This window comes from Myotis nattereri (genome assembly GCF_964212035.1).
Source record: "Myotis nattereri genome assembly, chromosome: 1".
Lineage (NCBI taxonomy): Eukaryota > Metazoa > Chordata > Mammalia > Chiroptera > Vespertilionidae > Myotis > Myotis nattereri.
In genome coordinates, this window is record NC_138075.1 from 12,940,211 (window position 1) to 13,012,299 (window position 72,089).

Here is a 72,089-nt window from a genome sequence, read left to right on the forward strand (position 1 = left end):
GGTTACAAATGAGGGCTTCTCCGTGGTCCGTTTTGGCATCTCTGGCATCACTTTTCCTGGTTAGTTAGAATATCACTTGGAATGTTCATTGCAGTCATTATCATTACTTTTTTCTGGAACATCTACTGTGAAGCATTCGGAAAGCCCTAGGATTTAGCCTTTTAAACCTTTTGGCAGGATTAAAACAGAAGCTATACCTGTGCTTCCTTAGAATCTTCCGGAAGAAGCAAGGTCTGGGCAGAAACACGGAGGAGGGTGTCGGGTTGTAGGACAGAGTGACGACGGCATGGCCAAGATTTCATCATTGGGAGAAAAGTCATTTCAAATGGGTTCATGTGTTAATGTTTGTAATTTTAAGAATATTTAAATATATATGTTATATATAAAACTTTACACGTATTAAAATCTAAAGCTGGAGGTCAGCTGCAATGTAAGCGCAGATTTAATGGAGATTTGCATGAACAGATGGAAATAAGACAGCATTTACTGTAAATCATTTTAAAAATCAGACTAGAAGGTGTTTTTCAAAAGGAACTCTGGCTATAAATTTAGGGGATTTGCTTCCATCAAGATTTCATGTGGAACAAGCTAATACGATCTCTTCCCAGTTTAAAGTTTACTTTTAAAAAATCCAAATTGGAGGGGGCTCTTTTTTGAGCTGAGGAGTACATTTCGAAAACAGGAAATGGTACATTAGGAATTTGCCTGGGAAAATAAATGTTTCTCAAAAGAACGCGAGTTTTTCAAATTCCTAGAGATAAGGGTTCTATTTACCCTCGTGTCTACAATTGGAGAAAAAATGAGGAAAGATCAGAAAGTCTGGTTGTTTAAAGTCGGTGTGTGTTTGGGGAGGGTGGATGGAGAGAGAATTTTAGAGAACGTGCGAAGTGGTCCTTGGATTGTTAAGGTGGCGTCATTTTCTGTACATCACTACAGGCAGTTCCCAAATAAAGACTATGCTCTCGAAGTTCAGATGTATGTTGAGTTATTGAGATGTAGTAATATTTCCCCTTATGAACAATACTCGAAGTGAGTGTTAACTCTCTTGGTTTGTCCTCCCCAAGCGAATTTTAACTACAGCGGCTCTGAATGGGAAGCAGTGGTACAGAGTCCCGTGACCACAGTCAGTCCTCCAAGAAAAATATACAGCAGTTTCCCCCTGCTGCTCCCTGGTGGTGAAACAGAAGGGGTTCTCTGTGTCTGCTTGGCAGTGGGACTGAGCCTCAGCAAGCAATCGAAGGCAGATTGATCAGTGACTCATGAGGGACCTAAGATATTCATACGTGAATATCCCATTGTCTGTTCAGAACCTTGAGTGGCACATGAAGGGTAAGGAACAGAATGGGACATATGATGAGGCGAGCAGGGATGCCACCAGGTAACTGGCTGTGAGGTGGGGCAGGGGTGAAGGCGGATGAATTGGCAATACAGACCCTAGCTTTCCTCTTTCCACTCACATATTCTTTGGATTGTCACAAGCATGGAATGGGAAGTGGAGATGGGCCAAGGAGGAAGCTTACGGTACAGCACCCAGCTGAGGAAGCAGCAGTTCCAAGGCAGTATTCCCTTGTAAAGGGCATCTCCAGGTCACGTGTACGTAAATTAGGGTCTGGCTGCACATCTTATTTCCAAAGATGCTTAAGTCACCTCAGTATATTTGAGAAATTAAAATACTTAGTTTTCAAAAACTAGAGTAAATCTAAACTGTCTCCAGTATGTTGATGGGTCAGGAAAGAGTAACCATAGATATATATACTAATTTTAAATTTTATATTATAAATAAGTACAAATGAATGATAAAAAAGGAATAATTGTGTTTGATTGTAGAACAGTATGGCTGACATGTGGTTCCAAGTTTTTGACAATTACTTATTAGTTAGGTAAATTTTCTGACCATTATCCCTTAATTTCTGTTAAAATGACTTTGTGGTGTGCCAGATAAAAGGACCATTTGAAATCTCTAAGACCCATTGGCTCTGAATCTGTGATGTAGTTGTACCCACCCTGGCTATAGCTGTGCATGATCCTAGTGCAATAAATTTGCAATTTTAACTGGACTGGTAGGTAATTTTTAAACTGTGTAAAAAGACCAGAACTTTATTTCAATTGTCACTATTAACATTTTAAGTGTGTATGTGTATTTTAAATTCACACTGTAAAAGCTTGGAGAAAAAAATCTACAGTACTCACCTTTATGAACAGGTCTATACCACCAGAGAAATTCAGAGGGTTGGATTACCTGAGTTAGTCATAACATGAGTCTGTCAGTGTTCAATTTTTTGGGTAGATTGTTGATGAAACTAATACAGAGTTAATGATAACTGGCTTTCCATTTCTATCTGCTCATGTATCAGCTGAGAAAAAGTGAACCAAGTAAGTGGGGAATGTATGCTCAGTCACTCATTTTTCCTAAGAGTGCAAATATTGCAGGTCAAACTGCTGTCAGAAATGCTAAGAAACTGTCCAGACTTTTTATCCTAGAAGTTTATTAGAAATCACTTAAATTATTGGACCATTGAATGAGACAGATTTGGGTGACTTATTTTATAGTAATAATTATTGAAATATAGTAATTTAATCATACAGTTAAGTCTCCTGAAAGAGTCTAATGGTTTTGTAGTTTTACTGGAGTAATACAGGTTCAATAATGGTTCAATCCAACAAATAGCCTGGGAAAAAAAAAGTGAATGTTCTCCAGAGGAGAAAAACTTACTTCCAGACCAGATTTAATAAACGCAAGATGAAAAATAATACAAAACTCTTAAACCCACATGAGTTAAACAAAAAAGGTGAAAGGAAAAAAATATAATTTGTAACAACTTTTAGATTGGTAGACCTCTAATGGGTGTGTTTGCATAGTTTGGTTTTATGGCACAACAGAGAAATTGAAGTAGTTATTGTATAGGGATGTTTCTTAATGTTTTTGAAAAATTTCTGTTAATGTCAGACCCTCTCCATATTAGATTTTTTTAGTTCTATATTGAAAGTAAGCAATGTAATTTCTTATTTTAAAATTGAGCTATTATACAATTATCAGTATACTCAAATTCTAACACACTGAAAATGAGGGGAAAATGTTTGTTAATATATTAAGATTTTAAGAAACTTGGATACACAGTCAAACCTTACTCAAAAGATTGATTGTTATTGGGCCACTGAAATAGATTTTTCCTTTTTACTGTATTCTCAAGTAGTTTTTTGTATCAAAATATAAAATACTTAGGTTTTTATCATGCAAATGTTAAATATTTTCCTATAAAACACCTCAATGTTTCACTGTATTGTGCTTAATAGAGGGAGATATTCTGAATATAATGGATGCTATTTAGTTCAGATGGAGAATTACTCTGTAACCAGGAATTTGTTGTATGTTTCTGAGTTGTTAGTAGCTGAAGCAATCTTACCCCAACCCACCGTAAATTTAGCAAAGCATAATTTAAAAATAAACATTTAGATACTAGCAAGTGAATTTAACTAAAAATTCAAACAGAGGTTAATATGACTTAATAGGCCTAAGAAGTAAACCCAAAATTTGGAGAAAATTTATATGAATACATTTTCTTAGAAAGTCACCCTGTAATTCAAGCAATGCACTGAAAATTTTACCTTTTTGAAATGGTACTATAAATAGTTGTATTATTTTATAGTTCAAAAAGCAATTTTACATGGTGTACTGTTTGGTGATAAATAATGTAAAAATGTATAATCTGAGCTTAATTCTTCTAAACTGTCATTGGTTTGTAAAAGTGTGTACACTTAATGGGCAAATGAATTTAAACAACTGAATATAATATATGAGAAAAACATATAATAGTCTATTTTGCCATAAAATAAATATTGAAGCAAGATATGATTTGTGTGAATATAATAGTGCAATTAAAGCTAATTTGCCTCTTATTTTTTTTTTATTCTAGATCTTATTGCAAAGAGGCATATAATTACTATTTCTCCTTTGGGTTTTTTAAAATAATGTACTAATAATAGATGTTTCTTTAAGTAGTTGCCAATCTGTCATCACACATCTCCACAGAAATCAATCACTTAAGAGTTAGAATACATTTTACCAAAATAGCCAGCTTCCCTAAGGACTTTGTGGAATAATTAATATATTTGAAGAATAAATTATGCATTTCCATGCATCAACTTCCCAACAGGTCGCCAGAGCTCCTCACTACCATCCCTTTGGGGAACTTATTACTATTTGTAAAATCCACTTCCTGTTTTGGTGGGGTTGTTTCTCACCCAGCAACAGCAGCTGAAAACTTGTTAGAAATGCAAATTCTTGAGGCCCATCCCTGATCTGGGAATTCTAAATCAGAAACTATGGGATGGGCCCCGAAATCTACCTGAACAAGTTTTCCAGGTGATTCTGGTACATTAAAGTGTGAGAACCACTCCTTTAGTAATTAATAACAGTAGATGTTCAATGTAGATCTTAACTTGGGATTCATGAACATAGCCAAGCTATAATTTGGGGGCACTAAAGTTTATTGAGGGAATTTTTATTAGGTTAATGATCCTTACAGTTGTGGTAGGCTAGATAAAGGGCCTTCAAAGATGCCCCTGTCCCTGAGGTCGGGAATGTTACCTTCCATGGCAAAAGGGACTTTGCAGGTGTGATTAAGGTTCTTGAGGTGGGGAGATTGTCCTGGATTATCCAGGTGGGCCCACTGTCATCACAAGGATCTCTGTAAGAGGGAGGCAGGGGTACCACAGTGAGATGCGAAGACATGTGATGATGGAAGCAGACAGAGGTGAGAGAGATCTGAAGATGCTCCACAGCTGGCCTTGAAGATGGAGGGAGGGTGGGGGACAGGAGGTAGGGGGGTAAGAGATCAACCAAAGGACTTGTATGCATGCATATAAGCATAACCAATGGACATAAGACACTGGGGGATAGGGGAGGCTAGGGGACTGTCTAGGGCGGGGGGGGGGGGAAACGGACACATATGTAATACCCTTTGTATTACTTTAAGCAATAAAAAAAAAAAGATGGAGGGAGGGGCCACAAGTGAGGGATGCAGGCAGCCCCTAGACAGCGGTTCTCAACCTGTGGGTCGCGACCCCTTTGGCGGTAGAATGACCCTTTCACAGGGGTCGCCTAAGACCATCCTGCATATCAGATATTTACATTACGATTCATAACAGTAGCAACATTACAGTTATAAAGTAGCAACGAAAATAATTTTATGGTTGGGTCACAACATGAGGAACTGTATGTAAAGGGCCAGAAGGTTGAGAACCACTGCAAGCTGGACAGATTCTCTCCTAGAGCCTCCCAGCAGCCCTGGCAACATCTTGATTTTGGGATTTCTGACTTCTAGAATGGTAACAAACTTTTTTTTTCTAAGCAATAAAACAGTATATACTTCCTCTCAGGAAAATCTGCTTTTAAGATGTTGGAAGAAATAGGTGAATATGAAGTGTGAGTCAATGCAGCAGATTGCTTTCCAGGACAATACTAGCACATGAGGTGAAAGGTGGAGAGGTGTTTCTACTTCTAGATGCAAATTATTTCAATTTTAATTTCAAAACACCCTAAGAATTAACTAAATCTTTGTATCACCTAGTCCACACTTAAACCGAGACCCAGGCAACCATACGTGGCAGGTTGTCATCTTGCCCCATAAAAGCTGGATCTTTTTCTGATTGGCTTCCCTGGAAAAAAAAGTGACTTTTAAAAATAAGTCTTCTCAGGAAGATGCTAATTTATATTTTACATCATTTAAAATGTGAGTGAATGAGGGGGTGCTGAAGGACTGGGTGAAAGAGGTGAAGGGACTGAGAAACACAGATTGGTAGCTACAAGATAGTCACGTGGGTGTAAAGGACAGCATAGGGAATATAGTCAATAATATTGTAATAACTATATATGGGGCCAGGTGGGTCCTGGAAATATCAGGGGGAACACTTTGTAAAGTATATGATTGTCTAACCATTATGCTGCACACCTGAAACTAATACACAATACTGAATGCAAACTGTAATTGAAAAATAAAACACCTATTTAAAAAAAGAGAGCAGCAGAGGGGAAATGATATTCTGAGCAGATAGGAAATACAAAGGCATGGAGAGAGGCCCTCTGCATGTTTAGGGAGCAAACAATTAGATTAGACACTCAGGATGCCTGGGAGAGGGTGGCAAGAGGTACGCTGGGAAGGAAAACATGACATAAAAAACCGCAAAGGCCCCGTACTTTATCTTTTTAGCAAGAGGGAACTCTAAAGGGTTTATTTTTAAAGAAGGGTTTGGCATGGTCTGCTTTGTAATAGTAGTAGCAGCCTGTACTTAATTCTCATACAACTGATTTTTAATTGTTGCAGCCCTGTGATGAAGGCTCTGTAAGTACCCCCTTCAACTAATTGGGAAACACAGAGGTTCAATAACCGAGCTTATTAAGGTCACAGCTCATAAGAGTCAATCAAACCCCGGTGAACTGGCTTGCAAGGCTCACTCATCATGCCTCTACAAATCAGAGTTGAGATGGGCTGTGGGTGAAGCAGAGGAAGGGATATGAATTAAGATGCTGCTTGAAGCGCGGCTGGCGTGGCTCAGTGGTTGTGTCGACCTGCGAACCGATTCCCAGTCAGGGCACATGCCCACGTTGCGGGCTGGATCCCCAGTGTCGGGTGTGCAGGAGGCAGCCGATCAATCATTCTCTCACATCCTTGATGTTTCTCTCTCTCTCTCCCTCTCCCCTCTTTTCTGAAATCAATAAAAATATTTTTTTTTTAAAAGATGCTGCTTGAAGAGTCTAAGCCAGTGTTTCTCAGACTTACCATTCACTTTTTACCTTTACACAGCTGTTATATCCAGGAACCACTTTAGGTATTCCAACCAACTCGTCTTTTCTAAACTCAATTTTTTAAAAAGGAAACCTGAGAATAACAACAACAAAAAAATACCCTAACAGCTACAAAAGCCAGGAAGGGTCATGGCCCCACAGACAAAAAGCTGTGCCCAGAGGTAGAGGCCGAAGAAGGTGGACATGTCAAAGCAGGGCGGCAGAGTAGGTCTGGGGCTGGGCCCCAAGGTGGGGAAGCAGGAAGATGGTTTCTGGGAATGTCTTACACAAGATGGCAGCTCCAGCCACGGGAGGAAAATGTGAGCCAGGGCAGTGAGTGGGAGTTAGTTATGTGGCTAATGAGGTGAGGGGTTTGTCAAAGGGTGAGGCTGGGACTGAAGAAAGGAGCCTGTGGGCTGAGAGAAGGATGAAGTCCAAGAAGTGGCTCGAGGGGTGCAGAATGATTGACGGGGAGATGCAGGCTGTGAGTCAAGAATAGGGCTGGGGATATTTTAGGAAGTTTAAGAGGGTTGCAAGATGGGGAGAGGGTTCCATAGAGGGCTAAGGGGAAGAACTCCAGATGTGAGACCTGGGGGGTCGGTGAGGACCGAGGAAGGGCTGTAGCAGGGTGACCTGGGACAGAAGACATGGAGTAGAGGGTTGGGTACACAGCCCATCAGATTGTAGTTTGCACTTTGTCCCTGAGCCTGAATCCTGAGCATCGTGGAGTTGGTCAGCTTCCCCTGAGACGGACCTGTCATCCAGGTATCACCAGAAATCGGCTCTAATATGCCCAGTGGTATGCACCACCTTTTGGGAAATGCTGGTGTGGGCAAAGGGTCATAAAAAGCCTGAGTTAAAGAATGGGATTCTTGGAGGCCATTGCTGTTTCTAGACCATTTGGGTCATTATTCTGTTTCATCTTTTTATCCGCCAGTGCCTAGGCATGAAACTTTGTATAGAACAGGCACTCAGACAGTCAATTACATTATCGTCAGTGGTTGACTGAACTAGAGATGAATCTCCTGAGACACAGTATTAAGGATCCCATTCATGAGCTACAATGATAAGGGGAGGGTGTCTGACAGAATATCTGCCCTCAGAAGAAGGGATAATTTTCCAGGTAGTGACAGACTACTCTAGCTCACTGGCAACTAGAAAGGCCTTGAGGCTTTAGATATAACAGTTAAGTGAGAAAAAAAGAAAAAGAATGAAAGATATTGTAGACCAGGCTTAATGCTTCGGGATCCGTGCCAGATCATAAACCAGTTCCCACTGCCTACAAAACCTCTTATGTCTGGGTAAGTTACGCTCTGAAAAACCACCTTAGAAATGTGGCTGACAGATCCTAACGTGACCCCAATGATTCCTACCTTTGCATCCACATCCTTCTATAGCAGTGGTTCTCAGCCTTGGCTGCACATTAGAATCACCTGGGAATCTTTTTAAAATCCTGATTTCTGGGCTTCATCCTCCAGAAATTGTTTCTTTGTTATGGGGTGGGGCCACAACATTAGTAACAAAGAAACAGAAATTCCGGAGGATGAGGCCCAGAAATCAGGATTTTAAAAAAGATTCCCACGTGATTCTAATGTGCAGCCAAGGTTGAGAACCACTGTTCTATAGTAAAAGTAGGTGGGGCCTGTGGCTGGCTTATGTCAGAGATGCTGGAAAGCCACATTATTGTGGCTGAGTGGCAGGGAACCGTGGGCAGCTTCTGAGAGCTGAGGGCAGCCGATGGCCAACGGCCAGCAAGAAGTCAAAGTTTTTCAGATCTGTTGTTGCAAGTTAAGGAATTAGGCCAACAACCTGAAAAAAGTTTGGAATCAGGTTCTTCCCGGACTCACAGTTGGGGTGCAGCCTTGTGAAACCCAGAGTGGAGGACCCAGCCAAGCTGTGTTTAGACTCTTGATCCACAGAAACTTGGGTAAATAATACATGTGTTTTGTTTTAAGCTGCTAAATTTATGGTAATTTATTATACAGCATAGAAAATACAGAAAATCATATATATATATATATATATATATATGGAAAAAAAGAAAAAAATATTGAATTACTGGCCATTTGGGACATTTATTAATGAAGATCAAACATCCCCAGGGCTGTCCTCAATGCTCAGTGCCATGATTTTCAGCGTTGGCTCCTCCAGGTCCTGATCGCTGCCACCCATGACCTTGCAGAGCTGGACGGACGGGGACAGGGCTGTGCTGGGACGGTACAGCTCACTTGGAGTCTCAGCCTTTTCAGTGTCACTGTCACCTTCAATGATAGTCACAGAGGTCTCTTGGTCTCCTGAGCTGTCAGAAGTATTTGGATTTTTTTCATCCTGACTTGAAGGTCTAAGATTTGTTTCCTCGTTCACCTGTTCAATTATAACCCCTTCTGAATTCTTGAACTTATAGATTGGTAGGTAAAAATCATTTGATGAGACTATCTCATTCTCATCCTTTGGCTCAGACAGCAACATATCCAAAGCTTTTCTGTATTCCTGACGCTCCTGTTGAATTGTGGCCTCTTGTTCATTTTGTGCTGAATTCTCAGCCTTTTCAAAGTCAAGTAAATTCACCAAATCAAAGTCACCTAGCTTCGCTGAGCTTTCCTTGGATATGCACCCTAAATTCACCTTTAGGATATGCAGCAGGTGGCGCATTTTCCCCTAGGATTAAGAAAAAGGCAAGAATAAGGAAATTAATTAAGCTAGTTAAATTGAATTACTTTTGTCTGCAGTGCTGCTAATCTCTGCAGGACCAATACTTCTCTTTCCACCCACCCCAAGTGTATACAAAGTACAAGGGGAAAAAAGCACTTGTTTTTAATGCCTTCTCTGAGGGTATAGAAACACTTTAAATTCTTTCTATAATGCAGTTCTAAGGAAACAAACCTCCTCCAAATGGTGTTTATTTTGCCTTATATGTCGCTCAAACAGTCGTTCTAAAGACCTACAAAAGAGAAATAAGAATGTTAATATCTCAGTCAGGAAATCAACTAACTGGAAAGCAGCAATGCAATTAACTAAACTACTAACGACTGGACACGTTTTTAATGGCTCTTTTTCTTTCCAAAGTTAAAGACCAACCCTTCCCTGTTCCGTCAAGTTCTCCACCATGAAAACTAGTACGGTTCCCTCTATGCACTTAAGTCAAGGTAATGGATGCCAATGTTTCTAAAAGACTGCATGCTACTTACATTTCTGTGAATAAAATATTTTAAATGAGGCCTAAAACTTCTTCCTCTCTCTTTCACCCCCCTCCCCACTAAAAATTGTTTCTCTCTCACACACATACGCAAACACCATAAGTCTCCCTTCTCCTCACATACACACTACCCCCATAAACCAAACTCTAAAGAAAATTCTTTCGTGAGGTATTTTAAAATGCTTTCTACAGTATACTTGAACAAAATTCCACTGATGCTAAATCCTTATAATAACCTAAGAGTTTATCATTCACTAAGCACCACTAAGTGCTAGGAACATATTAATGATACCTCTAATCATGACCAATATTGGGAGAGAAAGGTATTGTAAAAAAATTTAGCCGAAACCGGTTTGGCTCAGTGGATAGAGCGTCGGCCTGCGGACTGAAGGGTCCCAGGTTCGATTCCGGTCAAGGGCGTGTACCTGGGTTGCAGGCACATCCCCAGTGGGAGATGTGCAGGAGGCAGCTGATCGATGTTTCTCTCTCATCGATGTTTCTAACTCTCTATCTCTCTCCCTTCCTCTCTGTAAAAAATCAATAAAATATATTTAAAAAAAAAAATTTAAAGATGAGAAAACTACATCTCTAAGACAATGATTTCCTCTACACCATAGCCATAGCCATTAGAATTTAAACCAGAGTTTATTCCTTCAGCTACACCATACTTGTCTATTACATGGATGTATCAATAGGTTTCTTAAAACACAACTCATTTCCTTGTTACCATTTGTTATTACAATGAAGTTATGAGCCAACTTTATAGTCAGTAGTTATGAAATAATTTAATAATTTTTTAAAAGCCCAAGAAATCCATACTCTACATTTTACAATGGCTATTTAATGTTTTGGAATATTATTTCCTCCTAGGCAATTTTCTATGCATGTGGGGTACATAATGGGGTCTTATGCTACATAACAAAGTTTGTCTCAATGTCCAATGAATTTTACACAACTAACTACTGTTCAAGCTGACTCAGGATCACTCAGTTTCATTCAACATGCAAGAAGTAATCTGTTTGCAAATTTTCCATTTCATTTACAGTATGCAAACCTAGCTTTTATTATTCCTCACTTTATTAGTAGCAGATGTAACCAAAATACTTGCTTTTGATTCTCATCATAATTTCAAGTAGCAAAATTGGATTATGAATCTTTGCTAGTAAGTAGCAAAAATTTTATTTTACTAGTCTATTATAGCCAAGAAACATAATGGTATTTAAATGAATAAAATCTCTATTTTTTTCTATAACTCCCCCAAACTGTGAGTCCACCTAGAGCATGAATTAAACATTCTTTACAATTTGCTATCAGTTATAAGAATATGGTCTCCTAAGAAAGCAATATAATTTTTCATTTCCTCATATGGGAAAATAAGTTAAAAAACTAATACCAAATGAAGAGTATTTAAAGTACTCTTCGCCCTGACTGGTTTGGCTCAGTGGATAGAGCGTCAGCCTGCGGACTGAAGGGTCCCAGGTTCGATTCCAGTCAAGGGCATGTACCTTGGTTGCGGGCACATCCCCAGTAGGAGGTGTGCAGGAGGCAGCTGATTGATGTTTCTCTCTCATCGATGTTTCTAACTCTCTATCCCTCTCCCTTCCTCTCTGTAAAAAATCATTAAAATATATTAAAGTACTCTTCAACCACCATGTATTATTAAAAAAAAATCTAACCTGTTTGAAAATAAACCAAGTTTCAAAATTTCATCTGTTACATCTTCAATGAAACTCAGATACAACAGTTCTTCTTCACTGTGAAGGCAAAGCAATATATAACAAAAATTATTGTGGGTAGGGGAGGCAGGGGAAAGGTCCGGGGTGGGGGTGGGGGGAAGGAGACATATGTAATACTCTTTGTAATACAGTGGGGCCTTGACTTATGAGTTTAATTCATTCATAGACCAAGCTCGTTAAGGAGCTCGTTAACTCAAATTACTCTGTCAACTCAATGCAAAAAATCGGCTGAGAGACAGCTGGTATCTCAAAAAACTTGTTAGTCAGGACACTCGTAAGTCAAGTCCCCACTGTACTTTAAGCAATAAAACAAAATTAAAAAAAATTATTCACTACTCACTCTGAAAACTATAGGAAATACGAATACTTAATTAAAAATCTCTACTACTCATTAGAAATGTACTTCTGGCTCATATTATTAAAGAGAAATATTATAAAACAAACATGTCAACTTTCTGAAATTATGCAAGGATAAATATTGAAGATGAGAAAATATTCCCTAATAGAGTAAAATTTCACAGATGTCTGAGACATACACCCAGCAATAAACAAGCAGGGAGCCCTAGCCAGTTTGGCTCAATGGTTAAGAGTGTTGGCCCCAGGACTGAAGAGTTGTGGGTTCGATTACAGTCAAGGGCAGGTACCTTGGTTGCAGGTCAGGGGCGTGTGGGAGGCAACCAATTGATGTCTCTCTTTCACATCGATGTTTCTCTCTCTCTCTCCCCCTCCCTTTCACTCTCTAAAAAATCAATGGAAAAAAATATCCTCAAGGTGAGGATTAACCAAAACAAAACAACAAAAAAAGAGAGAGTAAGCAGAGATTAAACAGAACAAGACAGAGGCCAACCAAGAGTGAGGGCAACATAAAAAATTACACTTTCAAACTGCTTAACAGTCTAATATTTATCATCAAGTTAAAGAATAAATTAAACTATAAAAATATAGATGTAGGCAAAGGTAGGTTTACAGTTATTTGTTTGGAAAATAATACAATTATTAATAAATAATAATACAAGAATAAACTGTTTTGCATAACTCACAACTTTTGCTGACTCCTATAGATTATTTCCCCCCTAAAAATGCAGCTTAACTAAACAGCATTAATATCTAGAAGTAAAAATAAATGAAAAAACCTAGAAGTATAATATCTGCAAAGAACTGGTGAGGCTGGAAACCTCCGGGAAGGTTGTCCTGAGTTTCTAAAGTCTGAATTTTTCAAAAACTATTATTTTTACTTACAAAAATATACAAGAGTTATGGGTACTAATTATAAAAATATAGGTATTAACTTAGGGACAAATTTCCACTGGAAATAAAAATGAAGTGATAATTATTTCAGAAAATTTTGGTCATTTTCTTAAAGAGATGTGTTAGATGGTTGAGCCCCAAAGCTTTTTGTGAGACAAATTAGTGTTCAATCCTAACTTACTGAATAAGTTTCTATGATTCTTAATTCTTGATTTCCTCTAAGCAAAATGAAAAGATGAGAAAGATCTTACTCAGAGTAGATTTTTCTCCTTGAAGGAGGAGGCTGCACGGAATACTGACATAATGCCCTGAAAAGAGAAAATTAAAATATTTGAACAATGGTTGCTGCCTTGGCTGGGTGGTTCAGTTGTTCTGAGTGTCATCCTGTACACCAAAAGGTTTCGGGTTTGATTCCTGGTCAGGGCACATACCTAGTTTGTGGGTTGGGTCCCCAGTCAGGGCTCATATAGGAGGCAACTAACCAATGTTTTGTTTTGTTTTGTCGTTCTCTCTCTCTAAAAATCAATAAAAACATGTCCTAGGGTGAGGATTAAAAAAACACAGGTGGGCGTATAGTAAGTGTTCAACAATATCATATATTAGTAATAAGAGGTGCATATCCATGATCTAATCCAATCTTCAGAAAAACCCTGTCAGGTATATTGGGTAGGTATTATTTTTCTCACTAGTGAGTTCACCAGGGGGCAGAAAGGCCAAGTAAATAGCAAAGGCAGATTTTTTTTAACCCATTCTTCTAATTACAGGGGGAGACAGTTGGACCGATTTCCCCTGGAAGCTGTTACCTGGCTGGGGAGCACTGCAGAGCGCCATCCTTAACCTCTTCCCATGGTAAGCCCTTCTCTTGGGAAGGTGAAGGGGTTATGTTTTCTTTGGTTCCATAGGTCATACAACTAGGAGCCTGGGGATGCAATGACAAGAATACATCCTTATTTTACTTGAAAAATACAATGTAAAGGCAGAAACAGCAAATTTTAAAAACAGTTGAGGTAAGAGAGTAGAGATATCCAGTAGAAGAGCGACAGATATATTATGACAAAGGATGTTTTAGAACACATTTTCCATCCAATCAGGACATTTTTCTTAAATTTATTTCAAGTAAGATAAAACAGCCCAGCTGATGTGGCTCAGTGGTTGAGCATCAACCTATGAACCAGAACGTGACAGTTTGATTCCTGGTTAGGTAACATGCCTGGTTTGCGGGCTCAATCCCCAGTGGAGGGTGTGCAGGAGGCAGGTGATCAATGATTCTCTCTCATCACTGATGTTTCTATCTCTCTCTCTCCCTCTCCCTTCCTCTCTGAAATCAATAAGAAACAAATACACACACATATATATTTTATATATATATATATATATATATATATATATATATATATATATATGATAAAGTAAGATAAAACAACTTATTTCTTATATTTTAATGAGGGACATTTTAAATGATGTTAAGAAATCACCACAAATAAACATATGGAGAAAATGATGCAAATATGAAGTTTTGGGTAAATTTGAGAAAAAATATCGCACTCAGAAATTCAAACAACCAATGCCAACATATCAAACACACAGAAGCAGTGGTGGCCATGGCTGTATGAACAATAAATAATATTAACAAACTACTGGCAGCTCACTTTTATAGAATCCTTGCTTTGGGCCACGTACTCTGCCAGGCAATTACTTGCATTTTAAAATTTCATCTTTACAATGCAAATTTATGTACAGTACTTTACATATTTGAAAACCACATTTAAGGCATTTTATTTGTCCACCCATCTATCCAGCCAGCCAGTCAACCATCCAGAAGAGATGCTAATGACGCATAATTTCCCAAATTGGCAGGATCCATGTGGCCATTCCCAGAGAGTAAATAGGCAAACCTTCTGAACACTGGCTAGATCATGTGCAAGAAGTGTCATCAAGAGATCACTCTTCATAGTCCAAATAGCTATCCACGGTCTGTTAGGTTAGAGCAGCTGTAATTCCAATGTGAAGCACAGGGGTCTCATTTCTGTTACCTGCTTTATGGTCACTTCTGACTCTGTGAAGTCCTTGGTCTCAACTGTCTCAAAATCAGGCTTAAAGCTGTAATATTTAAAAAATACACTGTTAAGCTTTCAAAATACAAAGACTGTGTGATAACGAGCTTTATCGTCTAGAAAAAATAAACTCAAACATAGGAGATAAAATCCATCTGTTCTTATAAAATGTATTATTTCTGGTTATATAATCAGGAAATAGATGTGGTTTGGATTACCTGTACTTCTTTTCCTTTTTTTGAATAGCAGCTAAATTTCAGTTGGCCAGAGTGGGGCTAGGGAAATGAGAACTTTTATGTTCAAAAGCTGTCATCAATATAATCATACTTTCCTCATTTCTTCCTCACTTGACAAATTCTGTCATATATTTAATTCCTTAATTCTTTGATGAAATGTATGTAGGCACATCTGATATTACTGCACTTCTTGTATTTACCCAGAGGAAAGAATAGTAGTCATAAATTGCTTTTTACTTTCTAAAATAACTAAAACCTAGTACCTGATAAATATTTGTTTATATAACCGAGGATAAATAATCAAATATCAGCTTACACTAAATACTTCACAAGATCTGTTTGTTTCTCCAAGCACTTGGCAAACTTTTACTGAATATTCATTATGTGCCAGGCATTATTGTATATGAAAACATTATTGAGGCAAATTATACTGAACTTCTAGAAATGATCCCAACGGTCTAAATTACACGTGGGGAGTTGTTGCTATACAAGACTGGGGCTGAATATTTGCAGGAAAGGGGTAGTTGTTTCTCCCCCTTCTTTAACCCACTGTTTTGTCATTTTTATCATAAAGCAATAGACATATTTGCACAAATGCTGTTTTTTTCACAAATGCTGTTTGATGACATATTTTAAGAACTCTCTGAAAGTATAATATTTTAAAACACAAAAGTTCTAGTATCATGTCAAAAACAAAAAAAAATTGAAATATGTAACATTCATGTATATAGAGTCTGACAAATGTAACGGCTACTGGTTTTTCAACAATTACTCTGATAGTTCTAAGCGATACATGTAAAAGGAAAAGTCACAGTAATGACATTCCATTCACAGGGCACATAAACTACATGATATAAAAGAAAGAATATTGTTTAGTTTCCACAACATCCTGAAGGATTTACTATTGGCTGTTGACGTGCCATACCTGCTTAATTCAGTCTGGGTTTCAGCTTCTACCCGCTGATCTGTAAAATCCTTTTTTCTTTTGGCAGGTGTATAATACCGATACTGTGACAGGAAAGATTTTGCTTCTGTTTTCAAAGTGCGTGGAGTGAATGGCAAATGCCCATTAGAGAAGAGTTTAGAATGTTTATCCAAAAGGTCCCCACTGGATGTTTTGTTAACGACTAACTGAGACCTGTGGGAATTTGTGCTCCTGGGCCTTCGGCTGTTGGAGGCTGCAGAGTGTGTTTTCCTGGGCCTGGAGGTGGTGCAATCTATGCTGGACAGGAAGGAACCGAAGTTCTTCTCAGTGCCATCCGTGAGGCTGTCACTGGATTTAGGTAGACTGAGGTGCAGTCTCTCTGAAGAAGTCCCTGGTGACCTTGCGAAGGACGCATATTCATTCACTTCTTCAACTAACATGTTGTCTTCATTTCGTGGTTCTTCTGCAGGCTGAGAACATTGGGTTTGGTAGTTATTAATTACACTAGAGGCCAGATGCACAAAATTCATGCAAGGGGCTTGGTCCTTGCAGCCGCAGCAGCTTGCCTCAGCCCTCGCAGCCCCGGCTTCCTCTGGAAGGTCGTTGGGCTGTCTGGTCTAATTAGCATATTACACTTTTATCATTATAGATTTGAAAATTCATAAACATCAAACATGGCTGCCTCAGGGGCTTATAAAATTAACTTTATATGTCCCTAAAGATGTTAGCATTGTATATAAAGTTCTATTCTTTTTTTAATGATCAACATAAAAATATAATTCTACATATAAGTTAATAGCAATCATTTTTCTTTCTGAAGCTAAAAAAATGATTAATAACATATGCCTATATTTTCGATCTTGACTTGTGTACTGAGATCTCGGCTATATCTGTAAGTTTCCAAATCAATTGTGAGCCCCAACCCCTTGTCAACCACAGTTGTTGGCACTCTTCCCTTCCCTCTGGTCACTAAGGCAATCTCCAGTGCCAGCAGTTGCTCTGCAAATTTAAGGCTTTGAAGAAAGAAAAACTTTTCCTCACAATGTATGGTGCCCTGATTTAAGTGACTGATATTTTAAATATCATTAAGAACTACTTATTCCGTCTGGCTGGTGTGGCTCAGTGGTTGAGTGTCGACCTATGAACTAGGAGGTCATGGTTTGATTCCCGGTCAGGGCATATGCCTGGGTTGCAAGCTCGATCCCCTGTGTGGGGCATGCAGAGGCAACTGATCAATTATTCTCTCTCATTATTGATGTTTCTCTCTCTCCTTCTCCCTTCCTCTCTGAAATCAATAAAAATATATTTAAAAAAAGAACTACTTATTCCATAAAAAGTTCACATATTTTCTCAAGTTGTCCTCATGAGTGGGGAAAGCTTTGAAAGGGAGGTATTTTTGACTGCTCCATTTTTTTTTTTTTGGTTTATCCTTGGAAGAACCATTTCTACGGGATATCTATAAAGTTTAAAAACACATAATATTTTACTCTTTTACAGACTAGATGCCGCTAAAGCTTTGTCTATGATTCTAGACTTTATGGATACCTGTGTGTCCTTTACAGAACTCCGAGTTAGGGAGGGGGCTGAGGTGAAAATGGTTAGGATTTAGCCAGTTATGTGTGTCCTATAAGCTCCTGGGGTGAAAAACAAGAGGAGTACGGGAAAAGCCAAGTGCTTCCTTTGTGCAAAGTACTGTTTTTACCAGTGAGTAGAATGAGAGGAATAATAAGAACTTCTATCACTGCTGCTAATAAGTATAGAGTCTTTACTATGTGCAAGGTACTGTTCTAAATGATTTACATGTACAACTCAATCGTCAAAATAACTTCTCAGTTGTGATAGTTATTAGCTCTATTTTATAGGTGAAGAAACTCAGGCACAGGGTCTCATAAATCTGAACTCAGGCTAGGCCTATGTGCTTCACCATTATATCACATTATCTATTATCTATTTTAAAGACTCATTTACCCAGCCAGTGTGGCTCAGTTGGTTGAGTGTTGGCACATGCACCAAGAGGTCTGTGGTTTGATTCCCATTTGGGGCACATGCCTGGGTTGCAGGCTCAGTCCCTAGTAGGGGTGTGCAGGAGGCAGCCAATTGATATTCTGCTCTCATATCGATGTTTCTCTCTCTCAAAATCACTAAAAATATATTTTTAAAAAATACCCATATGAAAGCATAAATGAAGTATTTTATGGAGGCAAATGTATAGAGTTACAGTGGCTAATGAAAAAATGAATAAAAAATATCTTACATTTACAGATTAAATTATATATTTTATTTTCAACAAAATCCATTCTTATCTCAAAATACAATTTAAAAAAATCCTCACTCGAGAATTCTGCCCCCCCCCCCCCCATTGATTTTTAGAGAGAGTAGAAGGGAGGGAGGAGGAGAAAGAGAGAAACATAGATATGGGAGAGAGACACATCAATTGGTTGCCTCCTACACGTGTCCCAAATGGGGCCAGGGATCAAGCCTGCAACCAAGGTACATGCCCTTGACTGTAACTGAACCCATGACCCTTCAGTCTGTGGGCCGATGCCCTAACCACTCAGAAAAACTGGTCAGGGCTCAAAATACACTTAGTAATTTACTAGAGGCCCGGTGCACGAAATTTGTACGCGTGTGTGTGTGTGTGTGGGGGGGGGGGGGGGGTGGGTGAGGGGGGAAGAGGAGCAGGTCCCTCAGCCCTGCCTGTACCCTCTCCAATCTGGGACATCCCTCTCAGAATCCGGGACTGCTGGCTCCTAACCACTAGCCTGCCTGTCTGATCGCCCCTAACCCCTCTGTCTGCCTGCCTGATCGCCCCTAACTGCTTCTGCCTGCCTGCCTGATCGCCCCTAACCCCTCTGCCTGCTGGCCTAATTGCCCCTACCTTGCCCCCCTGCCAGCCTGATCACCCCTACCTTTCTCCCTGCTGGCCTGATCGCCCCTAACTTGCTCCCCTGCTGGCCTGATCGCCCCTAACCATCTCTGCCTTGGCCCCTGGCCTAAGCTGCAGTCTGGCCTCCCTCTGTGGGAGGTGACCTGGTGGATCAGGGAAAGGCGCCCCCATTACCCCGCTGCTGCTGCCACTGCGCAGCCACTGTGGCTTTGTCCAGAAGGTCGTCCGGAAGACATCAGCCCTAATTAGCATATTACCCTTTCATTAATATAGTCAAAATGCTGGGTAATGGAAAAATATTTTAAATTTTTGGTTAAAAAGTCCAATCACTAGAAATGAAAATGCACATGTGCATCAAATATTGATGAACAGATTCCCAGATGGCAAATTTTAGCACAGCGTCTGGCAGAATTATTCTAAAGGAAGCAATTCTATTCCTGGTCCTTCTATCTATGCAACAGGCCTGGGGGCTCTTAAGCATTATAGCTTCCCTGATGACTCCCAAATTTATTTTCAGTCTGAGAGAAATGCTTCTATCAACTCTCTACTGACTATATGAGATGTTCTAAAGGCACCTCAAATGAAGCATGTCCAAACCAGCAAACTCAAACCCTACATTACCCCCTCCTCCAAAGAAAACACTGCACTTTGTCCTGTTATCATCCCTTCACCGTCTTCCCAGCTGCCCACACCAGAAGCCTGAGAACCTCCTTAATTTTGGCCTCTTGCTCTTCACATCTTCAAATCAGGCACTAAATCCTGGGGAATTCTCCTTTCTAAGTATTTCCTAAATATATCCCTTGTGCTCCCTTCTGCTGTCTTAGATCAGGTCTTAATCATTTCTTCCCCAGGTTATTGAACTGTCTCATAACTAGTCTGTCTTTCCCTCCTGCCAGTGTAGTTTTTGTAAAGTATGATGACTAAACATACCAACTAAAAACTGGTCTATGGTTCCCCATACCCATCTAAGAAAAACAACCTGGATTCATTATTGTGGTACAAATGTCCTTAGTCATTCCCATTTACTGATATGTACAATGGAAAGCGCTGGAGTCAGATATGACATGTGACACCTAGTAAGCAGAGCAGTGAAACTGGCTTTTACTAATAGGCAGTAGTTTTTATCACATCAAGGGTGTTGGGGGACAAAACACAAAGCTCAAGGACTGATCTGGATGATCTAGGAGACCATGCTCATGACTCTGGGATCCTCTCGATGGCCACACCTCAACTAGGTGACTTGCAAAGAAATCTGCCCATCTTGAACATTGGTACAGAGTGAAAAGGGAACATTAGCCTTTGAGAATCTGTAATTATATGCTGCCACCATACAAACTTGCAGCCTAAATGTGCATTGCCCAAATGGTCCACAAAAACCCAAGTCGAGACAAATAACTCATTTTTTTTTTCTAATACATAAACTATAGGGGGATCTATATATATATATAAAAGCCTAAGCGACTGCCGGGAGCCGGTCCACCCTTGCTGTTTCAAGGGACCTAGCACATATGGCATACTGTTCTTAATATGTTTGCTCACCTTCTTGGCACTATGTGTTTTAACCAAGGTCTCTGAGAAAGGTTGTTTCCCCAGGTAGGGATTTTCCCCTGAAGTTAGGGAGGGAATAAAACCTCTTAACTAAGTGCCAGGTGGGTAATTAATCACTTTAACTACGAACAATCATGCTTAAACTACATAATCTTTACTCCCTGGAATGGAGATAAGAAACGCCCTAACCTTTGAAATAGAGATTGATAGGATTGGAATCAACTGGTATAAATACAGATGTAAGAAGACAGAACAGAGAGAGACAGAACCTAGGCACAGAACCTAGGCACAGAACCTACACAGAACGTTCTCTAGAGACAGAAGAACTTCGCTGGAGAGAACATGGCAAAAGATCCTGGACAGAAACTGGCCTCAGAACCTAGAGACAGAACCTAGCGAGAGAACATGGCAAAAGATCCTGGACTGAACCTGACTACAGAAATTGGCAAGAGAACCTGACTAGAACCTGGTGACTGAACCTGGCTGGAGAACCTGGACAGAACCTGGCTGGAGAACCTAGCGAGGGAACATGGCTACAGAACCTGGCTGGAGAATCTGGAGAACCTAGCAAGAGAACATGGGCACAGAACCTGGCTGGAGATCCTAAGCAGAACCTCTCTGGAGATCGAGACCAGAACTTGGCTGGAGATCCTGGCTAGGCTGCTGATCAACTGAACGCTGTCTCCGTGTTATTTCTTCTTCGCCGACTCCGTCCACACCTTTGGGGACCCCGGACCTGCTGGGGTTGGACCCCAGCAAGCGACCATCTGACCAGTAGGTAGTATGTGCAATGACCACCAGGGGGCAGACACTCAATGCAGGAGCTGCCAAGCTGCAGTGACTTGGCAGCTGTGGTTCTCAGGTGACACGCCCAGAATCAGAGAGGAGGGAGCCCGATTCCAGGATGTGTCACCCGAGAACTGCCCTCTTGCAATCTGAGACCCCTCAGGGGATGTCGAAGAGCCGGTTTCAGTCCGAACTCCACAGACCAGGCCGAGGGACCCTGCCAGTGCACGAATACATGCACCAGGCCTCTAGTATATCTATCTATCACTATCTCTATCTCCATTTATATACCTATACCTATACCTATACCTATACCTATACCTATACCTATACCTATACCTATACCTATACCTATATATAGATATGAAGTTGTCTATGTCATCTAAATTTTCAAATTTTGGGCACAGACTTATTCATAATATTATCTTACTCTCTTTTGAATATGTGTTATTTCCCCATTTTATTTCTGCCTTCAATCTTAAGTATTTTCATCAGAGACTTGTCAGTTTTATTAATTTTTTTACTTAGTTAATTATTTCTATTGTATTTTAGTAGGACTTTGTTAAAGTCCACCAATAGTTGTGACAGAGACTGTGTGGCCTGAAAAGCCTAAAATATTTACTATTTGGTTCTTTACAGGAAAAGTTTATTTCTGACCAATAGGAAACATGTTACCAAAAAGTCAGGTTGTACCACTGATGAAATAGCTTAGAAATATCTACTTGTAAAAGGTGAAAAAAGATCATCTTACCTTTTGTAGAGTGTTAAGTGATGACTTGGAATTATTTTTAGAACTGGCCTGCACTGTACTTTTAGTTACTTGCAACTCCCTTTCACATTGTGCTATTTCCTTTCTGAGTTTCTCTCGTCGTTGTTGATCTGCATCTGATGGGGAAAACAAATCTTTTGAAATATAGAAAATAGAAAACTTAATTTTTTGGTCTTGGAAGACTAATAAAGCCTATATTTTTTTCCTTGCTAAAATGTTTACACTATGATCTGCAAGGAAAAATCTCTATATTTTTCCATATAAAGAAAAGCTAAGATAGTAAATATTGAATTTAGAGAAACTTTCAATGGATTATTTAAAGAGCACAAACAGCCCTGACTGGTTTGGCTCAGTGGATACAGTGGCAGCCTGCAGACTCAAGGGTCCCAGGTTCGATTCCAGTCAAGGGCATGTACCTGGGTTGTGGGCACATCCCCAGTGGGGGGTGTGCAGGAGGCTGATCGATGTTTCTCTCTCATCGATGTTTCTAACTCTCTGTCCCTCTCTCCTCCTCTCTGTAAAAAATCAATAAAATATATTTAAAATAAAATAAAATAAAGAGCACAAACAACTTGGCTGGCATAGCTCAGTGGTTGAGCATCAACCTATGAACCAGGAAGTCACGGTTTGACTCCTGGTCAGGGCACATGTACAGGTTGTGGGCTCAATACCCAGTAGTGGGTGTGCAGGAGGCAGCCAATCAATGATTCTTTCTCATCATTGATGTTTCTCTCTCTCTCTCTCCCTCTCTCTTCCACCCTGAAATAAATTAAAAAATATAAAAAGAAAAAAAGTTAAAGAGCACAAACAAGCTATAACAAATTGGCTAAACCTAAGGAGTCAAGAAAGCAATTCCTGGCAGATATTCATAGAGATATGAAGGTCAGAAATGCTCGACTGTCTTGTTCGTGACTCTGTAATCATCAACTTCAGAGTCTGAATTAGCCCATTATACTCTCCCCCAAATAAAATATTGTCAATTCCATAAATGCTATGTTAAAACTTTTTTAAGTTTTATATGACTTTAAAATGACATTAAATTTTAAAACATTTTCAATCAGGATATCTAAATTCTATTTTTCTGAAATGCTATTCATTTGAAAAAAACACACAAAAAAAGTGGTTTCACACTTTAGTGTGCCATAAGTCAAGTACTAAGTCGTTACTAAAGACTTGTCATTGTACAGACTGAAAATGGCAAAATAAAAGCTAGTCAGATTTCAGAGTTGAATAGAAATAGAATGACTTATATTTTCATATAACATTAAAAATTTAACATACTTCATAAGAATCTATCTCACCTTAATGAACAAAAAAATTTCAAGTTTTAATTCACCTCATTTTGAATCAGAATTTATAAAAATTTTTACATGCCAAAAAAACAAGTAAGGTAATTTATATGTATATTTAAAGTTTCAATTATAATTAAGAAAAATTAGTAAATGCTAAAGTAAATGTATTTAGCATCTGGACAGGTGGGCCAGATGGTGGGAACATCGTCATTCTGTGCACCAGAAGGTTTTGGGTTTGATTCCCAGTCAGGGTACATGTCCATTTTGCAGGGCTCGGTCCCCAGTGGGGGGGCCTGCAACAGGCAGCAGATCAATGTTTTGCTTTCACATCCATGTTTCTCTCTCCCTTTCTCTCTAAAAAATCAATTTTAAAAATCTTAAAAAACAAACAAAAAACCCCAAGAATTTTCAGAGTTAAAAAAAAAGAGAGCCGAAACCGGTTTGGCTCAGTGGATGGAGCGTCGGCTTGCGGACTGAAAGGTCCCAGGTTCGATTCCGGTCAAGGGCATGTACCTGGGTTGCGGGCATATCCCCAGTGGGAGATGTGCAGGAGGCAGCTGATCGGTGTTTCTCTCTCATCGATGTTTCTAACTATCTCTCTCTCTCTCTCTTCCTCTCTGTAAGAAATCAATAAAATATATATATATATATATATATATATATATATATATATATATATATATATATAAAAAGAGAGATGGGTCAAAATATCTATAAAACCTGCCTTCAAAGTTATACTGACTATAATGAACATCAGTTCTATAACACTAGAAGTAATAATGACTATTAATTATACTTTAGTTTGGTGATTGCAATCTTCACACTTCTAATCACCACAATTTTCTTTATTTACACAGCAACACAGAAAAACTCCTGTCTAAACTGAGGAAAGAAAATGCTGGGGGATAAATAAGCACTAGTTAAGTCTGAATTCTAAAAATAAAAATGAGGAGCAATTTTTAAAATACAATCTCTATAGTGTCAACTCCCGAAGTCTTATCTCCATCCTGAACCCCAGAAGAAGAACAAGTATTGGGAAGGATGTGGAGAAACTGGAACCCTTGCACATTGTTAATGGGAATGTAAAATGATAGCGCTGCTACAGACAACGGTATGGTGGTTTCTCAAAAACTTAAAAAGGGAATTACAATATGACCCAGCAATTCCACTTCTGGGTATATACCCAAAAGAAATGAAAGTAGAGTCCCAAAGAGATATTTGTACATTCACATCCATGAAATATTATTTATAATAGGCAAAAGGTAGAAACAATCCAAGTATCTTGAATGTGTAAAGAAAATATGGTACTATGCATACACTGGACTATTATTCAACCTTAAAAATGAAGGAAATTCTGACATATTAGTTCATCAACATGGATGAACCTTGAGGACATTTTGCTAAGTGATATAAGCCAGTCACAAAAGGAAAAACACTGGATGATTTCACCTACACGAGATACTTAGAGTAGACAAATTCTTAAGACAGAAAACAGAGTGGTGTTGTGGGGAGAGTTATTGATTAATACGTATGGAGCTTCAGTTTTGCAGGGAAAAGGAGTACTGAAAATCGACAGCGGTGATGGCTGTACCGCAATATGACTGTACTTAATGCCACTGAACCACAGACATAAAAATGGTAAAGATAGTAAAATTATGTTATGTGTAGTTTACCACACATTTTTTAAAGGCAACATATCAAAAATTACTTACATTTGATGCAGGCACCTATGCTGAGTGGAACTGAGCAGTCTACCACAGCTGAAAGACGAAAATTAGTTATTTAATAATATTCTTAATATTTATAAATGATAACAAAATATCATTGTGTGGAAATCACAAAAAGTTCCAGAACTTCTAGTTTTTATTTTAACTTTTATGATACTTTTAGAAATGAACAAATATAACATCCTTGGTAAAAAAGTAGACTGGGTGGGATTAACAGCTCACTAGATACTACAAAAGAAAATATGAGTGAACTTAAAAGCATAGCAATGTGTACTATTCAAAACAAAACAAAGCGAAGAAAGGCTGGAAACAAACACACAGACAGCATCACTGACCTAACCCACCTGTAGCATGCTCCTTCTGGTTAACATACTTGTAATTGGAACCCCAAAACAGGCTTGGAAAAAACAAAGAGCAAAACTGCCGGACCCACACTACCTGACTCCAAGACTGACTGTAATGCTATAGTAATGAGGCAGTGTGGTATTGTAATAAAGACACACATATAGAAAAACAGAACTGAAGAGTAAGTCCAGTTCTGTATGCTCAACTCTCAAATAGTGCTAAGGTAATTCAACAGAGAACGAATGATCTCTTCAACAAACAGTCCTAGTTATATTTGGATACTCACAGGTAAAATAATTGACCCTGATAGCATACCTAAAAAAACTAACTCAAAATAGGTCACAAACTTAAATGTAGGAGCTAAAACTTATACTTCTAGAAGAAAACACATAAGAAAATCTTAGTGACTTAAGATTAGGCAAAGATTTCTTAAACAGAATATAAAAAACATAAGCGCCCAGCCAGTGTGGCTCAGTGGTTGAGTGCTGACCCGTACACCAAGAGGTCTCCAGTTTGATTCCCAGCCAGGGCACATGCCCAGGGTTGCAGGCTCGATCCTCAGTCATAGGGATGCAGGAGGCAGCCAATCGATGTTTCTCTCTCTCCCTCTCCTTTCCTCTCTCTGAAAAGCTGATCTTGATTTCACGTCACAAAATATTCTTTAGATTTTCAATCATTTAAAATACAAATGTCATAAGATATGAACTAAAATTTTAAAAATTTAGCCCTTCAAATGAGAAAATAAAATTTAAAAAATACATTAGTGGAAAATTGGTGAAATTCAAATAAGGTCTGTAGTTAATAGTATTATATCACTATTAATTTCCTGGTTTTAATAATTGTAATATGATTACGTAAGATTTTAACATGGGGAAAGCTGAAGAGTTTCTGTGACTGTGCTATTTTTGCAACTTTTCTATATGTCTAAAATTATTTCAAATAAAAATTTTAAAGACAAAATGAAAAGATAAGTTATAGACTAAGATAAAATATTTGCAAAACATGTATCTGATATAGAACCTGTGTTTAAGATATAAAGAACTCTCACAACTTAGTAATACTAAGAAGACAAATAACCTGTTTTTAAAAATGGGCAAAAGATTTGAACAGATATTTCACCAAAGAAGATATACAGATGGAAAATAAGCACAAGAGAAGTTGTTCAACATCAGCAGGCACTGGGAAATACAAACTAAAGCCCTATCAATATCCACTAGAATAGTCAATAAAGGGCCGCCAATTGGAAATGCTGGTGAGGATATGGAAGTGATCGAAATGCAAAATGGTGGAGTCACTCTGGAAAAACAGTTTGGCAATGTCTTATAAAGTTAAAATATATTTACCTTATTACCCCACAGTTCCACTCCTAGTAAATTAATTTATCCAGTGAAATAGAAACATATGTTCAAAGATTACATGTGAATGTTTATAGCCGCTTTATTCCTAATAGCCAAAAGGAGTCAAAATAATCCAAATGTCCACCAACTAGTAAATCAATAAACTGTGGTACATTTCATTATATGGACTACTACCTTAGCAATAAAAATACTGTTACACACAAGAGCATGGATTAGTCTCACAAGTGTTAGCTAAGTGAAAGAAGTCAGACTCATAACAATACATATTGTATGATTCCATTTATATAAAATTCTGGAGAAGACAAAACTATAGTTAGAAAGCAGATGAGTGGTTGCCAGGGATGGCAGGGGGGAGATTGCTTGCAAAAAATTAGGGGGAACTTTTTGGGGTGATGGGATGCTCTACGTCAGGGATCAGCAAACGTTTCCTGTAAAGGGTCAGATAGTAAATGTTCAGGCTTTGTGGGGAGATACGGTCTGTGCCACACTAGTCAATGCTGCCTGTCAGTGAGCGTAAAAGCCACAACAGACAAAACGTGAAAGAATGGATGTGATTTATTTATGGACAATGAGATTTGAATTTCATATAACTTTCATGTTATAAAATGTTACTATTTTTATTTTTTCCAACCATTTAAAAATAAAACTGCCATTCTTAGTTCACAAGCTGCACAAAAAATAGGTGGCAGGAGGATCTGGCCTGTGAGCTGCAGTCAGCCAATATCTGTTTTACAGCATAACTGTGACGGCAGCTATACAAATGCATGTATTATTCCACATATTTAACTGTACACTTAAAATTAGTGTATTTTCTAGATGTACATTATATCTCAATAAGCTGACCAAGAAAGAAAAAGAGATTAGTTAGCATCTTCTTTGTGAAACTTCTTTAGTATATTTGAAAACAAAAAAGTAGGTTACAAACTTTTATTATATTAAAAGCAATTATTTAACCATAAAATAATATTAGGAATAACACAGGTAAAAGGAAATAACATAGGCACTATATAGATTTCAAATTCAGTTAACAAAAATGGACAGTATCTGATATCTCTATACCAAACACAAATTCTGATATATATATATATATATATATATATACACACACACATATATATATATATATGTGTGTGTGTGTGTGTGTATGTGTATGTGTATATATATATGATGTATTCATTTTTGCTATGGATTTACTCTAATGAGAAGTGAAGTCAAGGGTTTAAATCGGGTACAGAAAGTTCACAGTTGCACATTTTTACCTTTGGCTGAAAGGATTTTATTATAGTGCACAGCCATGTGGTTCTTGACCATGTGGAGAGTACTTAGTCTGAGAGAGGAGGAGTCAGTGCAAAAAGCTAAAAATTAAAACATATTTAATTATATATTTAAAGTTAATACAAAATCATCACAAGATAAACAAATTACCAATTATTAAGCTCATTTTTATAAAATACTCTGAAATTCTACCACGAAGATACTGACATAACTTTGTGCTGCTGAATATGTGCCTTCATCTTGTACTGATAACTGATGAGCTATCAAACTTTCTAAGAATAAGTTTTACAAGCCGGAGAGTTATATGAAGAGATTCTAGAATAGAACTAAAAATGTTTAGCCACTTACCTGATTATAAAATAATGAGTAAAATGGAGTATTACTAGGTCATAAAAAAGGATGAAATGTCACCATTTGAGACAACATGGATGGATCTAAAGGTATTATATTAAGTGAAATAAGTAAGCCAGAGAAAGACAAATGCCATATAATTTCACTTACTAGGATATGTGGAATCTAAGAAAAAATAAATGAACAAACAAAACAGAAACAGATTCATAGACACAGAGAACAAACTGAGGACTGCCAGATGGGAAGGAGTGGGTGAAAAAGGTGAAGGGATTAAGAAGTACAAACTGGTAGTCGCAAAAATAGTCACAGGGACAGCCTAGGGAACATAGTCAATAACATCATAATAACCATGTGGTGCCAAGTGTATACTAGAATTTTCAGGGGGCTCACTTCCTAATTATCTAATTGTCTAACCACTATGCTGTACACTTGAAACTAATATAAAATAATATTGAATGTCAACTGTAATTAACAATAAACTTTTTGTACTTGATTACATGGAGCCTGGAAAATCAAGCAAAGCCCAAACTCCAAAACTCTACGCAAGGATTCTATTCTGAGAGGCAAACTTTTAACTTTAACAAGATCTACAAATCAGCTTATGCATTTTTTTGAAGTATTAGAACTAAGACAAGTACATCATATAGAAATTCTGTGATATTAAACTTCTTGACGTCATCTAAACTGTTTAAAAGAAATCTTAAAAATAATTAGCACTTATATACAAATATCAAATGTATATGTAGGCATAACTTTCTTAAACATTAGAAACAACTTTTGAGAAGTAATACATGTATGTGGTTAAAAAAACATAATCAACAGCTAAAACGGTAAGAGATTGAAAAGTAAGTGACTTTCCTGACCCCTGCCTCCCATCCTAGAAGAATACTCCTACATTTTTTATGCATCCTTCCAAGGAAATTCTACACATAATATAAGAACATACGAGCCCTGGCTAGTGTGTCTCAGTTGGTTGAGCGTCAGCCCATGCACTGAGAGGTCACCGGTTTGATTCCTGGTCAGGAAATATGCCTGGGTCGTGAGCTGGATCCCCAGTAGGGGGGTATGCAAGAGGCAGCCGATCAATATTTCTCTATCTCTCTTTCTCTCTCTCTCCCTCTTTCCTTCTCCCTTCCCCTCATTTTAAATTCAATAAAAACATATTTTTAAAAAAGAATATACAATAATGGCAAGTTTGATACTACCACCACTAAAAACACTTATTGAATAGGTACCATGCATGCATTGTTCTTTACATGTAAAAACTCATTTAATTATTATTATCACTATTTAATAGACATGGCAACTGAGGTGCAGGGGTATAAGGTCTTTAAGATCACACAGCTTGATAAAGGATGCAGTTTAGATGTTAACTGAGGCAGCCTCATACTTATAACTAGTATATATAACTGCACATATAGTCCTTAAAAAAACTTAGCAGCGCCAAGACCGGTTTGGCTCAGTGGATAGAGCGTCGGCCTGTGGACTGGGGGGTCCCAGGTTCGATTCCGGTCAAGGGCATGTACCTGGGTTGCGGCACATCCCCAGTGGGAGATGTGCAGGAGGCAGCTGATCGATGTTTCTCTCTCATCGATGTTTCTAGCTCTCTATCTCTCTCCCTTCCTCTCTGTAAAAAATCAATAAAATATATTTAAAAAACAAACAAACAAAAAACAAACAAACAAAAAAAAACTTAGCACCCAGGCTGGTGTGGCTCAACAGCTGAGCACTGACCCATAAACCAAGAGAACACTGGTTCGATTCCCCATCAGGGCACATGCCCAGGTCTCAGGCTTGATCTCCAGTAGGGGGCATGCAGGAGGCAACTGATCAAAGTTCTCTCATTGATGTTTCTCTTTATCCCTCTCCCTTTCTCTCTCTCTAAAAAATCAATTAAAAGAAAAAGTTAGCAAACTATATATTACTAGAGGCCCGGTGCACGAAATTCATGCCCTGGGGGGTGGGGTGGTCCCTCAGCCCGGATTGTGAGAGGGCGCAGGCCAGGCCAAGGGACCCCACCGGTGCACGATCAGGGCCGGAGAGGGATGCGGGAGGTTGGCCAGGTGGAGTGGGACTGCAGGAGGGCTCCAGGGTGTGTCTGGCCAGTCTCCCTCAGTCCCCGATCGGCTGGACCCCAGCAAGCTAACCTACCAGTCAGAGAATCTGCCCCCTGGTGGTCAGTGCATGTCATAGCGAGCAGTTGAGTGGCCTTAGCATGTCATTAGTATATTACGCTTTGATTGGTTGAACCGATGAACAGACGACTGGACACTTAGCATATTAGGCTTTTTTTATGTAGGATTCTTCATCCTGGTCTTCTATGTAAGTATATTTTAAATCTAGTTTTAACTTTTTAGTTAAAAGTTATTTTTCAAAATTTTATTCTGGCCCTAATTATATATATACTTTGTTACAAAGAAATAAGTAACTGAAAACGTGATCTTCCCTTCACATTTGGAGGAATGAGTATCAAAGATTTTTTATGTAAATAAAGAAAAAAAACCTTTGAATTATTTTGCATAATAACCCAGACTTAAAACTTGTAAACTATAATTATTAAAATGTATTTTAAGTTTACATTAAAAATTTAAAGGCTTTAAAATATTGTCCTTTCACAGGACCTAGAAATCCACTTGAATGAAGAAGCCCTTGCTTGCTCCGGATGCCAAGTGCATCTTCTCTGCACAGCTTTTCCTTCTCAGTGCTTGTGTCTATGACAACCTGCAAATCACCTCCTCACCAAGGAAGGCATAACTCAGAGCAGGGGAGTCTGCCAGCCAGGAGCAGAGCTGGGCTGGAGCTGCAGCAGGGAGAAGGGGAAGCCAAGTCCACATCCAGCGCTCAATACTAGTTTGAAATGAGGGACTCCTAAGTTAACCTTAAGAACTCCTAAAATACATAATTAATAATATAAAGTTCAAGTATTAACTAATTTTTTCATCATGTCATAATTTATAAATAAACAGTCGATCTTTACCAAACAACCACTCACCATTTTAAGTACCTCACTTACCGTTACTTTTGGTGCTCAAGTGTCCCTTAAATAGGCATGGTGGAACAGATCTGGGGAGGACAGAGCTTGAGCTGACTTTTAACCAAAAAAAAACATGAATTAGGATAAACAAAACACAACTTTCACAAAGAAAACAATATTGAACATTTAAGAAATAATAAGTGCATTGGTAATGCTAGAGTTGTTTAAAATTGTATTCTACCGTGTTACTAACCAGAAATGATATATCAGACAAAAATTCTGCAGCCATTGATCAAAAGTGTTCTCTTTTAAGAAAATAAGTTATTTTCAAAACAGCTGTATCTTGAGACTTTAGTTTCAATGAGTAAAATGCTAAATATAGGGTGTCCCAAAATTCATGCAAGATTTGCAATTGAATTGGATTGCAAATCTTGCATGAATTTTGGGACACCCTATACATCAATTATTATGTTATTTGATATATACTGATTTCATCCTATACACTACTGACCTACTGGAGTTTTAAATGATTTTGAAATATAATAAAACTATTTTAGTTAATCACAGGCTAGTCTGTCCTACAATTAATTTTAAGGAAATAATCCTCTTACAAAATAATTGAGTAAATTAGAAGTTATATCATATGTTACTATGTGTAAAGTAAATACATATATAAAAGAGAATCAGAACGTAATGTTTAAAAGATGTCTTAAAGTTCATCTAGTCCAACTCACGCTCCTCCTCTTGCTTGGATCCTATCTAGACAGTCTTTATTTGGAAGTCCTCCTTCCAAATTTGTCCTTCCTTGAGCACTCTCCCTTGGCTCTTGGATACCACATAGAGATTTCTTATGCCTTATAGTTACTCTTTTATGATAGTTTAATAATTCTTTTTAATTTTTAGAAATTGATTTTAGAGAGCGTGTAAGGAGAGGGGGAGAGAGAAGCATCCATGTGAGAGAGAAACAGTGACTGGTTGCCTCCCATATGAGCCCCAACCCGGGGATCCAACCCACAAACCCAGGAATTGAACCTGGCAACCCTTCAGCACACCGGACGACGCTCAACCAACTGAGCCACATGGGTTAGGGCTAGTTTAACAATGCCTTAAACTTCCCTTGTTTAAATCGTTTTATGGTACCCATCTTCTGATTGGACCCAGACTGATACAAAGGGGCATGAAAAAGTAGTCTCAAACTAAATCCCAGGAAAAAAAACATCATCCTCTGTAGATTAGGACTAAAATCCTGTCCATGAGATCAAGGGTCTTGCTAGAGTAATGAAATTCATCAGTACGTGCAAGCAGCTCAGTTCTCCACACAATGTGTGGCCACTAGACAGCCAGAAGGAACTCTAGTGAGGAAAGCTGAAGGTGTTTCTTGTGGCAGAATTTCCCAGGAATGCCAGGAGCTTGGGGATCTGATGTCACTGATAAGTGTCTCTATTCGTTCAACAGATTAAAAAATAGTTTTTATTTATCAAGCTGCTTTCAGTGATCTATCCCAATAGGTTGTCTTTTCTTCGCTTCTTCCTAAGTCATTGATAACAGACTGAATGGCAGCTTGTAACCCTCAATCATTTCTCCCCAATCCTCCCTGGAGAAGCTGGAAAGAAGACTTGATAGATGATCTAGTCCATTTTACAAATAACTAAGGCCCAGGGAGTGAAAGTGATTTGCTGAAGATTACCTAGTAAATAGCACTCAAAGATTACAAACAAGATAGACTGTTTTTTTAGGTGGTACTCTTCCTACTACATCAGCATACAGAGAGCTTGCCCTACAAAAGAACATCAAAAAAATGTGATACCAAAAAGAAAACGACAAAAGAAAATGATTTTTTTTACTTCAGGTGGTGTCTTAATATTTTGCACTCTGAAATCACCCAAGGTAATCTTAATGATACCTAAGAAATTTAGGATGTGCAATCTTTTCAAGTAAAATGAAGTATTTTGGCTTTGGCTAAAATTTTTTATGGTTTCTTATCAGTAATAATAATTATGATCTAAGAGAACTCACTACCCCAGATATTTGATGAATATTATATTTGTTTTAAAAATTCAAAATCAATAACAATGTTTGCTATATATATTATATAATATCCTAAAAATGAAGCTAATTAAATTGGAGAAGTTATAAAAATATAAACTTTTTACATTTTGACAGGAACCCAATTTTAAAAATAATTCAATAAATACTGAGAATTTACTAAGTCTATTATATTCTAAATTTTACATATATCCTTTCCCATGCCCCCACCTCTAGTCATGAGGAAAATAAGACATTTTGGGGGGGTGTTAGCAGCCTGACTCTGTATCCCTAGTGCACAGTCCTGTTGGCCTATAGTCTAGTCCAGTGATGGTGAACCTATGACACGGTGTCAGGTGACACGCGAACTCATTTTTTTGGTTGATTTTTTGTTGTTAAATACCATTTAAATATATAAAATAAATATCAAAAATATAAGTTTGTTTTACTATGGTTGCAAATATCAAAAAATTTCTATATGTGACACGGCACCAGAGTTAAGTTAGGGTTTTTCAAAATGCTGACACGTCGAGCTCAAAAGGTTCGCCATCACTGGTCTAGTCACTGCCCCTTCCTTACTTATCTGGTCTTGCAAGACCTGTTTACCTAAATACTCCCATTTACAGAGGCCATAAGCCATGAACAATACACAACCCACGGAGGGCGTTATCAGTGCTGGCGCCAGGCCAGGCCTTTAGGTGTGGTCTCATGGCCCCCATCCCAACACACCGGCTTTTTGCAAAGCCCGAGAAAGGTCCGGAAGTCTGATCTTTATTTGGGACAAAAACCCAAAGGGTATAAAGAAAAAGCTTCCTCCAATTGGCTTACTCAGAATTTGGAGAACTGACCTGAGTCACTGTACTAGTACACGTGAAACATTTGAAAATAAATGTTTTTTTCCCTGTATCTCTGGGTACTCCTGCGTATTTTATGGTCGCCTGGTAAATTCTGTAACACTAGCATGAGCTAGCTGGTAAGTAAAAACAATGGCTCCAGGGTTTCAATTCCCCACCTGGATTCCCAGCCTGCTCTGACACTTACTGTGTCCTTCATGAACTCTTAGTTTATTAGTCTCCAGTGTTCATTCACTGTGAAATGAGGATAATACCTAACAGTATGTGTTTGTGGATCAAATAATGAGATAACTTGGAAATAGGGCTTAATGTTAGAAAATTTCTGAAAACCACAAAAACAGTGTGGCGACGGCAGGGGTGATGGGGGGACGGGGAGCGGTGGAAAAGGGCATAAAGGGGTTAAATGGTGATGGGAAAAATAAAATAAAATTTAAGAAAAATAAAAGAGTGGGGGGAAAAGCATGTTGGTTTGTGATTTCTGGAACTTAGGCTAATGGCTAGTTATCCCCTACATTCAGAACAGCACTTATTTCGAGTAAAGATTATGTAATAACGGCACAATCATATTCAAAGCAAGACATTACATGAACCATCTAGCAGCCTGGTTTAAAGGTACTTTCTTAAAAAGATGGAGGCAAGGTTCTTATTGGGCTTGAAGAAAGAATGCTACTTTGTTAGAGAGAGACAGCGAAGATGCAAATTATTTCGATTGGGCCGACGATTTGTGGAGATTTTCATATAGGGCCCCAGCTGGTCCACGGTGAGGTCCACTGGACCCTGAGCGTGTTCGGTCAAGGACGGATGTGCAGTAATGATGGGTTAGTTCTTTGCCACTAAAACTGTAGCTGGTAATACAGCATCATTTGAAAACTTATTAGAAAAGCAAAATATCAACACCCCCCCCCCCCCCCGACACACACACACAAACGTGCTGAATCATACTCTGCATTTTAACCCGATTCCCAGTGATTTAAAGTTAGAGAATCCGGGGAGCTGGTCGCGAATGGAAGAGTCCGTGTGTACCGAGTGCTCACACTGTGCAGGCGCGTTCCATGTACTCCCTGCATGTGATCCCCAACAACTCTATGACATGCGTGTCCCTCCTGTCTGAGAGACGAGGAAACCGAGGTCACCTCTGTGGAGTGCAGCAGGGGCCCAGGGAGGTCTGATCCCAAAGGACAGGGGCCATCGAGGCACTCAGGGCGGCTAAGGCGGCCCGGGTTCAGGGGAGCGGGCCTCCTGGACCGGGGGCGACAGCTTCTGAGCCGGAAGCGGACCCGTGCACCCCAAGGGCAGGGTCTGCTCCAGGGTCCCGGGCAACACTCAGGGCCACAAGGAAGACAAGCAGGCGACGGACGGAGGGCGCCGGAGGCGCCGCTTCTACTCTAGCGCGGCCCCGACCCGGGCCCCGGGCCCCGGACCCCGGATCCGAGGCCCCCGAGGCCCGGAGCGCGAGACGCGCCCTTTACCTCTGCGGCTGCCATTCATGCTGAGATCCGCCTCGGCCGCGCCGTGGAGACGCGCGGGGTCCCCTTGGGTCCGTCCCCGGCAGAGCCAGCCCCGGCGGCAGAGGACTGTCGCGGAGGAGCCGGCGGAGGGCGGCGGAGGGCGGCGGAGGCGGGAGACTGTCGCCGGGCCGGTTGCTAAGCGCCGGTTCCAGGGCGTCGGGATTGTGACGTCACGGCGCCGGGCGCGCGCTCCCGCAGCCCCACCCCCGGGGGTACCCGGGCGAGGGGAGCAGCCGCGGGGGGTGGAGCGGCCGCGCGCGGGGAAGTGCCCCACGGCCAGCCTGTTGTGGGGACCCTGCCGGGCATCCGTCCAGCGGGTCATCCGCAGGGCGGCCTCCTGGCCCGCGCCGAGCCCCCGGCACCTGGCAGGCCTCGTCCCTGCGGAAGAGCGGGCAGAGGAGGTCGCATCCAGCATCCGCGACCCCGGGGCCCCGGGAAAAGTTAAACGACAATGTTGGTTCAGGTTAGGGTTCCATTTAACCAGTTCCAAGGGACTGCATTTCACAGCAGCCCGTGAGCATGTGGATGAGTGAGAATCCTGGCGATGAAAGACATCTGCATGTTTCCATCGTGATTCGTAACCGCAATAATCCGGCTGCATTTCCTTTCTGCTCGCTGTGCTTCCCCCTCACCTCTCCCCCCTCCCAACGTCGCCCTTTTTATCTCGAGGAGGCTCCAATCTGTTTTCCTTTAGGATAGAAGAGAGTTGCTACATCAACAAGGTGTTGATCTATCCGGGGCTTTTTACAATTTAATTTTGAAGCAGTTGCCCTTGAATCATCCTTGGAAATAAGACCAGGGCAGGGAGCATTCTGTAATGGAGCGAGCGCCACACAACAGGGGCTCTATTGACATTTGGGGCTGGATGCATAATTTTTTGTTGCGGCGGGGGTGGGGAGGGGTGGGGGGTGGGGGAGGGAGGGGGGGGGAGGAGGCTGTCCTGTGCACTGTGGAACGTTCACCAGCATCCCTGGCTTCTCCGGTCGCAACACAACCACTTCACCTCGGTTGTGACGACAATGTCTCCAGCTAGTGCAGGTGCAGAGTGTCCCGTGGGTAGGAGGGGGACAGAGTTTGCACACATACCCACTTCGGTTGAGAACCACTGCTGTGATGGAAAATGTACTGCCTGTGGAGCCAGGTATGTGGAGTTTATGAGTTCTCTGCCACTTGCCAACTACATCTTGACTTAGTTTCTAAACCATTCTGAGCCTCAGGTGCCTCCTTTCTAAAATGTAAAAGATACAACTTGGTAGTTGCAAGGATTAATATATACCTACAGTGCCTAGCAAATAAAGTGAGCTACTCAACCAATAGTGGTTTTCTCTCTTCTAAGACTTCTGTTTCAGTAGAACTGGAGTATCAGGGGATTCAGGCATAAGGGAATGACAAGGGAATAAGCCAGAGAACCTGTTTTAGTGACACCTGAAGTTCTGGCTCTCGAAGACTCTAGGGAAAGCAGAAAAAGGTTCGAAACCAAGGAGTGTGGAAGTGTGTGTGTGTGGCCCAAACAACACGGGTCTAAATGGTACAGGGGCAGAAAAGTATTTCTTAGAGAACAAAAACTCTCACAGCCCTGGCTGGGTAGCTCAGTTAAGAGTGTCATCCTGATACACCAAGGTTTTGGGTTCCATCCTGGTCAGGACACATACAAGAATCAGCCAGTGAGTGCTGGGATAGGGGGAACAACAAATTGATCTTTCTCTCATCAATTAAACAAACTCTTTTGCCTACCTACTCACTAATGCTTGATATCCCTACTTAAGAATATAAAGCCTTGCCTCGCCAGTATGGCTCAGTGTTTGAGCATGGGCCCATGAACCAGGAGGTCAGGGCACATGCCCAGGTTTTAGGCTCAATCCCCAGTAAGGGGAAGGCGGGGTGGGGTGCAGGAGGCAACCAATCAATGATTCTCATCATTGGTGTTTCTCTCTCTCCCTCTCCCTTCCTCTCTCTGAAATCAATTTAAAACAACATATTTAAAAAGAAGATGAAGCCTTTTATTCTACTACTAGCATCCGGAAAGTGCCTTGTGTGTAATAGGCAGTCAGTAAACATTTGCTAAGTTAGAGCTAAAGCTTAAAAGGGCAAACACCCCTGGGAGAGGCAACACAGTGACTTGATTCACACAAAGGTGGTGCCAGTTCCTCTTATGGAAAGTAGATTTTGGGATGAAAAGTAGATTTTTCTTTGAAATAGGAAATGATTGGGAGGGAACAGCAAAATGGGAAAGGGTTCTGAAGACAATATTGCTTGGTATCCGACTTCACCTGAAGTCATCACTTCATTATTTGTATTTTGTTTCAGTGCTTTCAAGAAGTGCACACTGGGATTTTCTCGCTCTCCAGTGTTAGCAGTGAACAGGTTCTAAGTGCAATTTCATTTGTCCTTGGCCTCCACTCTGTGTGTATGAGGAAGACAGAGAACTTCCTTCCGGGTTGCTATTCCCGAGAGGTAATCCACGGGCAGAGGCGTGCAGCGAGATGTGCTTATTGTAGGCAGCTCTCAGGAACACTCTTCCGTTGGGGCAATCGCCACCAGCGCAGTGGTCTTGCAGAGGAAGTGTTCCTGAAGACCTTTTGTTCAATATTTAAATATGAACTTCTCATCATTTAGAAATTATCCCAATGGTATATTTTTGTTACTGATAATCTAGAAATTTGGCTATCTGTATTTTAGAAGGAAAACCTCTTACTCCCCTTATAAATTGGAATGAGTCCTTTTATTATTGGGTTTCTCTTTTTGTCTCAATGACAGGAAGGTCAAAACTAATATTTGTGCTCAGTTGCAATAACTATTCATAGCTGATTTTTCTATTTATCTCTTTAATGCCCTGCATAGGCAAGTGGCTTTATTCTTTTATTTTTATTTTAGTGGCTCAATTGAGCCTATACTTTATAAGCCCTTTGGAAATGGAGATATAAAATAAACTATATATTATACATATCATAATATGTGATATAGTTTATTTTAATGCATATTATTTAAAATATTATAGTATTATATATACATTTAATCTATATTATTATAGATGACCCTTAGTTTCATAACCCAGAGAATTCCTGAAATTTATATTTACTTGGACATGCTTAGCACCATCAATGAAAATTATCCAATAAATGCAGTAAAAACAATGAGAGAGAAAGGCCAAGATAATCTTTTTCCATTCAGTGGGTTATTAGGAGCATACTTTAATCTTTAAAGTCCCCAAAGGACAAAAACAAAGAACATTCAGGAAATATTTTTTAAGGACTACATACTAGGGGGCAGGATAAGAGAAACAAATAGTGTGTGTGCACTTTGTAGTGACAAAACAAAATCCCTCAGGTTTTTGTGACTGCCTGAGGGATGCTTGAGAAGTCAAGCTATTCTTATTCTCCAATCAAAAAGACTATAACTATTGATTCATCTAATCACTAACTGAGGACATGGAACTTTAGAGCTTGGAGGTATCAGTATGCTACGAAGTAATGGATTAATTTGCAGTTTGTCACTAGAGGGGGCTTTAGAAAAGTTTTAAGCTGGATCCCTGTATCCCAGGGAGACTGCCAAGCCAAGGCAATATAAACCTATAAATCTTACTCCAGGGGTGTAAAGAGTGAGAAACACTTTGAAAAGTCACTCCAAGGTAAAGCTTCTCCAATTATAGTTGGTGACATATACATTTTTTTTTTTAGCACAGGAAGAAATTACTGTATTATCTGAAGGCCCTTCATGGATTAAAAAAAAAATCATTGTCAACCTATAAGTTGATTTTTCTTAATTTTGTTGTTAAAGCAGGAGAGAACAGGCATGTCCATAATTCCCTATAAAACAGTATGTCCCTAACGGATAGACAAAAAGTACAGACAGACAAAAGAGAGTGATAATAGGACACACTGACCCCAAATGACCATTTTGAATTCTCTTAAGAAATAGAAGTCTGATATCTGAACACAAATACAATCCATGGAAAACGATCATTCTCGGAACTCTAACACCACACTGCGTTTGCGCTGCACTTTTTTAACATGCTCCATTCCACATTTTAGTTTCATTTTCCCTACAGTTGAAAAGAGCACAAAATTGTGATGCTGTGGGCAGCTTAGCTGGCTTCTTGTTACAAAAGATTCCCTCGTGTTGTGACCCTTTAGTGAAGGCTGCCGGAATCGCAGAGAGCAGGCTGGGTAAGACCTGTCATAGTCCTCCATCACTCCGGTCCCCCCCCCCAGCTGTGTCCTTTCAATCTTTTTGTCCAATTAAGAAAACAAGTCCCTGCGAACAGAATTTAACCATTCAGTGGTTACTAGGTAACCTGTCCCCGTAGCTGAGGAAAGGCATTTTCTTGTTCTTTCACTGCCAATCAGCTGCCACAGAACATCAGGGATGATGCTGAGCCTAAAGGTTTAATAATCTCCAATGAAGGTGTCCATTTACAAGTGGCTTCACCATGAAAAAATACAGCAAGCCCTAACTGGTTTGGTTCAGTGGATAGAGCGTTGGCCTGTGGACTGAAGGGTCCCAGGTTCGATTCCAGTCAAGGGCACATGCCTGGGTTGCGGGCTTGATTCCCAGTGGAGGACGTGCAGGAGGCAGCCGATCAATGATTCTCTCTCATCATTGATGTTTCTATCTCTCTTTCCCTCTCCCTTCTCTCTGAAATCAATATATATTTAAAAAAAATACAGCAAAACTACACACATATAACTAAGCTGTTAGTCTGTTCTGGAAATTTTCTTCTCACTTAAAAAGTAGAGTTTGGGAATTTTAACAATGAATGGATTTCTGGGAAGTTGTAATAAAGCTCTTGTGAGTGCATCCGTGATTCATAAACTGCCACATTCAAATCAATTTAAAAAAAACACACAGCTTTTTGAAGCCACCAATGTAGACCATCCTTTATTGATGCCCTGCCAAGCTTTTCTAAGGGATTCAATTTCTCCTCCAGTCACAATTTATTCTTTGTCCTTTAGGGTGTCTGCCTGCAAACAGGTCAATGAGGCTGAATGACACAAAATGGCTATTTTAACGATCAAAGTGGCCAAATACCACCGACAATATCATTTGGTTTGACCTAATAATATAAAGTGTTTTGGAGAGCACCGTTGGAAACTTAGTTTTAAATTTAGGCTGCATTAGCTATTTCTTTTTCTTCCTTTAAAAAAAACACATTGATTTGAGAGAGGGGGAGGAGGAGAGAGATACAACTGGAGTCCTGAGAAGATAATTAGCCCACACAAGTCAGTTTTTTGACTCTGGTGCAGTGCTCATTCCTCTAAATCAGCAATTAGGTGGCGAGACGACAATCCCAGTGACATGATGTGTGTTTGCTCTTTTATGCATGTGCTACCTGAAATAATGGAACCACAGTTTTCACGTGCACTTGTGAACATATACGGCGGCAGGGGTAAAGGACTGCTCAAGCCCTTTGTCTGCAGAAAACCTGACTCTACCCTGTCCGAGATAAAGGCGAGTATGTGTATTTTAAAGTCCTATGGTTTTTCTAAAAGACCAACACATATTATTCTTCCAAAATGAAATAGAGCCCGGCTGAGCTCAATTTTTCTCCTGCCTGGAAATGGTTACTGTGCCGTATTCCGGGGAGACTGTCATTCCCGTCTAGTTTAGGAACATTTTACACTGGAGAGCTATCCCTTGGGTGGGGCAGCCTCTCTTTTTCAAGGATGAAAAGAACAGCATTCGTAAATTCCTATTAACTAAAAACTGTCATTTTATTTCCCTGCGTATTAACAAGCACATACTACCTGTAAGGCCTGTGACTATTCCGCTCACGTTCCCCCCTCAGGTTCCGCAGGACACCACCACACCTCCTGATTTCCCTGCAAACCCTTCAACGATGCTCTAGGTTTTACCTGCTTAAAACAGAGTCATTGGAAGCCAGACCTCTACAGGGATATTATCAAGCGTCAGGTAACATAGAAGAGTCCATAGTGTTGGTGTCCATTTACTTTGGAATCTTGGCGCTACAGTTTCCTAGCTATGTGACCTTGACCAAGGATCTCATTTCTTCGTCTGTAAAATAGCATATTAGTGTCTACTTCACGTGATTGCTGTGAGAAGGGTAAGAGGTTAAGACAAATAAGTGGCTTACCACAGTGCCCGGCTGCCATCATTGGTATACCCCCAGAAGCAGACCTGGGACAAGGATTCAAATACAAGTAGTTTAGGAAGAGCATTAAGGTATTACCTACCTAGTTGTTGTGAACGATGCATTCCATTCTTAATGCTGCATTAGGGCCAATGAACTAGGTGCAGTTTATTCCACCTCGTATCAAGAGCATAAAAGTCCTTGATGGGAAAGGACTTGAGAGAAGGGTCCGCCAAATCATAGAGTGCTGTGAGGCCAGTATGAGTGTCGATGACGTCTGTGAACATCTCTTCGCAACATTACTATGTTATTATCACTATCGTGGTGATTTGGGTGTGATGATGAGGAGCCCTTTTGGCCAATACTTAGCTGCAGACGGGTATGAACTTTCTAGCATATCGCAGGAACTACACGAGCACCCTTTACACAGGTTAATGCGTGCCATTGGATGCATGGAGGGCTTTGTATGCGTGATCAAGGATTTACCACCCCCAAAGCTGCTAGGAAAACGTGCTGCTTTCTTCATGGCCTATTGAAGTCTTTTCCTCCCCAAATTGGTCACTGGGGAAGGAGCCTGTGCCCCAAAAGTAGAGAAGGCCTTTCAACAGTTGGAAACACAAGGGATTAACATTATATCACACAGCTGGATGTCTCCAATGGTAATGCGAATTGCTTATCGGACACTTGGGCATTGCTTCATTATCCGCTTTAGTCTTGTTTACCATGTACTCCCATCAGAGAGCGGGGACTGATGCGGTAGACACGGTCATGGCTGGTGCTGTCGAGCAATCCCATTTTTCAGGCCTTTAATGGCCAAAAATGTGTTAACATACATCATTACAAAGGAAGGAGGGGCCATCAAGAGACACCCTCCAGCACGGGACAGATGGACAAAGGAGGAAATGACTCCATGTGAATCCTGTGTTCGGAACATCCAAAACCACGGGATTTATGCGCCATTCGCAAGAGTCCTCGGACTCCCCAGAGTGGCTCAAATTGAACATGGACCATTTCCACGTCTACCTGCAATTGCTCGTGGGGTCTCTGCAGTGCACCAAAGCACTCCAGCCGGGGTCAACACTGATACCCGGTATCAGGCACTCAAAGAGGCAGCACACCAGGCGGCGTTAGAATGACAAGGAATCCTCAAAAGACGAGAAATTATTCAGGACAAGGATCTCTCTGCAGAGGAACGTGAGGTAATAATTACTTTTAAGAAGAGGAGCGAGAGGATCAACCAAACTCAGAGACAACGGGAGGCTAACGCACGCTCAGAACTACTCAAGGACATCATGGACAGGGCAGCCAAATTAAGTCCACAAAATCCAACAACAGCAGGAACAAGGAGAGAGGTTACCCCGCCGTGAGAGTCCTCACTCACCCACTCCTCCTGCACAACGCCCTTCTCCTTATCAAGGACCCCCACCAACGGAGGTACCAACATGGAGGCCTCCACCAAGTAGGTCTATTGGTGAGTCTCCTCCTCGCATTCTTCACTCAGCTGCTCTTCCACCGCCATCCCCAAGGGGTCTCGAGCCTGAATCTAAGGAGCCCCAGCTGCCACCTATTGACGTATTTGATTTCCTTGATAGTATGAACACCAGGCTCCTGTAGGATCCGAAGAACCAGGGGAGCTGGACAGCATGCCAGAAGAAAGTAGTGACATCCTCAGCTGGGAACCTCACTCCATTCCCCAAGGTTTTGAAGGCAAGGAGATTCTCGATGAGCCACCAGATGAAGAACCTAACTCCCCAACTTCATAGCCCAGCAGTTTAACTGAGTTGTGCCCTAATAGTACTCTCAGGGACTTTATGAACTACTAGTGGCTCGTTGCACGAAGATTTGCACAATAGGCCTTCCTTCCCCTGGCTGCTGGCACCGGGTTTCCTCCGGCACCCGGGACCCAGGCCTTTGGTCCAGCCGCAGCAGCGAGGCTTGGCTTCTCCACTCCGGCTGCTCCCAGCCCCTCCTTTCCCCCCCTCCCCCTGCCAGCTCCTTGAGTGGAGCCCAGGCCCCCCAGCCCCTCCGTGAGCAGAGCCCAGCCCCTCTGTGAGCAGAGTACAGGGCCAGCGGTAAGCTTGGCTTCCTCTGTGGCCGGGAGCAACCCAAGCCTCCTGCTTGCTCCAGCTCCGTGGCTGCCACCATCTTCAGTCACCTTCAGTCTTCGCTCCACGCCTGTGTATGCAAATTAACCGCTATCTTTGTTGGGTTAATTTGCATAGTCGTTCTGATTGGCTGGTGGGTGTAGCAGAGTGGCAGAGTGTTGGAGTGATGGTTAATTTGCATGTTTCTCTTTTATTAGTGTAGATTAGGACAATATATTTTAGGGACACAAGAGTAGACACACTCCCAATTGCACACTGGCTAAAACTAAACTACCTCATCTCTGTGCCCATTAGAAAACCAGGGTTTGTGGCTGCCTGTCTTTCTGGACTGATGAATGATGTCTCTATTTTCAGGATTCGTCTGATGACTGGACACTGCAGAAATCCTGCAGACTCTGTAAGCCACGGATCTGCCTACCTTTACCAAATTTCTACTCCAGTATTGGGCACTCAAGGATAATCTTCCCAATCATCTCATGCATTTCATTGTACACGATTACATTTTTTCATGATCGGTTCAAGAGAGAGAGAGAGAGAGAGAGAAAGGAGGCATCTAGAAGATGTTATTTGAGTCTCCAAATACAACTCTGGTTGAAGTATTTGAACTGGATCTTCCAGTTATATGAGCCAATAAATAATTTGCTTTTACTTGCAACATAAGTGCCCTGATACATTTGTAGCATGACAGATTTATCTTTTAACACTTCACCTTCCAATATAAATTCCCAGGTAGTTGTAAAAATCTGCTAGTCCGATGTTGGAGGCAGGTAGGTACTGGCAGTATCTTTATATTCCAGAATATCCTTCCTCTCATTTAAAGTTTTGGCATTTCATGTTATTGCTCAGTCACAGCATTAAATAGCTTTGAATTACCCCATGAGAAAATTTTCCGCTTTGCAATTCTTTCAGTCCAAATTACATCAGAAAGTAAGCCTCCAGTTTGATACTGGTTTGGCTTTAGTGCCTCTCCCTTTTGCTAATCTCCATTTCTAACAAATACTGAAGCCCAGGCCATAGTATTTGAGGGCATTATTTTATTTTTTTAATTAAATCTTTATTGTTCAGATTATTACATTTGTTCCTCTATTTTCCCCCCATAACTCCCCTCCTCCCAGTTCCCGCCCCACCCTCCGCCCTCACTCCCCACCCACTGTCCTCATCCATAGGTGCACGATTTTTGTCCAGTCTCTTCCCGCATCTCCCACACCCCTTTCCCCCCCAAGAATAGTCAGTCCATTCCCTTTTTATGTCCCTGATTCTATTATGATCACCAGATTATTTATTCACTTGATTCTTAGATTCACTTATTGATAGATGCATGTTTGTTGTTCATAATTTGTATCTTTACCTTTTTCTTCTTCTTCCTCTTCTTAAAGGATACCTTTCAGCATTTCATATAATACTGGTTTGGTGGTGATGAACTCCTTTAGCTTTTCCTTATCTGTGAAGCTCTTTATCTGACCTTCAGTTCTGAATGATAGCTTTGCTGGATAAAGTAATCTTGGTTGTAGGTTCTTGGTATTCATCACTTTGAATATTTCTTGCCATTCCCTTCTGGCCTGCAAAGTTTCTGTTGAGAAATCAGCTGACAGTCGTATGGGTATTCCCTTGTAGGTAACTGAGTTTCTTTCTCTTGCTGCTTTTAGGATTCTCTCTTTGTCTTTTGCTCTTGGCATTTTAATTATGATGTGTCTTGGTGTGGTCCTCTTTGGATTCCTTTGGTTTGGGGTTCTCTGCGCTTCCTGGACCTGTAAGTCTATTTCTTTCACCAGGTGGGGGAAGTTTTCTGTCATTATTTCTTCAAATAGGTTTTCAATATCTTGCTCTCTCTCATCTTCTGGCACCCCTATAATTCTGATGTTGGTATGCTTGAAGCTGTCCCAAAGGCTCCTTACACTATCTTCGTATTTTTGGATTCTTTTTTCATTTTGCTTTTCCGGTTGGGTGTTTTTTGCTTCTTCGCATTTCAAATCTTTGACTTGATTCTTGCGCTCCTCTGGTCTGCTGTTGGGAGTCTGTATAGTATTCTTTATTTCAGTCAGTGTATGCTTAATTTCTAGTTGGTTCTTTATCACAACATCGAGGGTCTCATTAGATTTCTTGAGGATCTCACGACATTTATCGGCGGCTTCTAGACAGTTCTTGAGAGACCTTAAAAGTGTGGTTCTGAACTCTATATCCTCCATGGACAATTTTGTCCTGTTTCTTTGTCTCCGCATTTTTTATGCTTTCTTGGTGCACCCCCTAGTGGTCTTTGTGCGCAGTCTTGTTGTAGTTAAGCCTTGATTGTTGTCGGCAATAGTGGGGGTGATTTGACCTCCAGGCTAACTGGCTATGAGAGTCCGCTGGGTCTGCAGTGGGAGAGCTTCTGTGCTGGATCTCTAGGGCGGTGCTAATCTAGCATTTTCCTGAGGCTATTCGGCAAATGGCTCTGTGCAGGGCTTGGGCAGGGCGGGTCCCTGGGGATCTACAGGGCCAGCGGAGCAAGCAGTTATGGCTGCTCTCAGTTCTGTCCCTAGGGGTGAGGGCATTATTTTTGTCTTTATTGTGCTTATTTAAGGCAATTACTACCGTTTTTCCCAATTGTAATAGAAAATGCTTAATTTTAAAAGTGACTAAATTAAAAGGAAAATCATAAAATAATAATAGTATGGGTGGTGTAGCAATATGGCAAATGTCATCTAGGTGGCATTGAAAAGACTAAAGTTTGGGAATCCATTTGCTTATGATAATGGTATTCCTGCTTCCATAGGGAAAAAAGAGGGACTAGGTAGACATAGATCCACTCAGGTCTGGCTTATGATAGAATGGAAACATTACAAAATGAAGACTTATTACATTGGATCCTTGGGCTGCATGGTCTTGAACAAGACACCTCTCTGAGCCTCAGTTTCTAACCCATTTTTTTTAAAAGTTAAAATACAATAAATGTTGCTTCCAGTCTTTATTATGTGAAAACTGGGTATTTTTAAAGGTAGCTTTTTCCTAGTGTTCTTACAAAGACCAAGTTTCTAAAAATGTTGGAGACTCATTTTAGGACTCATGGTATCAAGGTGTGTATGCAAGATGACAGATTTAGTGTGAGTTCACTGTATGTTGTTCTTAAAAATTTATTCATGGTCTTAAATCACATTCAGACACCTGGATTGTTGACATTGCCATTTGTAAAAATTGATATTTTGTTCTTAAAAAAAATTACTCCTGGTCTTAAATCACATTCAGACACCTGGATTGTTGACATTACCATTTGTAAAAATTGAGTGTCAGAGTGAGGAAGTCCTTTGTTCTACCTGGTGCCTCCTTGACCAATTGGAGTAAAATGGGTCTTACAGCTGAAACCGGTTTGGCTCAGTGGATAGAGCGTCAGCCTGTGGACTGAAAGGTGCCAGGTCCCAGGCCTGCCTTTCCCGTGGCACTCTTATTGGCTTCAAGTCTTCAGAGTCCAGACAGGTCTCTTTAAAACATGATACTCCAGTCAAAGTTTTCTGTTAATAAAACCACTATTAGGAACCAGTCTTATTGACTCTATGCAAAGAAATGTATTGCCATGATTTATTAAACATTGCCAAATTTCGGAGGAATTATATAAGGAGAAAAATATACTGACCTGCTTTTAGATTTTTTGATTTTCCTTGTCAGTCCTTTTTATGGACTCTTCAGAGTAATATAACTGTCTTCAAATGGCAAGAAGAAATTTACAATGTGTCTATCTATATTCAAATAGATAGTTACAGCTGTCCCTGTAGTAGGGCTCCCCTTACTTGACTTATTTTCTCAGAACGGACTAAGGGAGCTTTATTTATTTACAGGGTCTCACATGTCACAGGACCTCACAGGGTCTGTAATTCCTGTAACAGAGGGCTAGTACTCACCACTTCACTACTTCCCTCTGTTCCAAACAGGCCTTCCCCAGTTTCCTACAGTTGAGGTTTGTGCCACACCTGACACAGGCATGGTCACACAGGCCTACAAGACAGTATACAGGCTGCCAACTGTCTCTCAATAGAGACCAAAACCTGATGGGTATTCTTCTTTGCCCAGTTGGGCACCTGCCCTTTTGACAACTGCATTCAAATCTGTAAGAGAATTAAGGTTAATGTAACATATCAATACAATGAAACATAATATTGGCAACATGGCCACTTCAGGCAGCTAAATTTTCTGCTACCATACATGACACATGGTAGGGCTATACAAACATCTTAGGGAGGTGACTAAAGTCTATTTTTTACCTTCCCACACAAGGCAAAATTGTCCTTGTCTCTCTGGAGCCACGTCCGTGAAGATGTAGGCATCATCCAAGTCTATTATACAGTTTTCTGCAGGCCACTGTCAGGGCCGTGCATTGCGGCCAGTTCTTCTTTCTAGCCACAAACACAGTCTGTCCAGTTTCCTTAAAATGTATTCTGTCACAGGAGAAAGTTGTTTTGCTGTACACAGGCAGCTTAACCCCTATGCAACTGGGCTTGGACCTCTGCCTAGCAAACTGAAGTTTATAAGTTCAATGTGCAGCCTGCGGTCCTCCTAACCCAAGGAGGTCTCGGCCAGTCTTTGAGTCAGACTCCTCCTCTCTTGGAGAATTTCAAAGTCCTGATGGCTCCCGGGTCCAGGGAGAATGCCCTTTTCTTTGCCCTTTTGTTAACCCTGTTCACTAGTTACAGGGCCCAGCTTTCCTTGTCTTCCCACCAGTCCCCTTTGTGGCAGAGCAGCGACCAGGCCTCTCCCAAGGGAGTGAACTGGAAGGGAATATCAGCCCCTCCTCTTCCAGCAGCAACAGGTACTGAACCCTTTCAGTACATTTGAAAACAGGGAGCTTTCGCTAGCTCTATCTGCAGCTTTCATAGATCCCTGGCTTGCTGCTCTATTCCTGGGGCTGCAGGAAGGCTAGTAGCAGCCACTGGCTTCTGTTTTAACTGCTGTAGCCAGCAAGCCAAAGGCCCAAGTCTTGTATTGCTTGTTGTAAAACACTCATTACTCATTGGGCAGCAGTGGGGCAGCTCTAGTGTCAGATAAATTTCTGCTTTCCCCTGCTTTTCTCGCTGCTGCTGCTTCTCTCAGGGCCACTGCAGGCAGCTCGGGCATCCAGTCCCCTTTCTTTGTCCTGGCGCGCGGGGGCTGAGTCTGCCTAGCAAACAGTTCTAAATCACCAGGGCAGCTTCGGACTTCAGCTCCGTTTCTCCTCCGCTTTGCTCCTGGGAGTTTAGTTGTTTTTTAATGTATTAGAATTCTTTATTCTTAGAAACCTTAATCTTTTAATGATTACCAAAAGTGAACAGTCAGCATTTTTAGATTACTATTTATGAACACATTTTAAATGTACTTTTATTTTCAAGAAAATATACCTAGACCTTCTGTGATAAAACTAAGAACAGGTATCAGTCTAATTTAGTATTGGAAGGGTTAAAAAGAATAAACCAGGCAGAGAAAGATTAACTGTGCTCACAGAAAACTTGCGACCTTGAAGTTAGTTGATAAGTCACCTGGTGGTAAGCTACAGACGAGATCCCTACGCCTGCAGAGTGGTCTGCAGCCAGTAAAATGACTGCCGACACCCCCCTCCCCCATCTCTCAGCCCAAGGCCCGTTGCTTTACCTCACAGATTTTTCCTCTTATTCTTAGAGGATCTTAAATCCTCCTCCTTTACTACTCTTGATCTCTCTGACTAATTCCCCTGTCCCCCAGTCCAATTAGTAGTCCTCCCTCTTGGAGGCTGGGGTGCAACCTATGGAGAAAAATGACTCTTAGTCGGCCTAGAAAGATAGTGGATGAGGATAAGGGTGTATAGGGAGATTTCTTGCAGACTGAAAGCCTGGAGGGCCTCCTGAAAGAAAAGATCTTTAATCCAGTTACAGATCCTTCTTTTCTGCATCCAGTCCTTCTTTTCGGTAGCAAATTGGCTAGTCCCACACAAACATGCTTTCAGAATCAGGATGAGGGAGGAAGGGAAAGACCAGCTTATGTCCTCTATGAGGATCCTAATAAATAACTGAAAACGGCAGGTAAAAACACACAACCAGGGTTAACGGAGTCCATAGACAGTTAATAATAACTTCAGCCTTAGATCCTCCTCAGGTGGCTCACGTTGGAATATGATGTCACAGGCAGGGACAGGGACAGTAAATCTCTCTGCCCTGTGGAACTGTAAGCCCTGCCCCTCCTCTTCCACCAAAAGAGATAAGAAAACCATAAATAACAAGTTCTTTTTTCTTTGAAATGTACTACTTTGTTAATTTGTTAAGCAAATAGTTAACTTGAAAAGACTTCTCTCTTGCTTTTTTACAAGCAATCTCAGAGCCAAGCAACCTTGGAACCTAGCCAGCCTTTGTTTTAGCCTTTAAGTCTACCCCAGAACTTCAAAGTTTCAATTTAATACAGCGAATTTACAACTCAGGTAAGAGAAACTGATAGAAATTTTTATTAGCTAAGTGGGCTGATTCCCTTTGTAATAGTGAGCAAAAGACCCTGAGAAAAATAAATCTCACAGCTGCTAGAGACTTTTGCAGACCATCACGGGTCCACCCCAACGTTTAGCCAGATGAATCAACAGAAATGTAGAATAAATCAAAGTACTTTCGCCTCACACAGACCAGTTAATGAGCAGCCAAGACAGACAAACATTCATACTCACACTCTCTCAGTAGACTAGCCCAGACTGGAGCTGAGCAGATAAATGAAATAATGCCCAACTCCCCAGATGGGTGTGGGGGCACTCCTGGCACCCATGTCCCAGAACAGAATTCTCAACTAACGTCTTGGTGAGAACCTACTGGAGGAGTTAAGACTGCATCCAGTCCTTCTTTTTGGTAGCAAATTGGCTAGTCCCACACAAACAAACAGCTGTTCACTCATACTTAAACAATCGAATCCCTTTTTAAAACTTTTCAACATGCAATTGAGAACAGTGGGTTTACTTTGTCCCGACCCCATGATGATCAGTGGCGAGAGACAGACAAGGGAGGGGGTGACCTGTTTTCACAGATCTTCACGCAGATGCCCACCTGGCTGCGTCCCTTGGGAACTTAGACTCGTCTTAGCTAAGGTGCACCCATATAAACCCTGGGCCTGGTCACCTCTACGTGGGGGTGAGTCACTGTTATGCCATATGATAATCTTGGAACCGCAGGTTGGGGCCCACTCAGACTCCGTAACCGAAGTCGTGGAGCCACACAAAGGAGAAGAGAGGGCAGGCCCTCTCCCTCCACAGTCACACGCTTTCACCAGACATTCACTCAGAGTTTAAACAATCTACCCAATTCCTAACTAATTTCTAATTTCTGAGGGAGCTCTATGGCTTCCCGGGAGGTGATCAAGCTCTCCTTCCACTCATTCCGAGTGGGCCAGACTGGTAGGGGATTGGGACCCCCACCTTACCGATTCTGTGGACAGGTCCAGAAGTGTCCGTCCATGCTCTCCAGATGCCGGCCGGGTCCTGGGCTGAGGTCTGGGAGCGCCGGGAGTCCCCCAGTCCAATTCTGCTAAATCAGCAGAGTGGTGCCTCCCGGAGGCCTGTCCAGCTCCCCTGGTCCTCAAACCCAGTCCACACTGGAGGCCAAGAGGCCACTTATAGGTTGGTTTTCCCGGAATCACAGGGAACCAATGATGTTACAGAAAAACTGGAGAAGAACCAAGCAACGGTCTGAGAGTTTCGAGTTATACTTTATTCACTGCGGTGGGCTTAGAGAAAATGAATTCAAATTCTAAGCAAAGCTAAAAGCAGAACTCTCCTTTTTATGAAAGAGCCAGCCCTTTTGTGTGCTTAGTGGTTATCTTGCTGGTGGCCTTGAAAACTATGCAGTTCTATCCAATTAAAAAATGCACCTGGCATGGCATTGGGCATATCTAGTCTCTGGCCTACAAGGTCAGACAGCTAAGTTTATCTTCCTCATTATTCAAGCAAGTAAAGCAAAGTTATTTTTTCAGAATAAGAGGCCATCTAAAGAATAGCAGAGAATTCCAAACAGTAGTTTTACAAAATAGGGGTTAGCCTTCACAGCCCCTTCTGGCAGACAACATCAAAGTCTATGAGAAGTTCTTGTTTTAATCTTTATTGTTGAGAATATTACAGATGTCTCCCCCCTTCTCCCCACATTGCTCCCCTCCACCTGGTTCCTGCCCTGCTCCTGGCCTTCACCACCCTATTGTCTGTGTCCATGGGCAATGCGTATATGCATATAAGTTATTTGGTTAATCTTTTCCCACTCACTCTGCACCCTTCCTTCTGGGATTCATCAGTCTCTTCCAAGTTCCCATGCTTCTGGTTCTAGTTCATTCCTCAGCTTATTTTTTCCCTCTTAGATTTCACATATAAATGAGATCATGTGATATTTGTCTTTCTCTGACTGGCTTATTTCGCTTAGCATAATAATCTCCAGGTCATTCCATGCTGTCTCAAAGGGTAAGAGATCCTTCTTTTTTACAGCTGCATAGTATTCCATGGTGTAAATGTACCACAGCTTTTTTAATCCACTCATCTGCTGATAGGCACTTGGACTGTTACCAGATCTTAGCTATTGTGAATAATGCTGCTATGAACATAGGGGTGCATATATTTTTCCTGGTTGGTGTTTCAGGATTCCTAGGACGTATTCCTAGAAGTGGGATCACTGGGTCAAATGGCAGTTCCATTTTAATTTTTTTTTTAGGAAACTCCATATTGTTTTCTATAGTGGCTGCACAGCAAAAGGATCCAGCATCAAATTGAAAAGGGAACTTACTGTATGGGAGAACATATTTGCCAATGTTACATCTCATAAGGGTTAATTTCCAAAATATATAAAGTACTCATACAACTCAACAGAAGGAAAACAAACAACCCAATAAAAAAAATAGGCAGAGGACCTGACTAGACACTTCTCCAAAGAAGACATGCAAATGGCCAAGAGACATATGAAAAAATGCTCAACACCACAAATCATCAGAGAGATGCAAATTAAAACCATAATGAGGTATTCACCTCACACCTGCCAGAATGGTTACATTCAATAAATCAACAAGAGGATGTGGAAGAAAAGGAACTCTAGTACATTGCTGGTGGGAGAAATTATTTTATTGGATCTTCTTAGTTTAGCTAATGAATGGGAGCAAAAATCACAGCACAACCTCTTCTCCTCTGTTTTTTTCCCCCAGAAGGAGACCCATGGCTACCTTGACTCACACATATTCCCTTCAAAGTAATTCACCCAGTAAATCCCAATCTTCCAATATATAAGGCAAAACTTAGATGATGGGTACAGGTGTTTCAAGGACATATCTGGTTCTTCTTTGGCAAGTTCTGAATGAATGGGGAATTATTTGAGTCCATTCTTTTCAAATGCAAGGCTTTAGCTAAAAGTCCAGTGTAGAGAAAAAAGTATTTTCTCATAGGCCATCACACAGAGGCCACCTCTTTGAGAACGAGGCCTGCCTCTACCAGGATAAACAACTCATGAAAGGAGGTGACTGAGTAAATAAAATCTGCTTCAGTTGTATCTCCCCATCTCTACTGGACTTCCCTTGACTAATGCCAAGGAATCCTTAACACTGACCCTCCCTCTGCTCACAGTCACGTGTCTGGCCCCAGCCTTGTGTGCTTCGGGCCCAGCTTTATGTGCTTTGATCCTTCCACCTGTGAATAGGTTTCCTTCCCCCAAAGAAACACCGGCCAATTTTCAAGAGTGTTTTAGATACTTGGATGAGTCTTCAAGCCTTTACTTCCATAAGGCACTGAAACATCACATACATACATACGAGAAATAGAAAATCCTCAACCAGTAACATATGTTAGCTCATTAGAATGAACTGTTTCTTCTAGCCTCAAAGATCATCCTCAGAAGTAATGAACCTAAGGGAACCATACAGACAAGAAAACCATGGAACTTTATGAATAATATCCACTCTCAGTGACCCTCTTGCAACTGAGAGGAAAGTGTTCATCTTCTCCAGGCTCAGGCTGTGCCTGCCTCACCTGCCCCTTGTGTTGGTATGACATCAAGGAATAAAATCTAGCTTAATATCACTCCCCACAAGAGAAGTAGACAGCTAATATGCTCAAGAAAAAAAGCCACATTCTTCATCTTAAGCCAAATACAGATTGTTTCCAGAAACAATGAAATTGTTATATTAAACTGTCCATGGGTGGCATAGTGAATCTGGTAGGAAAAACAAAGCATTGCACATGCTTGAATTTTCTCACACATCAAAGCTTTTGGCAGTTAGATTGATGGTGCTATACCGTAACCACAGTATAAGGCAACTCTGGCCTTTTCTCAGCGGGGCCCATTCTGAACACTGAGAAAAGTAATGGAGACCACGAGAAGGATGTGGTTGAGTAGGAGGAGGGGGAAGACCTGAGCCTCACTCAGGGCACCCCCCAGGACACTTTCCAGTCTGGGTCAGCTCCCTGCTATTAAGGCAAGAAAAGAGGAAGCTAAATAGCTGTGCTCGCCCACCATCACCCAGCACCCTGTCCATCTCCACACGCCACCCAGCTAGAGATCAAGAGAGCTCAACCATCTGTGGGGGCCCTGACCAAAGTACCCTGGATATTAAAGGCCCATTTGCCACACACGTGCGCCAGGGCAATAACACAGTAGTACTACTATGTTTAAAGGCCCGTTTGCCATATATAGGTGTGGACAGCAGTAATACTATACATACTGCGCAGGCACACCCGCACCGATGTCACTAATTGGCATGAGGCCTCTTTTGCTTGAGTGAGCATATAAGGTGCCACTGACCAGCGGTGGTGGGCTGCTTTGTTTGCAATAAAGCATGAGCCACCCCTCCCCACTGCCACTCGTGTGTTCTTCCAATTCCCAGAGTCCAAAGGGGTCAAGTCCCCTGGCAGAGGGACTTGGACCCGGCACCATCCATATTCCAACCCTGTTCATCCTGCTCACTCCAACACCCTCCCGGCCTCACTGTTCCCATGAGCTTTGGAACCCTAGCCTTGTCTCCCCCTTCCAGCCCACTCTTGTTCCCTGGGTTTCATGTGTCAATATGTTTTCCGACCTTTTAAGAAGGGCGTTTAAAGGCTCAAATTTTGAGAGGATTCTCCCCCGTCCCTGCCCCCAACGTTTGGGTGGTCTGGTCAATTCCTCCCTCACCATCCTATCCTCCTCCCATTGAGTGCTGTCAGAACTGGGACTGTTCCCGTCTGAGGGTGTCAGCGCTCACGGATCCACATCCGTTAAAATGCCATTTTTCCCCCAACTCTTTTCTAAGCTAGGTGCAGCTGATGTTCAAAATATTTAACAACAGGTATATGATACGGGCACCAACCAATCAGAACGGATACCCACAGTAAACAGTCTTCACTGAAAGGCTAGCACACACCCACTGAACATGAGCCCCGAAATAAGAGGCTTTTCTTCCATCATTAGCCTGGTGTTATTCAAAAGCCCCAAGCTGTCTACAGTAAGAGCTCGCTTGACTAAACGCGTCCTTCAAAGAGAGGAAAGCCTTCTCTAGGTGGGAGAGGACAAGTCCTGCTTATATTTTGTTTTTTGGAGGGGTTTTGGGGTGGATGATTATTTTTGACATATAGGTAATATCTTGCCATAAACAAACATCTCCACACCTAGAAATGTCATCAATTGTTTGTTTTCTGAAACAACTTTCCTTCCAAAGGACAAGCCTTTCCATGTTGCCATCACACCATGAACTACTCAGAAGTTCCATGGAGACCCGTTACTCTGAACTGCGGCTTCTCCTGCATTCAGGGATCAGGGAGAGCTACACTGGTCCTCACAGGTTGTCCTCTTACCACCCCACGGGGATTGTGCCAACGGGTTTACTCCTCTCCAAACAAGCTAGACAGATTGGCATCAGAGAAAGAAACCACATCAAAGGTTCCCAAATATAAATTGTATTGTAGCAGGCAAAATAAGAAGTCATATTAAGACACCAGCTATTTCCTGGAAACAAAAGCCCACCCCCAGCGGTGTTCGTGAGGCCAAAGTATCACCAACACCAGCTAGTAATTAATCTCAGGGAAGGCTCTTCTTCAAGTGTGTCTCTATTACAGGTTAAATATACCCTACATATACTTTAAATACGGATGCGATATCTATTCCTCACGCTCCTTAGGGCTGCCAGTGTGAGACCAGGATCAGTTCAGCAGCTCTAGTCATTGGGAAAACGTGCTGTCTTAGCTCATCAGCATCCCACATCCATTGGTCTGGACCTTGCATATTTAAGAAAACAAAAATTTTTCTAAAAAAAATTCATAAATTTCTTGAATTTTTTTTTTTTTTTACTATTGAGTTCTATAGCAAAATATGTTTAAATCAGGGCACTGAGATTTGTTGCAAAACTGCAGTATTACCCTTCCTGTTTTTACCATAATGTTTTACCACTTTTGAAGCTTTGGACTGAAATACATATATATGTATATTTAGTCAAAGTCGTCAAATAACCCAAAAGATCATGAGGTCTGCCAGCGAAGAGAAACTGACCACGAGGACTCCAGGGTGAAATGGCCTTATTGGAGACCGAGGGCCTTTCTTGCTTAAGTTAGCATTTTGTGGGCATCTTTGAGGTAAAATAAGGCCAGTCTGGTTGGATCAGTTAAAGAATGGTCCAAGCCTAACTGGGCAAACCCTGACAAGTCTTCCTTCTGTTCCTACTTTGTTATCAATCTCTACAATAACATTAAGCATTCATTTGTATGTGGCTATTTTCAAACAGCCAAACTCTCAGCCAGAAAAACTCCCAGCCTCACAAAATATTAAATAATCTCCAGGTGTATCCAGACTCCCAGCCCAGCTCTCCATTTCCCCTGCTCAAGCTCGGCCTATCTAAGGCTGGCACCTCACCTAGTGTAGTTCCATATCAAGCCTGACTGAGCAAGTAAATAGCTGAGTGGCTTCAGTTCTCCCCTCTTGTTTCTTCCAACCTCATGGGCCATCTGTTAGGGCTTAGCTGTAGGTGTGCTGCCTGTAGACTGACAGGGGAGTGTGGTGCCCTCCCATGGTGGCTAGGACACCGTCCTGTGACTGCAACCACCCTGGCTGCCATCCCTACCTGTGAGCCCCAGGACTGATCCCTGAGCTCCCACACATACCTCGAGGCAAGTTCACTACCTCTTGTGTATCTGTTCTAGTGACAGGGCAGGCAGAGCTCCTGCACCCTTGTGTACCCAAATCCAGACGATCGTTATGTAACGCAAAATCATAGAACTGGGTTTCTGCTTTGTACCCTGTTTCCAACGTCTGTTCTGATTCCTCAATCTGATTCTCCAGATCAGCTGCTCTGATTTTCTAAGCTCCCAGAAGCCCCAGCCTTAACCAACTACAACCATGTCAGGGCTGTTCAGCCCAGCAGCGAAAGCCCTCTGCTGGAAAGTTGATCTCCACTCCTCCTTCCTCCCAGCACTCCCTTGGGCCAGATCCAGATCTAGAGCAGACACCTCCTCCTTTGGATGCCTTTTCTGACTTTCCTCATCACAGCAAGGTGAGAAGACCTCATCCTTAGGATGCAGAGCCCCCATATAGTTCACATTCTCTTGTAATTCTGCTTCAACTTGACTGCCACTCTAGCAGGCTGTGACCTCCTTGAAGGCTGGGGCAAAGTTTTGACCATTTCTATACAACCTTAGTGCAATACAATGCCTAGCACAGGGGAAGAACAAAATACATGTCAACTGAGAGAATTTTGGATGGATGAATAAGAATTTGAATGAGCTTTCTTTTTTTTTTTTTTTTAATAAATCTTTATTGTTCAGATTATTACAGTTGTTCCCCTTTTTTCCACCCATAGCTCCCCTCCACCCAGTTCCCACCCCTCCCTCTGCCCTTACCCGCCCACTGTCCTCATCCATAGGTGTACACTTTTTGTTACCGGGTCAAAGGTCATACACATGGAAAATGTATCTATTTCCATCCACAACGTGTCCCTGTGTTCAGAAAGGTCTCTCACGACTTGTTCACGCTCTACTCAGAAAGCGTATGGAGACACGTAACGGCTTTTTAAAATAATGTGTCCTCTTATGTTTAAAATGAGGATTTTGTTACCAAAAGTGAGGAGAAAGCAACATTATAGCTGCTCTCGCCCCTCTCGCCCTTCGGGTGATAATTGTGCTTGGGACTGTGCGCTGGTTCGCGGGCTGTTGATGAAGCCATCTGGGCAGCTTGCGTGGTTCCACCGACTTTCCAGGGGCCGTCTCAGCCTCGCAGGGGCCGTCTCAGCCTTGCAGGGGCCGTCTCAGCCTTGCAGGGGCCGTCTAAGCCTCGCTGAGGCCATCTCAACCTCACAGGGACCGTCTCAGCCTCACAGGGACCGTCTCAGCCTCACTGGGGCCGTCTCAGCCTCACAGGGACCGTCTCAGCCTCACTGGGACCGTCTCAGCCTCACAGGGGCTGTCTCAGCCTCACAGGGACCATCTCAGCCTCACTAGGGCCATCTCGGCCTCACAAGGGCCATCTCAGCCTCACAGGGACCGTCTCAGCCTCACAGGGGCCGTTTCAGCCTCACTGGGACCGTCTCAGCCTGAATGAGCTTTCTTAATAATAGCCAACCCACCTGGACTTCTCAGCATTTCCTGAATTTTCAAGACCTAGATCCAGCTTCATGATGAGAACTTCCCAGGAAAGCTGAACAGCTCTGGCTACCTAGCTGAATCTCAACTGTGGGGATCCATTGCCAGTCTTTTAGTGCCTTGGAGTCTACCCCACCCTAGTGGTGGTGTTGGTGGTAGGATGTCTAGCACCATCCCACCCCTCCTGACCACTCACTTCTTTGAGCACGTCTCACAGAAAATCATCGGCTCACACTAACAAATTCTAGCATGTAATACAGAACCCCCTTTTAAGTGATGGCATAAATTGGTACCATTTTTAGAATGGCATTAACACGTGTCTCCTTAAATAATATTCCAATAGCAACTGACTTGTGTTTCAGAAATGACAAAGTCTACAGGCTATGGAAGAGAGGAAGAGCAAGGAGGGGGGCATTTTATAATGCATCCCAATAACAAAGGCCAAAACCCTTTAAAAATTTTTAACTACCAAACACCAACAACTTATAGAGAACATGCATCTAACAATGACTGTAGACAGGTTTTGCAGTATTCTGCATAGGTTGTCTCAGTGCCTCATGAGAGTACACAGGAAAATAATTAGGGGACTTAGTTCAGGAGAGCCCATTCTATTGGGGGGAGATTTGGAGGAGTCTCAGGGCCAGGGTATGAGACTCCACCAGTCTGGACTTTTCAGAACAATCCTGATTTCCAATATTCAGTTCTCAAAAAATATTTCAGCATTTACTCATCCAAACGGCATCTCCTGGATTATCTCTCACACATAAGGGTTCATGTGTCTTTTTTGAAGGTTGGTAAAGAGTGGTACCCATTGGTACATCCCAGATGTCCTCCAACTTGAGCCTTTTATAGCTAGCGCTGCACACTCTGTGCAGAGCCCCTCGCCAAATAAATCAGAAGGGAGCTTCTCAAGCTCAGGGTCTGTAGACAACACACTCTCTCTGGCAGGAGTGGGGCCAATACTAAAGCAAGAAGGCTCTAAAGACCACCCACATCAGCAGAAGGTGGGTAGAGGACATATGGCCTGGGACAAGTCTTATCAGACAGAGTGAGAAACTAGAAGAGACTTTGGGCATTGGAAAACTGCTGCCACTGACAACTCAAGTGGGGCTGCCTCCTGGGGTCCCTGAAAGCCTCTTGGGGGTCACTTGGGAACACATCATTTCAAGTGAAAAGTACTAAACTATCCAATGAGATGTGTCCACAGAGTTTCTAAAGTGGGTCCCCCAGGCACCTAGGAGACTCTATGAGAACCGTGGAGGAGGATGAGACCCTTCTGGCTCTTCCTTTATCGACCACTCATAATCCTTGCTCTTTGGCATTATCTGTGTTAACACAGTCCATCTTTTGTAGTCGTGAAGTTGACACATTTATCCTTCTGGGTCTGAGCGTTGTAACCTTTATTTTCTGAGGTGCCCTTTCAGCTTTGCACTCTCCCCTAATTCACGCTGCTGCCTCGGGGCCAGAAGAGAGGCGTTCACCCTGCTGGTAGGGTTGCACCAGCCACTACCACCTAGAAACCAAACTCTTTAATCCCCATTCACCATATAGCTAGCACATCCTGACCTTAGCATTCAGTAGTTGTCATTGTCCTCCAGCCACAGTATAGTGGAAAGATGGCATGGATTCTTGGGAAAATATAGAATCTTGCTACATGTCCCCCAAATAGCAAACCCAGTCTTCCAATGAATAGGAAACTCACACAGCTCACTGCATCCCTTTGCCCCGACCATCCATTCTGACGTAAGCTCAGTCACATCCCAATGTTCCCATCCTCTCTTTGGTACCTGGCCAGTACCTTCCAGAATTCCTAAACATCTGTGTCAAAATCAGGATCCATGGGTTGGTATCAAGGGGCCCACAAAAACACTGAAATTGTAGCTTTCATCAGCTCTTATAGGAATTCATGACCCAATTGATGTAGGTATATTCCAGTCAAGTAGGAGTCACCCTCTGGCTCTCTCTGAAAATGGAAAAGAACCAATTTCTCTGTGCCCAAACTGGAAAACCACTGGCAGGAGCTTTTGGAGATAACCAAAGCCATAACTCCATAGCCTTTCAGTTCTGTCAACCTCCATTCACAGGCCTGTACCCCATCTCTCCCAGGGTATTGCTGTATCTGACTCGAGTCCTGGATTACTTCCCACACATTTTGGTGATTCAGCTTGGAGTCCCCGAGTTCATCACTGGGAAAGTATCTCTCCCCATGGACACCATGGCCAGCTTTGGCACCTAAGGGCAGTTTCTGGGTGTCCCCCATTCCCAACTCCAGCACACCTTTCCACTGGGAACCCAGAAACCACCTTTTGAGATGCGTCAGTAAAAGGGCACCCAAAGATTGGGGAGGGGCTGTCCAACTTGTCCTTGAACATTTAAATGCAACTATGAATTTCTCTGCAGAGTGTGTGTATAAGACCATTGCAAGCAAGAGCACCACGAGTGGTTGACCTGTTATAGAAAAACTGGAGAAGAACCAAGCAATGTTCTGAGAGTTTGGAGTTATATTTTATTTATTGTGGTGGGCTTAGAGAAAATGAATTTAAATTCTAAGCAAAGCTACAAGTAGAATTTTTTTTTTTTTTATGAAAGAGTCAGTCCTTTGTGCGCCTAGTGGTTATCTTGTTGGTGGCCTTGAAAATTATACAGTTCTATCCAATTAAAAAATGTATTTGGCATGGCATTGGGGGTATTTAGTCTTTGGCTGACAAGGTCAGACAGCTAAGTTTATCTCCCTTATTGTTTAAGCAGGCTAAAGCGGGCTAGAAAGCAAAGTTGTTTTTTCAGAATAAGAGGCCGTCTAAAGAATAGCAGAGAATTCCAAACAGTAGTTTTACAGAATAGGGGTTTGCTTTCACATTCCCCACTTTATCCCACAAGCTTTTTATCCTTGTGATATAATAATTATGGGATGTTATGGTGAATAGGGGTGTGGATTGATTTTTTATTGTTTTTTGTTGAAAAAGGACAACGTCCAAGGGGTTAACATCCCATTTTTTTCTCTTGGAGAGGTTTGTAGGGAGTTTTTCTGGCTTGTAGGACCATTTGAAGTTTAAAGGCATTTAGACAAGATGAGATAAAGTGAATTAACAGATTTAGAAGACATGGTCCTAGGGTTATGGCTATGAGCAGTATTAACAGTGGTTCTGTCAATGGAAGGAGTCATTTTCAGATAATTTTTTTTTTTTGTAGCCTAGGTCTTAGATAACTTTTGTTTTATTTTTGAAGTTTGATTAGTTGTTTTTTTTAACTGTTAGCAAGGTCCTTGAATAGGCTTTGATAGTAGGAGAGGGTGAGGTTAAGTGTTCGGTAGAGATAGTGAGGACTTAGGAAACTTTCAAGAGGCAGAGTGTAAACCTGAGAGTGGTCGAGCTTAAGAAAGTTTAGTAACAGCAAAAGAGCTACTTTGCTAAGCAAATAGTTAATTTGAAAAGACTTTTTTCTTGCTTTTCTTATAAGCAATTTCAGAACCAAGTAATCTTGGAACCTAGCTAGCCTTTGTTTTAGCTTTTAAATTTACCTTAGAACTTTAAAAATTTTAATTTAATATAGCGAATTTATAACCCAGGTAAGAGAAACTGATAGATAGAAATTTTTATTAGCTAAGTGGGCTGATTTCCTCTGTAATAGTGAGCAAAAGACTCTGAGAAAAATAAATCTTGCAGCTGCTAGAGACTTTTGCAGACCATCACGGGTCCAGCCCAAATGCTTAGCCAGACAAATTAACAGAAATGTAGAATAAATTAAAGTAGCTTTCGCTTCAAATAGACCAGTTAATGAGCAGCCAAGACAGAAAAACATCCATACTTATATTTTCTTAGTAGACTAGTCCAGACTGGAGCTGAGCAGATAAATGAAATAATGCCCAACTCCCCAGATGGGCGTGGGGGCACTCATGGCACCCATTTCACAGAACATAATTCTTAACTGTCACTGTGAGAACCTACTGGAGGAGTTAAGACTGTGTCCAGTCCTTCTTCTTGGTAGCAAATTGGCTAGTCCCACATAAACAAATAGCTGTTCATACTTCCTTAATTGAGAGCTTGTTTGGAGGTTCTAGCAGGGGAGCGCAGCTACTCCTATACCCTTGACCGAAGACCGGTCCTCTCCTCGGGGGGAAGGTCGTCCTCTTCGACCGAGCGCGCAGCTTCGGGAGGGATGCACATGGATTGGTGAGGGAGGAGGGGGACACCGCCTAGCCAGCCAGATCAGCCGAATCAACCCTGGTGATCAATGGGGTGACAGATGTCGCAGCCAGATCGCCCTCACATCCAATACTTCCTTAATTGAATTTCTTTTTAAAAATTTTCAACATGCAATTGAGAACAGTGGGTTTACTTTGTCCTGCGCCCATAATGATCGCTGGCGAGAGACAGACAAGCGAGGGGATAACCTGTTTTCACAGATCCTCACGCAGATGCCCACCTGGCTGCATCCCTTGGGAGCTTAGATTCATCTTAGCTAAGGTGCACCCGTATAAACCCTGGGCTTGGTCACCTCCACGTGGGGGTGAGTCACTGTTATGCCATATGACAAATCTCGGAACCGCAGGTGGGGGCCCACTCGGACTCCGTAACCGAAGTCGTGGAGCCACACGAAGAAGAGAGGGCAGGCCCTCTCCCTCCACACTCACACACTTTCACCAGACATTCACTCAGAGTTTAAACAATCTACCCAATTCCTAACTAATTTCTAATTTCTGAGGGAGCTCTATGGCTTCCCGGGAGGTGATCAAGCTCTCCTTCCACTCATTCCGAGTGGGCCAGACTGGTAGGGGATTGGGACCCCCACCTTACCGATTCTGTGGACAGGTCCCGAAGTGTCCGTCCATGCTCTCCAGATGCCGGCCGGGTCCTGGGCTGAGGTCTGGGAGCGCCGGGAGTCCCCCAGTCCAATTCTGCTAAATCAGCAGAGCGTTGCCTCCCGGAGGCCTGTCCGGCTCCCCTGGTCCTCAAACCCAGTCCACACTGGAGGCCAAGAGGCCACTTATAGGTTGGTTTTCCCGGAATCACAGGGAACCAATGATGTTACAGAAAAACTGGAGAAGAACCAAGCAACTGTCTGAGAGTTTGGAGTTATACTTTATTCACTGCGGTGGGCTTAGAGAAAATGAATTCAAATTCTAAGCAAAGCTACAAGCAGAACTCTCCTTTTTATGAAAGAGCCAGCCCTTTTGTGCACTTAGTGGTTATCTTGCTGGTGGCCTTGAAAACTACACAGTTCTACCCAATTAAAAAATGCACCTGGCATGGCATTGGGCGTATCTAGTCGCTGGCCTACAAGGTCAGACAGCTAAGTTTATCGTCCTCATTATTTAAGCAGGCAAAAGCGGGCTAGAAAGCAAAGTTATTTTTTCAGAATAAGAGGCCATCTAAAGAATAGCAGAGAATTCCAAACAGTAGTTTTACAGAATAGGGGTTTGCCTTCACACACCCAGATCCACTCTTCTCCTTGTCCTGCCAATATCTGGCTCTGCATTTCCCTCCCTTCCTTTGGCTCTTGATTTCAGCAGGGGCCCAGATGAACCACCTTCTCTGGCTCAATGAATTATTCAGCTCTTGCTTTGCATGGGACTTGACCCGGTTCTGGCCCTTGTAAAGAATACTCTAACACTTTGGCCATAGAGAGCTTCCTCTGCACGGTCCAGCTGGACTCCCTCACCTCCCACCTCCCACCTCCCACCTCCTCAGATCTGCCTAGTGCCAGAAGAGTTATCATATAAGTTTTCCAGATGCTTGGACTATTCTGGGGGAAAGAAGAGCATTTCAAATCATTGCTCCAGGTTGTAAACTCACCCACATTTTGCTATTTAAAATTTCAGAAGGCAAAGAAACTGGATATTGTATTGAAGCATTATTTTCTTTCCTTTTCCCTGATGGGAAGTGGAGTCCTGGCCCTCATGGGGCACATGTTTGGACGCTTCCTGGCTATCTTGAATGAAGCAACAGCCAGGGACGGTCTTCCTCTTCCCTGCAGGCTGGACTTCATTCTGACAGTTACTTCTTTCCCACGTGACCTTGGTGGCTCAGGGTGGCCGGCAGGGCACTTGCTGTGAGTCAATTTCTGGCCCTGTCTCTCCCCCCAGTGCCCCTGATGCCCACTTCCTTCCATAGAGCAAATGGTATGCTGTCCCTGGTCCCAATCTGTACATCCCTTCAGGCCCCTTACAGCCTAAGTCTTTTCTTTCTTGGGAGCCATCCAAGACCAGGTCCCCCGAAATGTGAGTTCCCCTATTAATAATTAATTAAACAGGAAAAGGACCCACCCATGGAGTGATGAAGTTGGGCCCCCATTACCCTGTTTCCCCAGGGAGGCAGATAGCTGAAGGGGAGGGCACTCCATTCAGAGATCTGCCTTTCAGCACCCCAACTCAGTCGCCCATCTTCTGGAGTGCCCCCTGTCACCCGCCTTCCCCTCCCCTCTTTCTAGCAGCTCCTTTGGCTCAACTCTTCCTTTCCTTCCCTTCTCCTCCTCTTCAGCCAAATCCAAAAGTAGATCCAGAAAGTTCTGGATCGTGGGCAGGAAAATGGGGTGATGCTGAGTAAAGGAAAGGAGAATGTAAGAGATTACACATTCTCTTTATTCTGCTGCTGGAAACAGCAGGGATCTGGGGTTTTATTCTGTCCTTGCCTTTAGGCCATGGATTGCTCCCCTTCCACTCGCCAGGCGAGTTCTGTGCACTCTGCTTTGTCGTTTTGTGAGGGAAGCACCACACGAGAGAGAAATGAAGGTCTAGAGTCACAGGATGTGAGGTTGCCGTCTGGCCATGCAAATCTGAGTCCCTGGACTGTGCACAAGGACCACCACCACCACGGCATCACCACCCGCCCCTCCCCGGACCGCCCACAACCCCGGCGGGCTCCCAAGATGTTGGGACATGAATCCTAAAAAATGCATCTGATTCCAAATGTATACAAACTGAACTGATGCAGCCCTTTCCAAAGATCTGGCCTGGGCCTCAGCGCTTCAACATTGGATGCGGGGGATGGGGGACGGGATAAAACTTGGCACCCAAAAGCCAAGAGACCCCTCAAAGACAGAGCCCTTCATCAGCCAGACGCCATTCGAAATCTGAGCAGCCCTCTGCCCGGCTCTGCCCCTGGCTGATTTCTTTACTCTTCGTAAATCTAAGTGGCTGCGTTTGTTTCTGCAAAACTCAGCAGACAATTGCCAAACGCATCCTGAATAAGGACACTGTGGGGTAGTCTGGGCAGGGCGGCTGCAAAGGGGGTTATTTAACAGAACTGGGACTTGCAAAGGACGCCGGGAAAGAATAAAGAAGCAGTATGCCAACATCCTTAAAACAGTCTGATTGGTGAGCAGCCCGCAGCTCAATCCATCTACTTGTTTCTCAGGAAAGGGAATATGTATAGCGTTCAAGGACCTGATATGGAAAACAAATGGCCTATGTGATATTTGCTACAAAGACAGAGGGAGGGGGAGCCCCCACTTAGCTCTGGATTTGATGTTTAGCCATTCGTTCTGCAGATGGAATGGAGTCGACAACAACTCCGTCCTCCCTCAGAGGCTCTGTTCATGAACTCTGTGGCGTAGAAGGACAACTGTGGCCGCTTCTTGACTTTGACCCTCCCTGGGCAGCCATCGTCATTTTCCATGGGCCGTCATCCTTTCTGAGAACTGGACAACTTGCTAAACTTCACCATGGCAGGCATCATTCTGTGTGGGTGGCAAACTGAGCCACCATTTACCCTGGGGGGTGGGGAGAGGGAAAAAGGACCTGTCTTTGAGTGGTAAGCTATGAACCAGTCGGGAAAGCAAGGCTACTCGAGAGGCAGGCTGTCTGCAGACGCAGAGGCCGAAGAGGCAGCAAAGCAAAGCTAAGTCAAAACCCCGAGACGGCCCTTCCTTCTCTCCTCTCCTCACTTAAGTGTTATTGGCACCGAGGTCCTGCCCAGAGAGAGCACACACTCTATGTGAGAAGACATTTCAGCCCCTAACAACAGGGTGTGGGCGTGACCCCCAGAGGCGAAGGAGGCAGCATTTGAGTTAGTCAACTGGCAGCCCGAACAATGGAAAAAGAGTCATAACTCTAAAGGGAAGGCTGCTCTATTTGAAAGTCCATTGTTTTTCTCTCTATTTGTCAAGGACTCACCCAAGGTCATGTTGAACTAAAGTCTTAAATCATCAATCCATGCAATTTCCCAAGTTACACACCCACCACCAAGCCACTGGCCTCTCCCAGGGCAAAGGCAGTAAATCCAGGAGCCAACCCGACAGGAGGCATTCCCGGGCTCCTCTGGGATTGGCAGGGCTGGGAGCCGGGTGCACAGCCCCCCAGCCCCCATGTACTTTTCACTCTCTCGTGCCCACTGTCAACACTGGAAGAAGAAAAACACTCCTATTTAAAACTATAAGGGACTGCAGTTGGCTTTTGCCTTCTGGGGACACGGTGTGATCCGTCTGTCTCCATGGTTTTCCTGCTGAGGTACCCGTTTGAGGAGGCCCTTGAGAGGCAAGTTGTGAGGACCACTGAGCTAGCTGTACTCTTTGGCTTAATCTGCATCCAGGTTAATTGTTTTACTTAAGAAAGTAACCAGAATTTTGGTGCTGTCTGTAGATGCCACCAGTGAGGGGGGAGTGCTCTTGGAAGAAATGGGGAGGTAGTGAAGTTAGGTGCAATGCGGGGGGGGAGGGGAGGGGTGCCTGGTGAGAGATGTGGCCAGAGAAGAAACCCCAAGAGCCTGGGAGGGCCAGTGGTTTTTGTTTTCTAGTCTGTGTGGTGCCAAAATCTCTTCTACTAACACCAAACCTTCAGATCCACAAAAAGTAGCTAGGTTTCATTCTGAAGTAACAAGGGGGTGGGGGTGGGGGGAAGGGAATTCGGTAGGATCTGCAATACGGAGAAAGGGAAGAACTAGAGAAATTCAAGGCTCACAGAAAATCCCCGGATATATTTGAGGACGCTAGAGCTCTTGGAGTTCTGGAGTGGGGACTCCAGCTGGTGATCTGGTTACAAAACAAGAAGAGCCCCCCAGACCTGGAAAGACAGCAAGACAACAGGGCTTTAGTTACAACCGAAGGGAAGATGACTTAGTTAACCTTCTCCCAGTTCATTTCATCTCACACCTGAGCTCCTTCTTAGTAATCTTCCTGTCACCTCGTGTGCATCCACAGAGCCAGCTCTCCTCCAGCTCAGCCCGAGGCCTGCCCTGTGTACTCCCTTATTCTCACACCGAGTCACTAGCAATCGTCTCGGTACCTTTTTTTTTTTGATTCAGACATTCTCATTCTCATCTCTTTCGCCCCCCCCCCCCCCCCCAAGATCCTGCGTGCGACTCTGAGGTTTGCGGGGCGAGAATGCCTTCTCTTTCCCTTTGTTCTCTTATACCACGTTCAGTGGCCAATCAGAACCAGAGCAGGAACCGTCCTGTGCCCTCTGCACAGCTTTCCTGCCATTTGATTAGGAAGCTGTTCATTGACATGAACGTTACATCTTCCCCCCAACTGAGTCAGTGGTGAAAACATGGGAGGAAAGATCCTTCTGTGATAAAATGTCTAATGCCAACCTCCTTTCAGAGTGAGTAGGGGGACGTTGCCGAGACCTTCACACAGCTTAGTCATTCTACAGCTCTGTCCCCTAACTGTTGGGCAATCAGGAGGCCGCCTCATGACCGCGCAGACCGGCCGCGGCTAAAAGTCACCAATTCAAGGCAGCCTTCACAGGAAACACATACTGCTCCCAGTTCTGACGTCTGGGTATAGTTATTTTTTAAACCGTGAACTCATTCAGAATAAGTTCCCTAAGGCTGCCGCTTCTAAATATTCTGTTCCATCTAAGCAGGAGAGACCCCACAGGGTTCAGGGCAGAAAGTACCTGAAGGGGAAGTATCAGGAAAAACTGAAAGGCCCATATTGTTCTCCATGAAACCCGGTTCCCCCGACCCCATAACTTGGCATGCCATCTTTGCTTTCCTAGTCAGAACACCGAAGCAGCACACGAGGGTTCAAAGTAAACACGCTTTCTGGTGTCAGGTCCATCTGGACTGCTTCATTTACTAGCCTTGTTTACTCGGGCAAGTTCCTCTCTTTCCTCCAAGCATCAGTTTCTGCATCTGTAAAATGGGAATAATTGTTCTACCTGGAAGAGTTCTTATAAGAATTGACTTACATAATGTATGTCAAGGACCGAAAGGAGTGACAAGCAAAGAGTGGACCCTTAGAGAGGGCGACTGCCTTACCCTCCCCTCCACCTCCGCCCCTTCCTTCCTTTCAGCCAACCACACTGCTTCCCTTTACCCTCTGACATGAAAATTGTTTCCTAGTGTCGGGGAGAGCGTGGTTGCGAACCAGCTTGGACCTTTTTGCTCCATCTCCAAAATGTCACATTCAACTCCATCCTTGGACACCAATGTATGGCGATGACTTTAGGCCACCAAATGCCTGACAATCAATAAGCGAGCTTATCTTCCAGCAAGTGGAAGGCGTGTCAGCCCTTCATTAGCACTACTTGCTGTAGCCCTTGAATTTTCATTGAGCTCCAGTGTCATCCGGGCTCCCTGGCTTCATACCGCCATGACGTTTTGTCTGTCTCGGCAGAGCTGGATACTGTTACCTCCTCCAGGAAGGAGAGTTAAGTCAACCAAAACAGCAAACCCTTATATCATTGGACAGTAGGCCGCTGGTGTAAAATGTTAGACCCTTGTGAAGCCCTAGGAAATAGAAGAGGTCATGACATTTGGGAGGGTGCAATTATCAAAGAACCAACCCATCAGATCATCATCAGAAGACTGGACTGGGTTTTTGTTAGGCAAACCTTTCACAGGTTAGCACCAACTCAGCTGAACGCAGATGCTCTGTACCAAAAACCCATGCATGAGCCAATTCAACACACACATTTATTGAACACCTGCTCTTCCTTGGGCCCAGAGGATATAAAAATGAATCCAACAAGCCTCCCTCACCCCCTGCCCTCATGAAGTCCCTAGGCTCTAAGGGGAAACAAACACGTAAGCAGATAATGTGAATAAAAAATGGGAGTGAGGAAGGGCCTCCCAGAAGAAGAAACGTCTGCATTCGCCCATAAAAGGAGAAAAGGAGTTTTCTAGGGACAGAAAGTTGGGCAGGTCATTTTAGGCGAAAGGAGCAAACGTACAAAAGCCCGAGGGGGTTTGGGGGTACAGCAGTACACATTTGCAAGGCATGAGAACTTCCTTTTCCAGAGCTGAAAACCTGGCAGGCACAGGGGAGCCTGGGAAACCAGGAGGGTCAAGGCCCCAAGGCAGGCCCACACCGGTGCCCAGGAGCAATGCCTGAATTCTGTAGGAGATGGGGGAACAACCACAGAGGAAAAGAGGCCGTTAGAGCTGCCTCTTGCCTCTTCAGCAGTAGTGTGAAGAGCGAGCTAAGAGCGGGGACCGCTTTGCTAGCTATGAGGTTTGGGGTTTAGAAAAAAAGGATCTTGAGAACAATGCCCAGAGCTGTCCTTCTCTGTAATGCGCTCCTATGATCTTCAGAAGGTAAAGAGGCTGCGTGGGGGTGCTGGTGGTGGTGGCGGTGGCGGGAGGGGGCGGGGGCGCATGTCTATTTTGCTGGACACGTTGCCAGAGGAGGTGGGATGGTGGGTATGTGATGTGGCCTCAAGCTAAAGCCTTGACTGGGCACGACTCCAAATAACTTGGTTAAACTAACATCTGAAAAGTTCAGATGATGCCCATATGGTCAAGGTCAGCATGTTATCCGTCTGCTTAGAGTTCAGTCCAATGTGAGTCCAAAGAAATCCACTGAGACAGCTCTTGGCTCCCTATGTCCACAGGAAGGCAGTGGGGAGAGATGCCTGGCCTCGCCTCCCAGGTGTGCCTACTAAAGTCACCTGGAGAATGGACCAGAGAAATAGGGAGCTCTCTGTTTCCAGAGATTGCTATCCAACAGCATCTGTGTGAGGGAAAAGTACAGCCAGAGTGTGACTTCAAATTCACAGAGTTATTTCTTACTGGGAAGTCCTATCTGCTAAGAAATGGGGTGTCGGGGGAAGCTGGAAAGACAGAGGAATCGAAGTGCTCTGCCTCCAGGGGAGGCCACCGGGAGAGGCCTGGACAGAGGAGGTAGGGAGCATCTTACCTGCAGATGCCAGTTTCTTTGCATCCCACTGATTTTACTTAAAAGTGGAATATTGATGCCGACCAAAAACATGCTTGTCAATACTTAGAAGACAGAAAAATATTTCCCTTTCCCTAAACCCAATGGGCCTCCGGGTTTCTTGTCTGGGCCTCTCAATTCCCTTTGTCTTCCACTATCTATAGAGAATTTTCTGGACTCTCCACATTAATCCCCCCCCCCCCCCCCCACTCTTTTTCAGAGTAAGGAGGCCCTGTCAAATCCACCTATGTCTGACAAGCCAGCCATCTTGTCAAGGGCCGGTCCCCCACTCTACCCACAGCAAGCACTACCCCAAGACTCAACTCAAGAGGGCTTGGCTCTACGTTCCTGGTTCCTGTAATGGAGCCTCTGCCAGCAAGGGTCTCCCAGTGAGTTGCCTCCATGCCCACCTTCCCTAAAGGCGGCAGAAACTCCTTATGTGTGGTCTCATGTAGGTTTGTGTCTGGCAGGACATAGAGATATATACACTATACCTATACCGGCAGCTTCCTGGAAAGAGACCCCCATCTCCTCCTGTTATCCCAGATGCTTCGATCCATGGCATGGGGCAGCTATTATGCATAAGGACTTAGGAGCAGCTGCTACTGGGGACACCAGGGAATAAGAGCATGGCCCTCTCTATTAGGGCTTTAGAAGTTAGCATTGGCAGACGTTCCCTGGGTCATGAAGTACCCAGGGGAAAACTGACGCTTCCACAAATTGTTGCCAAAGGCCCTGACTACAGTTCAAGAGATGTGAAGAGTATGCATTGCTCACATAGACACAAAGCAGTCTTCCGCATAGATGGACACCAAGGGGAGAGAGAGGAGGAGGGAGCGATTTTTGCTTCCAGCCCCATGTTTCTGAATCATCTGGATGCTTCCTTCATCAGCTCACGCTGTTTCTACGTTTTGTGTGTTATTTCCTCTCCATCTCCTCCCATGCATCCCATTTTCACATGTTTGTTGTGATTGGAGACTGCAGTTCAAGCCAAGGTTGCAAGTCTTTTTGGAGGACACCAGAGAGGCTCCTCCTTCCTTTTGTGGTCCGCCATGACTGACCCAAAAGGCTTAAAATCCATCCCCACCTTTATGATGCCAAAGTCATTTGTGAGGGTTTCAGGCAGCTTCTATGGAGCGAGAGCAAAGGAAATACACCCTCAAGTTCTTTTGTCAACTTCTGAGAAATCTGACTTGTCCACGGAAAAGGGTTATTGCTTTAAGTGGGCACATGTCCGTCCACACAGGCGTATAACCAAGTATGCAAACACACTCAGTCAAGTGACTCTGTGAGGAGTAATACCAACGGGAAGACGCCCGTTTGTGCCGGGAAACTTCCTGTGCTGGGAGCTCTGGCAGGCTGCCTGGCTGCATGGAGGGACGAGTCTGGAGTGAGGATGGGTGGGGTTTA

The 72,089-nt window shown here is 42.5% G+C and overlaps 1 protein-coding gene across 2 annotated transcripts; it reads right to left on the reverse strand.

Moving 5' to 3' along the window:
• Nucleotides 1-8,843: 8,843 nt before the first annotated feature.
• On the reverse strand, nt 8,844-36,027 carry SPATA7 (spermatogenesis associated 7). Of its 2 annotated transcripts, XM_081111815.1 has the most exons (12): nt 35,840-36,027; nt 31,531-31,605; nt 28,151-28,246; nt 25,174-25,221; nt 22,152-22,285; nt 16,180-16,649; nt 14,998-15,064; nt 13,768-13,883; nt 13,216-13,272; nt 11,657-11,734; nt 9,668-9,725; nt 8,844-9,442 (listed from the first exon to the last, which is right to left on the reverse strand). In XM_081111815.1, exons 1-12 carry the CDS (start codon nt 35,856-35,858, stop codon nt 8,873-8,875), a joined length of 1,788 nt encoding a protein of 595 aa, XP_080967941.1. In that variant the 5' UTR covers nt 35,859-36,027; the 3' UTR covers nt 8,844-8,872. The 2 variants fall into 2 exon arrangements, with proteins under 2 accessions (XP_080967941.1, XP_080967942.1); XM_081111816.1 differs by lacking the exon at nt 28,151-28,246 and having other exon boundaries at nt 35,840-36,024.
• Between the last annotated feature and the right edge of the window lie 36,062 nt (nt 36,028-72,089).

What these genes read in the sequence shown, in the direction of transcription:
- SPATA7 (XM_081111815.1), bottom strand. An exon ending in AGGAGAAAAATCTACTCTGA is followed by an intron (nt 11,735 to 13,215) that starts GTAAGATCTTTC and finishes TTGCCTTCACAG; the next exon opens with TGAAGAAGAACTGTTGTATC. An exon ending in ATAAACACCATTTGGAGGAG is followed by an intron (nt 9,443 to 9,667) that starts GTTTGTTTCCTT and finishes TCTTAATCCTAG; the next exon opens with GGGAAAATGCGCCACCTGCT.